This window comes from Phascolarctos cinereus, unplaced genomic scaffold, assembly GCF_003287225.1.
Source record: "Phascolarctos cinereus isolate Bilbo 61053 unplaced genomic scaffold, phaCin_HiC Scaffold_7;HRSCAF=346, whole genome shotgun sequence".
NCBI lineage: Eukaryota > Metazoa > Chordata > Mammalia > Diprotodontia > Phascolarctidae > Phascolarctos > Phascolarctos cinereus.
The window spans coordinates 7,304,309-7,376,397 of record NW_027556180.1 but is presented as its reverse complement, the minus strand read 5'-3'; the positions used below and the strand labels follow the sequence as shown (position 1 = coordinate 7,376,397).

General features: G+C 42.5%; 1 protein-coding gene across 1 annotated transcript; it reads right to left on the bottom strand.

The window, feature by feature from the left end:
* Positions 1-30,771: 30,771 nt before the first annotated feature.
* Positions 30,772-55,469, bottom strand: CLDN1 (claudin 1). The gene is given in 5 exon segments (XM_020964758.2): positions 30,772-33,626; positions 36,396-36,480; positions 39,771-39,795; positions 39,797-39,936; positions 54,543-55,469. Coding segments are annotated over 5 exon segments (636 nt in total). The 5' UTR covers positions 54,766-55,469; the 3' UTR covers positions 30,772-33,463.
* Between the last annotated feature and the right edge of the window lie 16,620 nt (positions 55,470-72,089).

The window sequence follows — 72,089 nt, the reverse complement described above, 5'->3', positions numbered from 1 at the left end:
TGACAGTATCTTTTAACTCCATATATTCAACTGTTTTCCCTAGGCATACTTTGGAGTATATTTACTCCCACCGTTCCTCTTCTCAAAAACTTTCAATGATTCCCCATTGATTACCAAGACAAATTGCAAGTTCTCTGCCCAGCACTAGTAGTTTTCCATACTATGTCTCCCCTTCACCCTTCCTTCCAGTCGTTTGTCCACATTAGCATACCACCGTATTCTCTACAATTGCTGATGCGGGAATGTTATGAACTCTCCAGCCTCTGTGGCCCTGCTTACATTGTTCTCAATGTCTGGAGTGCCTTCCCTCCTCATCTCACATTTATAATGCCTCTTTATTCTTTAGAACCCAGGTCAAATGTCATCTTTCCCAAGATGCCTTCTCTGAATCCCCAAGTAGTAGCCACTTGGCTTTTCAGAACCCATATCATTCTTTGTTTCATACCTGGATAACATGTGATTATGCACTATTGTGTAATGGAGTTAGCTGTTTGCGTCTTCCCCCAAATCACCCATAAGCTCCATCAGAGCCAGGATTTTGTGTGCTCAGACTTCGTCTTTTCTCCTCCACACAACAAGGGCTTTATTGTCGTATTTTGAATTGGATATAATGCTGTAGGGCACTTATATAATGGTGCACAGTAGAATTATCCATCTGGGTCCCATTCCATGACTCCACTGTAAGTTCCAGAAGAGAATGAACCATAGTCTGTTTAAAATTTATATCTCCCTCAGTGCCCACTGGCAGTGTTCTACCTCATTACCCAAGGGCCATTTTGGGAAGGGGGCATGTTCTTCCTGCTCAGACTTTTTGTGGTACCCAGTTTTTGCCCTCTGGCAAAACTTTGCATTTTTTTGGGTGAGAGAATAAGCAGCCAGACTCTGAACATGAATTTCCTAGAAAGTCAGCTCCAAACAAGTTCACTTCAAATATCAACAACAAGTCCTCAGCACATTTTCCCTGAGTGGTCTACTCTGGCCACCAGCCGAGCTGAGAAAGTGCCAAGGCTGCAGAAGTCACCTTGTGGGCACCCCAGATTGAGGGAGCTGACAAACATGGCAATTACCCATGAGGCATCATGATTCCCTCACACAGGGAGCTGTGCAAACAAGAAGTAGAAAAACAAATCACATCAAAAATGCACAAAAAAGAGAATTCGGGCTGCAGGCTTCAATCATGGCATTCTGCATGTTAGGCTTTCTTTTCCCCTGGGGCTCAGTCTCATCATCTTAGCTCTGCTCCTCTGGAATGTCAGTCTTCTTTGGAAGAGAGATCTGAGTGATCCCATTAGTAAATAAATAGCAATTAGGTGTAACTGAGGAACACAAATGATAGGTAGCCAGGCTTAGTATTGCCCTGCATGATAAACTAATCCTGGATTTGTGAGCAGGCAAGACGATCCAGCCACTGGTCATCCCCTGGCCTTACTGACTACCCTAGAGTTAAGGATTTCATTTACTGTTTTCTTGCATTGGCCTTAGTCCTCATCCTAGGAATTAGATCACCAGTGCAGAAAGGCTGTGAAGAAGGTGTTATGGGTTCAAAGTTCAGTCAGAATCCTACCAGCTGCATGATTATGAGCCAAGTTATTAGATACTTCTGACCACATTTGATCCATCTGTAAAATGGAGCAAGTAATGCTTATGTTGCCTAATTCCAATGGCTCATTTTAAGACAATGTCAAAGGAACATAGGTTGTACCCCATCCAAAAGGCTATCAATGTGATCCTGGTCACAGGCTGAGACTGCTTTCTGAGGTCCAGCCTAGACTAGGACAGAGAAGCCCATCACTAGCAGGCTGGCCGCTTGGGATCTGTTACTACAGTCATCCAGGAAGAGCACAGAACGGCTAATACACCTAGGAGGTTCTTCCTACTTCCACATATGCAGTGGAATGTGGATAAAAGAAGAGGCTGAAGGGTGCTAAGAAGGACCCTGAGGCTAAGCTGCAGAGAAGGCCCTAATCTACATTGGCAGGAGGACATATCTTTACTGTACCAAAGCAATAACAGCTCCAGGCTTGATTCCCCACCCCCCACCCTGTTCTCCTTCTCCACGCTAAAGGAAGAATTCAGTCACATCAATATCAACCTGCTCATTATGGATACAACCAGAAGGAAGAAGGAAGCTACAGTTATAATGGAAGAGGAGGATTCCAAGTTCTCTTTGGAGGGACCAACAGAGCAGTCAACAGAAGTGATTGGATTGTGTTTCCAAAGGCCACAAGAAGCATCATTGCATGGGGTGCCGTCATCTTGTATTGAATCCACTTCTAATGAGTACGTTCGAAGAGGCCAACAGGAAAATGTCTGTCCAATATCTGCCCCAAAGGGTAGAAGATAGACACATTTCATTAAGAATACTCAGAGATTCTCCAAATTAAACCTCCACATGCCTTAACATTATGACTTCAACGTGAAGATAGGTATAGGGACAGATGTTTAAAAATTGAAGAATATATGTCAGAATTAAGAAATGGGAGAGACAGAAGGCAAATAGAGCAGCAGAATGTAGTGTAAACAGACCATCATCAGCGTCTTCTTCAAGAATCGTGTCAGGAGGAGACCTTAAACATTGCCATACAAAGGAAAATTGACTCTGGTCATGCCACTCCTCCACTCTGGAAGATTCTGTGGCTCCCTATTATCTCTAGGATAACATGCACACTTTGCATGGCAATTAAAAGCTAATCATGATGTGGCTCCAGGCTTTTTCTAACTCTTTCATATCACTCCCATCCCCATACTCTACTTCCACCAGAACTGGGCTACTTGCCATTTCTTCTTCCATCTCAGGGCTTTTGCAAAGAGCTGTGCCCAATGCCAAGAACAGTTTCCCTCTTCACTTCTATGCCTTAGATGCTTACTTTTCCTTGAAGCCTCAGCTCCAGTGGCACCTTCCACTTAGCATCATTAACCTCCACCTGCTCTTCCCCTTACCCTCCAATTTTTGTTTTTTGCCATTCCCTTACATTCACTCATTTCTATGCACACAATCCACAGAAGGCAAGGTCTGTTTGGGTTTTGGTATTTGTGCCTTGAGCATCTGGCCTGGCTGCTACCACATGGAAGGTGAAAAGAGGGGATCTTCATTAAGTAAATTTTGACCTAGATGAACTTTGTGTTCCCTGCCAGCTCAGAGAATTTGGTGATTTTTGTGAAATGCTTGGACAGGCAACATGCTATAGGGTCATCAGGTTTCGGATTTGGAGCTCAGAGAGATCTTAAGGGATATTTAACACATATGTTATGTCTTTGTGTTATGCTTGATCAAATGGAATCCCAGAGAGGTCAGGCCACTTGTCCAAGGTGACACAAGAAATAAGTGGGAGATTTGGAACTAGACCCTCGGCCCTCTCACTTCAGATCCAACACATCACCCCATCTTTCCATCTCAGTGAACAGTCTTCCTGAACATGACATAGGTCCTACCTCTGAGAATTACTAGCTGTGTGACTACATGAAACTTGCTTCATGGCCCTGAGCTTTAGACATCTCAAAGACAGAAATCCTTGATCTAAGTCCGTGATCTTGAAAATAATTTTGGTGGCTCTTAATTGTTCAGTCATGTCACATTTCAGCATAACTGGCTTCCTTTGTAATCCTTTGTATTTTAGTTTTTATATTTAAAAGCATTATTCTAGAAGAGGTGTCCAGGCTTTATCAAGCTGACTGCCTCAGGGGTTCATGATACACACACACACAAACACACACACACACACACACATTACACACACACATGCAAACACCACATACATTTTACACACACACACACACACACACACACATACACACACACGGGAAGAATGCTTGATTTGAGACAACAAACTATAGGTAGATTGGCATCTGTTTCACGTAGAAGGAATTCCCAAACCCAAATGTTGTGTGTTCCCAAACTTGAAGGAATCACATATTCTCATCCTGGCGTATCAATGAGGTCTAGGATGAGGCACTCTAAGGATATCAGAGGAGGGAGTGGATCCTCACTTCCAGGTAGGATAGGCAGGAAAGGCATCATGACAAGTGGGAATTTAGATGTGCAGTCTGGGAAGTGGGAAGGGACATGCCAATTGTGGGGTGCATGCTTTGGGGGGCCTTTTCTAGCAGTGGTAATGATCTCTATTAAACAATGGACACTCTGATTTACTTTTGTGAAACGTGATATGAATCTGAAATGTGAAGGCCAAGATTACTGGTCATGAGCCAGGTTGAGAGCACTTGGTGGTGGTGAAACGGAACCAATTCAGGAGACCCAGGCTGCCAATCTTGGCTTCTTCCATAGTCCCTTTGCCAAAAGAGGTCATGTGGTTCTAGGGCCTGCCAAAGCCCTCTAGGACATTTGACTATTTCTTCTCCAATTCTATGATTTCAAAAATCATATTTACTCTTCCAACTTATACCATATGTTTCTAGCATACGTGCAGTGATGAGAACAGAGAAAAGAAAAATCCCTGAATGTCTTGTAAGGTAATAGTAGTTTCTTTTAAATAGATCATTAAGATCTAGAAAGCATATTTCATGCACTGTTATTTGATGACAGATCAGGGAATGAAAGCTTGTGTCTGTGACTTATTCAGGATAATTCACCTAGCAATTCTCTGAAATAGTATTTAAACTCAGGGCTTCCTGACCCCAAGTCTAGGCCTCTGTCTCATGCACCAGATTGTCTCTGCAGCAATAAAGCATAATTCTCATTTGAAAGTTTAAGATTAAATTAACTTGTATATAGTTTATGAACATTGAATGGATGCATATGTCTGCCTCTCCCTAGTCCACATATTAGGAACTGGTACTCACAAAAATCATGTGGTAAAGTGCTGCCCTTGGTACTCTGATAGCACATAAAGGTATTGATCTGGAAGGGCCCTGAACCCTCATTGAGGCCAGCTTCCCCATTTTACAGATAGGAAGGTGAGATCCATGGCAGTGAAGTGATTTGTTCAAGGTGGCACAGACCATAAGGGACAGAAGCAGAATTCAAATACAGATCATCTGACTTCGAGTCCAGCCCTCACCTGATTGGACCATGTCACTTTCATTGATGGTTACAGCTGAATCACCAGGTCTCTTCAAGCTGATGCAGTATGCTGCAGGTCCAACAATACTATTTTTCATTCTTCTTTTTAATAACACTCTGTATTATCTTTCAAAATACTGGTGTGGCCCTCCCTCCTTGGACGCACCCTCCTGATCAGGAATTTGAGGGCAAAGTTACTGTTTGGGGTTTAGAGGCTTGATGAGACCCTGTCCAGAGCTTGGCAGCCTCTAATCACATCATGTTTTCTACCAGATTGTGTTTATTTACTCTCTCCAATGAAGTGTATAATGAAAGGCCATCAGTCCATAGCTCCCCATGCCTACAGTAGTTAGATTTGAGATGCCAGATGAGGGAGGAGGGTGGAGAGGACCTGAGACTGGGATGCCTGAGTTCATGGCTTGGCTTTGGAACTTGCCATGGTAGCTGCTTAACTATAGAGAAGCATCTAATTTCTTTATACCTCACATCCCACATCTCTCCAATGGCATTTAAAAAGATGTGAATTATTTACCTCTTTTTTTTTGGTACTTCATAAGTAGAATCCAACAATCTCAAAGTTAAAAGGGACCTCAGAGGCATCCAGTCCAACCCAGACTGAACCAAACACCTCTATAATACCCTAAAAAGTAATGTCAATGCCCCTCTTGAAAGTCTCAAGTGAGGGAAAACCCACAGCTTCTCAATGAAAGTCTAATAAACTTTGGCTCAGTTCTAAGTGGTAGGAAGATTTCTCTTTCCTTTAAGCCTACATTTTCCAATTACTCTTCAGTGGGCAGTCTGAGAATAAGATGAAAAGAAAAGTTGAAAATATCAATCACATCTCCCTTTATCCTCAATCCTTTCAAGTGATCTTCATATGCAATGAATTTTAAACTATGCAAAGGTAACCATCTCCCAGGTTTCACATTCAGTCATCTATCCATCCATCCACTCATATGTCTATTCATCCACCCATTATATAATTCCTTAAAAAGCATCAGGGAAGTCTGCTAGATGCCAAAGACACAAAAGCATAGTTGAAACAGTCTGAGACCTCAAGGAGCTCACATTCTACCAGAATGAAAAAAGTCCCTCACACTTCCCTGTATCAGTACTGCTGCCAGCCCTGCAGTGCACCCAGCCTCCTTAAAGCAAATTCTCTTCACCTCAGAAAATTTTCTGCAGTGTAATATTGAATGTTTAGTGGACTTAGTCCAACTAAATACACAAACAATTTGAGAAAGTGAGACAAAAGTTTAACAAAGACTTTCAAGCATGCCTGAGGCTTTTCACAGAATTCCTAGCTTGGTATAATTCATGGCTTTCTAAAAACTACTTCTAAATATAGTGAATATAATTATTTATAGAAATATTTAGCATTATATAGCACAAGCCTTCCTATTGACATGAGGTGCTGTAGACATCCCGTCTTCTTGAAGAGAGAGCCACAGAAATTGAAACAGCCAGGGGAGAATCATGAAGAGAAAGATGGCTGCTTACTCCTTTGCCAGTGAGAAAGGGCTCAAAATAATTGATGGTCAAGAGGCCTGCCTCTAGCCTTCTCTGAGGTACCATGGAAGGCTTCCCATGAAGTGAGTGATGTGCTATCATTTTTCCCTCTTGTTCCATTTTCTAAGAGAAAAGAAAAGAAGCAAGAGGTGCCTCATAAGACCTCCATGTGAGCTGTGCCTTTGACTCACTGTTTAACTACAGAATCAGAATTTTAGTGATGGAAAGAACCCCAATAATCACCCAGCCAAATCACCTCCCCAAAAGAATCACTGCTACAACACCCTAAGACAAGAGGTCATCCAGTCTTTGCTTGAGTACCTCTAAGGAGACCCACCATTTCTTGGAGCAGCTGATTGTACTTTAGGGTGGCTTTTATTGTTAGGAAAGCTTGGCCTCACCCCTGTATTTGACTCTTGACTATTTCTGTTTATTGTTTCTGATTCTTCCCTGCGGGTAAATAGAGTCAATCTAACTCTTCCAATTGATAGTTCTTGAAAAGTTTAAGACAGTTAGCACTCCTCCCCAAGTTCCTTTAACCACAGCATCCCTACCAATCCTCTTATGACAGATTCAAAGCCTTTCACCAACTAGGTTGCCATCCTCTGGTTGATGAGTAATCTAGCTAGTCAATGCTCTTCTTAAATGTTAGTGCCCACAACTGAACCAAACACCCTCTCTGACATCTGCTGAGCAGGGCAGAATATAGTCAGATAATCACATCTCTGTTCCTTGAATCTGTGCCTCTCATAATCTAGCCAAACATGGCATTAGCTTATTTGCCTGCCCAATCACACTAACTCTCTGAAGCTTGGAGCACACTAGCACCACCAGATCTCCCCCATCTTGTACTTGTAAAGCTGGTTTTCTTGGACCTAAATGTAAGGCTTCATATTGATTCCAAGTGAATTTTATTTTATTAGATTCAGCCCAATGATCTACCTGTCTGTTAGGACCCTTTTAGAACCTAACTCTGTTGATTGGTGTTTTAGCTGTCTCTCTCTTAATCCTGGAGCTCAACTTCTCACAAATGCACACAGCATTAGTGGGAAGAGAGTTATATGCTTAGCATACACTAATAGAAAGGTTTACACTGAAGAAGTGAGTGGCCAAGGTAACTCTCCCAGTGTTCTGAGATCTTTGTCCTTTTCATAATGTCTTCCCAGCACTTCCCATTGGGTGGGGCATTTGCAACGGGCTGAGTTGCTCCCCTGCTTGGCTGGACATGCTCCTCACAGGGCAGGGAGCTTCTTTTGCATGAGTCACTCTGATGGACTCTCTAGGCTTGGTCTTCACTGGGCACTTAAAGTCTTCACTGCCTTCTCCTCCCAGACCAGGTGCCATTTCAGCTGAGTTCCTTTGGGTTCTTTCCGAAAGAACCAGGAGCCTTAGGCTACCATTTGTAGAAGTCTCCAGTTCCGATCCTTCAGGCATTTGCCTCAGAGGTGTACTTCAATATTTGCCCACCTGCAGTTTTGTGGTAGCTCTTCCATTTTCTATAGTCTCTCACGTCTCACCGACAATGGCTCTGATATCCTCCTTGCTTCCTTTTGGTACCCATGGATCTAGTTCATTTAAGCTATTGGAAGACAGGAGCTTTACTTCTCTCACCTTAGTCATCTTGGGTATCATCTCCCAATCAGCCATTTTCTTCTGTCATTTCAACCCCGACGGTCATTCTTTCTGGTAAAACAACAAAAGCCAAATAAAATAGCTCTGCCTTGTCTCTGCTGTCTGTTCTCACCATTTCCTCCACCCCATGCAGTGATCCTGCCCTTTCTTGGTTCCTGCTCTTTACCTCAGGGTAACTAACTAAACCAGCAGCTTTTTCTGTTGTTCTTGGCCAGCACCGCTCCATTGTAAGTCTTAGCAGTCCAGCTGCCGTTATTCCAGGATTGTGCCGTGCTCCATCCTCACGCAGAGGGCAAGAGAGAAGAGAGTGGTGGGTGTGGGCAGGTTGCAACATATAACCAATGGGGATCTGGATATGATAACAAGTTGGCATCAAAGAAACATGTGACAGGAAGAGACTATGGGCTGGTCCTGCAGGGAGGGTGAGTGATGATAGTGAACGCCTGGAGGGTTTCACTTGTGGCCTTGTTATATCACTACGCCAAGAGAAAACGAAGGAAGCCTCCAGCATGGCGGGTAGACTTGCTTGGGAGAAGATGCACTAGACTCATGCAGGATGGGCAGGCATGGATGCATGATCAACTCCACCAACAGAGGGATCTTCCAAAACAATGAGACTGCAGATCCAGGGGAGCACTTGAGAGTGCACCTCTCATACTGATGCCCTGCTGCCTCACCTTGATCCATTATTTATTTTTAGTTTTTGAAATTCTTAGATAGTTGAGGAATTCCCTGTGAGTAGATATCAGTCTTCCTTTCCCCTAAGTTCTTATCCTTTCTATCTCAATGACCAGCTCCTCTCTTAATGAGACACAGCTAAAATAAAATTTGCCCTTATTTTCCCCTCCATCTTTTAATGGATAAAATCATCATTAAAGCAAGTCAAGAAATTATTGGTTGCTGTACTTTGAGCAGTGAGTCAATTATGAAGACACCTATATAAATGAAGTTCCCCATGGCTACTATGTAATATCTCTATGACAGTCTCATAATCTGTTTCTGGAAGTGTCCATATAGTTCCTCTTCTTGTCCATGTGGCCTATAATATAATCTGAGGGCAGAAATCTTCTTTTTCTTTCTCTACTGAGCCAAATGCCCTTCAAAATATTTTCCTCCTTTTCATTTTTATATTTCCTCCCATGAGTTCTCAGCTTCTCAATTATACAGTATAATAATCTTTCTCCTACCCTCTCCCTTTTATCTAACTTTTTTTTTCCTCAAAGTAAATTGATGAAGAGAAACCATATTTCATTTATGTGCTTTATCTCCTCATTTCTCCATCCAGTCAGAGGTCCCTTCTAGGTGAATTCCTTTCTGCTAAAATCTATGCTTGATTCTCGATTGTCTTGATGATTGGGAAGACAACACCACACCTTCTACATTTTAAGCTTTTTTTCTAAGTTTGAGAGAAAATTTGAGATTTTCCCTATTTTTTGAAGGTCAAGACAATCTTGAATCAACAGACAGTCCTGTTCTGTTAACAGCAGAAGGTCGCCTCCTCAGTTAAGTCACATGAACTGTTGCTGTAGCTGGAGATGAATTGGGGAGGGTGGGAGTCATTACGCTTCATTACTCTTTATTACATTTTCTTTCCCTCTCCCCATCACTTGCAGCCTCTGGTAATTGTAATATTCCCAAGGATGGTTGAGGAAGCAGGCTCTTCCCATACTTCATTTTGGCCACTTTGACTTGCTCCTTGTTGCAGCTTAAGATTCTGTTAACTTTTTTTGTGTGTATGTGGCATTTTTCTACTAGAGCAGATGAAACCCCCTGATCTTTTTCACCGTATCCATAATATAGCCATAATTCCACTCTCCTGTGCTGGCAAAATTGTGGTTGTTGTTGTTGTTTTCTTTGGAATCCATATGTAGAACTTTTCAATTTTCTCCATTCCCTCTCGATGGATTGGACACAGCTTTCTGACCTCTCAAGTTCTGGGATGCTGGTGCTCTCATCTGATGCCATCAAACGTGCTGGTCACCCCTCCCAGCTTTGTGGAATATGTGTATCACAGTTCAGAGCACTATATAAACCTGGGTTATTATTAAGCCAGGGAAAGACAGCTAACCTCATGCTTTTGAAGTTAATAATAATGATACTAGTTGCCATTTATACAGGCTTTAAGGCTTACTAAGCACTTTCTCCTTCAATAACAATCCTATGAATGTCAGTGAATGTTTTATTATCCTTGGTTTACATATAAGTAAAATGAGGCTCCAAGTGTTTAAGAAGAAGATCATAGTCAGGACCAAATGTTCCCTGCTTTCATAGAGCTTACAATCTATTAATATTGTTGAGATCATGGGAATTATGTCTGGAAGGGATCTGCAAGATCATCACATTTACCCCCATCCCACGATATCTGATCTATGTCAGCATGGTCCTGTCAAAGGGACACTGCATTGATGTGGATTTAAAGGACCTCCCTTTGAATCCTGCTCCTACTTGTTGGTATGTTGGGACCCTGGGAAATTGTTTTAAGTTTGCTGGCACCCAGTTTCTTCTTCTGTAAAATTATTGGATTGGGCTAGGTTGCTGCTCAAGTCCCTGCTGGCTTAAACTCTAAGGCATTGAGGTAGGCACAGTCTTAGAAAGACAAAGGCTTAATCAACCAGCTTCAAGAAGATTGTGTTCCCGTACGCATGCTACTGAAACAGCACATATGCAGATATGTGAATAGCATGTAATCTGAGAAAGGCAAGCACTCTCATAATTGGTGAGTTCAGAAAAAAACTTTCTAGAGGAGGTGGCATCTGAAGTGAGCCTAAAAAAGTGAGCCTTTTGAAAATAATCAATGATGGAAAAGTTCTACTAGCTCAGATCAGAGGAACATTTCCAATTCTAGAAATTCTAAGAAAAGCCACAAGTGGTCCATGATAGTAGGGAGTGTCTCTGTGGCCACAGAAATATGTCCTGCCACAATCTGGATGGCACAAATATCTCTCCAGGGTTCTATCCTCTGGCCTGGGTGACTGGGTCTGGGAATGGCACATCCTGAGGTACTCCAGCAAATAACTGAGAGTTGCTGGTGGGGTGCGGAGAGGTCATGAAGTCTGAATAATAGCTTTATTTAGAACAATATTTAAAAATCAAACTCTAATGCTTTGGAGTATGGCCAAGTAATCACAGCATCTCATTTTTGGAAGAGATCTCTAAGTCTGTGTAGTCCAATATGTACCAGAAAAATAATGCTCTCTCTAGCAGACTCAATCAGAGATAACCCTCACTTATCTTGAAGAAGGGGAGGAAAGAGAAGGAATCCAGGAGAAATCTTGGTCATCCATCACTACCTCCAGTCCAGTTATAGAATCATAGAATTTTACAGATGGAAAGGATTCTGTGACCCCCTACCACTTGCCATATAGTATATGTTTAATAAATGTTTAGTGATTGACTTACTGTCCTTGTCCAACCTAGATCCTGAAAGAACCTCAACTATAACAGTATTTTTTCTTTTAAGATATATTTATTTTAACCATCCTTTTCTTATTTAAAATTTTTATTTCCACATTCTCTCCTTCCCACCCACTCCCCCCTCACTCACTGAGAAGATAAACAATATATCAATTACACATGTGAAATCATACAAAACACGTTTCCATATTAGACACATCACAAAAGAAAAAAAAATAAGGAGTCACAAAAATTTCACTTCAATTTCCACTAAGTCCATCAGTTTCTCTCTGAAGACAGCATTTTTTTTTTCATCATGGTTTGTTTATAACTGTCTTGGATCACTGTACTGATCTGAGTAGCCAAGTCTTTCATAGGTAATCATCATTATAATATGCTGTTACTCTGGACAATGATCTGGTTTTTCTCACTACACTTTACATCAGTTCATATAGGTCTTGTCATGTTTGTTTTTTTATTTGCTGAAACCACCACCCTCATAATTTCTTATGGTACAATGTAGCATAATCACATGCTACAACTTGTTCAGCCATTGACCAACTTACAAACATCCCATTTTCCAATTCCTTGCCACCACAAAGAGCCGTTATAAATATGTTTGTACATGTAGGTCTTTTTTTCCCCCTTTCTTATCTCTTTGGGGTATAGACCTAGTATCTGTATTTCTGGTCAAAGGATATGAATGGTATTATAGCCCTTTCAGTATATATTTCTATATTGCTTTCTAGAATAATTAGACTATTTCACTATTCTACCAAAATTTCATTAATCTAATTATTTTCCCTTTTCACCTCCAGTATTTGTCATTTCTGATAAGTATGAGGTGGTACCTCAAAGTTGTTTTATTTTGCCCTTTTCTAATCAATAGTAATTTAGAGCTTTTTTTCATATGACTATAGATAGTCTTTGATTTCTTCTTCTTAGAACTACTTTGATGATTTATCAATTGGAGAATGACATTTTCATTTATAAATTTGATTTGGTTCCCTATATACTTAAGAAATGAGGTCATCATCAGTGAAACTTGCTGAACTTTTATTTTATATTATTTCATTGTCTTTGGTACCTTTTAGCAAAATGTAGTTTTCCTGATTATCTCTTTCAACTGGGTCAACATTTGCTTTTGTTTTATCTGAGATCGTGATTGCCATCTTAACTTTAGTAGAAGCATTACAGATTCTGTTCCAGCCCTTCATTTCAATGCTGTGTGTATCTTTCTGTCCCAAGCGTGTCTCTTGTGCACAGCATATTGTTGGATTCTGGTTTCCAATCCATTCTGCTATCCACTTCTATTATATGTATTAGCTCATCCCATTCACATTCACAGTTATGATCAACAACTGTGTATTTCCCTCCATTCCATTTTCCTCTGTTTATACTTCCTTCTTTTTATCTGACCCTTCTTCTGACCACTGCCTCCCCCAATCTACCTTCTCCCTTATTATTGTCCCCATTGATATTTCTTATCCCCTTCCCCTCCTATCTCCTTATTGATTATGATACCCAACTGAGTGTATATGTATGTAAGTATGTATGTGATATATATATATATATAAATATGTATATGTATGTATATATATATCTATATCTCATTATGCATACATATATCTATATATATCTAGATATATATATATATAGATATATATCTATATCTAGATATATATATATCTAGATATATATATATATCTAGATATATATCTATATCTAGATATAGATATATATCTATATATATATATATATCTAGATATATATATATCTAGATATATATATATATATATATATATAGATATATATATATATATAATGTGTGTGTGTTATATTCTTTCTTCTTTGAACCAATTCCAGCTAGAATGAGGATAGAACACTGTTGGCCAGCCACCCATTCCCTTATGCTATAAGAGCTCGTTTTGCATGCACCTTTTACGTGCGAAAATGTGCCCCATTCTACCTCTCTCTTCCCCCTTCTCCCAGGGAATCCATCTTTCTAACTCCTACATTATTTTTCTGGACATCATTCCAATACAATTGACTCAAACCTATGCCCTCTTTCCATGTAGATTGCTTCTAACTGCCCTGATGATTATAAAGTTTTTAGGAGTTTCATGTAGCATCTTCCCATATAGAAATGTAAGCAGTTGAACTTTACCGAGTCTCTTACGATTTCTCTGTCACATTGACCTTTTTATGCTTCTTTCTTTTGAGTCTTCTGTTTGAGTGTCAAATTTTCTATTCATGTCTGGTCTTTTCAGCAGGAAATGGAAATCTTTGACTTCATTAAATATCCATTTTCCCCTGAAGGATTATGTTTAGTTTTGCTGGGTAGGTTATTCTTGGTTGTAATTTTAGCTCCTTTGCCCTCTGGAATATTACATTCTAATCCCTCCAATCATTTAATGTAGGAGCTGCTAAACCTTTTGTTACTCTGACTTTTACTTCATGATATTTGAATTGTTTCTTTCTAGTTGGTTGAAATATTTTCTCCTTCACCTGGTAACTCTAGAATTTGGTTATAATATTCCTAGGAGTTTTCATTTTGGGATCTCTTTTAGGAATGATCAGTGGATTATTTTTATTTTTATTTTTATTAGCCTCTAGTTCTAAGATATCAGGGCAGTTTTCCATAATAATCTCCTGAAATATGATGTCTAGGCTCTTTTTTTAATCATGGATTTTAAATAATTTAACAATTCTTAAATTGTTTCTCCTCAATCTATTTTCCAGGTCAGCTGGTTATTTGTTTTTAATGGTATATTAACATTTTATTTTTTTATTTTCATTCTTAAATTTTGTTTTATCCTTTTTTTGATGTCTCATCAGGTCATTAATTTCCACTTGCCCAATTCTAATTTTTAAGAATTATTTTCTTCAGTCAGCTTTTATGCCACTTTTTTATATTTGTCCAATTCTGCTTTTAAAGAAGTTTTTGTTTCTTCAGTAAGTTTTTTTCTTCTTTTAAAATTTGATTTTTGTTTTCAACATTCACTTTTATAAGATTTTGAGTTCCAAATTTTTCCCTCTCCCTCTTCTCTCCCCTCCCCAAGGTGACATGCAATCTGATATAGGCTATTTATGTACAATCATATAAAACATATTTCCACATCAATCATGTTGTGAAAGAAGAATCAGAACAAATGGTGAAAACCACAAGAAAGAGAAAAAAGACATGGAGAAAAAAATAGTATGCTTTGATCTGCATTCAGATTCCATAGTTCCTTCTCTGGATGTGGATAGCATTTTCCATCATGAATGTTTTGGAATTGTCTAAGATCATTTTATTGCTGAGAAGAACTAAATCTATCAAGTCTATCTTTGCACAATGTTACTTTTACTGTATGCAATGTTCTCCTGGCTTTGCTCTCTCCAGTGAATTTTTGTGCCCCTTTTACCATTAGACAATTCTGTTTTTTAAGGTGCTATTTTCTTCAGTATTCTTTTACCAAGAGGTTAATTGACTTTTCATAATTTTGTAAGTCACCCTCATTTCTTTTCCTAATTTTTCCTGTACCATTTTTACCTCTTCAGCTCTTCCAGAAATTCTTATTGGCCTGGGGTCCAATTCGAATTTTTCTTTGAGGCTTGGATTGTATCTGTTTTCACATTGTTATCTTCTAAGTGTATGTCTTGGTCTTTCTTGCCTTCATAGTAACTTTTTATGGTCAAATTCCTTTCTCGTTATTGTGGTTTGCTCATTTTCACAGCCTATTTTGCACTTTGAACTTTATGTTAAAGTTGTGTTCTGTTCCCTGGAGATGGGGAGGCACTTTCCCAAACTTTAGGCTTTTTATGCTGCTATTTTCCGAGCTTGGGGGGGCTGCAAGTTTCTGGTGCTTCCAAAGTGGTGTTATCCTAGGAGAGGTATGGTCACTGCTCTTCTGGCCTGTGCTCTGGTCTTCACCCAGGACGGGCCCTTGCCCTCCTTCGATCACAAGTACTAGTGTTCCCTGTGGCCCTGGAACTGTGATTCTGTCCTTTGCTGTCCTGCAGCCATAAAGCCACAAGGGCTAGCACTCCTCTTGTTCCTGGAACTGTGTCAAGTCCTCCTGCTCTTATGCGAGTGATCATGAGTGCTGGTCTCTGTCCTGTAATTGTGACCCAGAACTGCTTATAATCAGTGGAGTTGTAAATTAGTATCAGATACACCCAGTGCCAGCAAAGCATCTCCTACAATCTTTCTAACCATTTGGACATCCTCCCTCCCTTACAGTCTCTTGACTGAGAGCTCCCAAAGCCACAGCTGCTGCTGTCATCCAGCCTCCAAAACCCACCTCTGGTACTCCTGCTGTGCTGCAAGCCTGAAACCACCCCAATGTCACTCTATCCCAATGTTACCTACTCCCATTTAGAACAGATTAAATGATTAGGAAGTTGTTTTTGTTTTGTTTCATTTTGTTTTCCTGACATCAGATCTGAATTTGCCCCTTTGTGAATTCTATTCCTTGCCCTAGTCCTGCCCTGAGGACCAAGTAGGACAGATCTAATCCCTCTTCCATAGACAGTCCTACAAAACATGAAGTCAGCTAGCATGCCTTCTTTGAAGCTTTCCTTCTCAAGGATTAACATTGGAATATCCTTCAAGGAACTCACATCTTTTTGAATTCCAGTGCTGACTGGAAGAGCTCAGCCCCTGCACTGGGAACTCCTGGTCCCATTTCTGGCTCTACTCATGGGATGGGCCAACTTAGATATGATCTCTTTGTTTCTTCTGTCAGATTTCCCTCTCCAGCTCCTAAGGTGACCTAGAAATAGCCTTGGCCCCCTCCAGCACCTGCTGACAGATCTGTAGGCTGAAAAACTTCCACTTCCATGGAATGAGACAGACAGTGGCTTGTAACACATTCCTCTTGGAAAAGAAGGGTTGTCACTTTCCAAGAACAAAAAAGAACAACTATATCATCAATTAAAAGTCCTTGTAGTGAGAGTTGCCAGTTCCCTGATAACATCCTGTTAGAGTATAAGTATCCTAGATTTCACAGAAGTTTGTATCATGGGTATCTGCCCATTGGAATTCCATGCCACTCAAGTTAGGAGTAATCCTTGGCCTCTCAACTGACTCCACAGTACTTATTACTCACTGGGCTACAATTGTTTTTTTTTTTTTTTGATTGGAGATCAGCTGCTACTCAAAAATTTCAATCAGTTCACTCAAGAACTCAAATTCCACCACCGCCACTTACTTTCCTTGTGATTTTGTAAAATTAATTTACCGCCTCTTAGGCCTCAGTTTTCTCATCATTTCACTTTGAAGACCCACTTGGTATAAAATTGAACAACCATCAGTTTCATTGGCTCTGATTGGTCAGTGACAGAGTAATAATAAAGATGATGATGATGATGATGATGATGATGATGATGATGATGATCCCATTAGATTGTGAACTCCTTGAGGGCAGGCACTATCTTTTGCCTTTTTTTGTTTTGTATCCCCAGTGCTTAGCACATAATTAATGTGTGGCATATAGCAGGTGCCTAATACACATTTATTGACTGATGACTCCTCCTCCTCCTCCACTACTATTACTACTACTATTTAGACTTAATAAAGACCCTTTAGGTTATTCACTACATACCCCACTCCATGTTAATATCAATCCCATAATGACTGAACTGTTTAGGAACAGAATATCAGAATTGATTTAGTTGTATCATCATCTATCCTGCATTTATCCAGGTCACCTTCAGAGACAGCAGGAGGGACTTGTCCAACTATTTGATAAATTCTGATGTGCTTTTTCTCGCATATAGTCCTGATCTGCTAGTCTGGTTGCCCTAACAAGAAAGAAAACCAGAATGTGACCTAAGAAGCTATAATATCATCTACTGGAAAGATCAGAAAATATGTGGGCTTGGCTATATGACTTTGGTCACCTCGACCTTTCTGAACCTCAGTTATTCCACCTTGGAAAATGGAGACAATGAATAAATGAACAAGAGAGTCAACAACAACAATGATTTGCCTCGTGTCGGCACTGTGTGAAGCTAGAGGATACAAGTACCAAGAGCAGTATCTGCCTGCTATCAAAGAGTTTACAGGTTAGTAGGGTGTGAAGACAACACAAAAAAGTGTGTGATGCCCAGGGAGGGATGTTTTTATTTGGGGTGTCCCAGGGGTGGTGAATGGAGCCATAAGGTCTTTCATTTAAAGAAATGACTATTTTTCCAGAAGTGAGAGATGGAAAGCAAGACTAGGTGTGAGGAGAATGGAGGGGAGGGGAGGCATGGCATGACACATGGTGTATATGGGTCGGGATACATAAAGAGAACTCATCTCCATCAATCACCCAGGGGTCCAGGGGCAAGCTAGAATGCCAGGTATGGAAGCTGAATGTGAACCCAGGAGGCAGAAAATTCAAGTAGCCAGACAGCCATAACTATACTTGGAACATATACATCACAGAATTACTAGGAAGCTCACATGAGCTGACATTTATAAAGTATTACACAGAAATAAGATATTACTACCTGTTGTCAGAGAAGCCAGCTTTGAATGATCATTGCATCTTTTTCTACATGCTTATAGGCAATTCCTTCAATAATACCTTCCAGAATGTTCCAGCATCCAAAATCAAACTAACTGGCCTATATAGTATGTAGAGTCTTTGAAAACCAGAAGTTTTCCCTTCTCCATCCCCATTCTTCTAATGAGGATCTCAAAACTGAAACTTTAAAGTGGTTTACATTGCCGAGAGCGATTGGGAGAAAGTGGAAATAGAACCTTGATTCTAGGCTTGTTTTACTCAAAAACTTAATGCCAAAGTAATCAATTGACAATGAGGAAGAAAGGACTAGGAGGGTGGGAGGTGGGGAAGAATCAGGAAGGAAAAGTGCCACAATGTAAATGAAACACACACTCTAATTCATGAGAACTTCCTCTTGGGGTTTCCCCTGGTAGGGGAAAACCAGAGCCTGGTCCTGCTGGCTTTTCTGTTTGGGTGATCTGGATGAGGCACCATCCAGGTGGTAACCACTCAGGCTTCTGGACAGGGAGGTACTTGTCAGACAGAGGGTCAGGAGGGCTGAATTCCTTTACAGAGCTGAAGCTGTAGTTGGATTCATTCCATGTTTTGTTTGCTTATTATAAATGCTTGGTAAAAATTAGTAACTGTACATTAGGAATATGATAAGATTCTTGTGATGCCCCTCACCCCACATCTGTCCCAAAATAAACAGATCCTTGAAGGTTACAACTGAAAAACAGTCTAGTTTATCTCAATGAATGACCAAGAATCCTTTTTAGATCATATCCACCTGGGCTCATACAACATCCCCTTACTGATGCCCAGTGTTACCTTCGATAAGAAGAACTGGACCTAAGGGAACAGAATTCTCCATTCTGTGGATGGGGGTGGGGATGGGTGGGCATTACTGGAATCCAAATTATTCTTGAACATGAATCCTCTCTAGAAGTTACCCAAAAAGTGTCTCTCCTGCCCCAGTCTTTCTTTGAGGAGCTTCAGTGAGGAAGCCCTCACTAACTCCTAGGACAGCCCATTCTGATTTGGGATAGCTCTAAACCAATTGAGGGATTAGGGTTCAGGTTTTATTTTTTTGTCTTGTACTCATGCTAGTATTGTATCAAATGGTTTCTTTACCCTTCCAAAACAAACAAACAAACAAACAAAAATCCTTCATAATTCTTATGTTAAAAGAATATTTTCTCCTCCTTTTCTGTGGTTCCTCATCTCACTACTCAGATGCCTTCATCATTTATTTCATCCTGCATCTGTTTTCACATGTGGAGGTGGCCCTTCTCCTTGTCAAGATAAACCCTTCTTCATACACAAATGATATCATTCCATCCCATCTTCAGCAAATTGCCCTCTCTCAATTATCATCATTGTCTCCCTATCTACTTGCCTGCTGCCTAAAAACCGTCATATCTGTCCTGATCATGTTTTAAAGCCTCATTCCCTCCTACCATAAAAGCTACCTATCATTCTTTATCTCTTCTCCTGTTCTTGGCTCAATGTCTTGAGAAAGCCTTCTGCATGTGTTGCTTTCACTTTGTCCGGTTACCCTTGCTTCTTAACCTTGTTCAACCTGGTTTATGAATTCCTTATTCCAATGAAATTGCTCTCTCCAAAGGTTCCAGTGCTTTCTGAATTATTGAATCCAATGGCTTTTCCTCCATCTTGCTTCTACTTCACCCTCTGCGGCCTTTGATACTCTCAGTCATCTTCTCCTAGATACTCATTTCTCTCTAGGTTTTCTGACACTACTCTTCGCTGGTTCTCTTCCTCCATGTTTCATTTCTCAGTCTTATGAGTCATTCTCATATGTATTTGTGGCTCTACTCCCTTGATTCTATCTTCTCTACTGACCTCAGCATCTCACATGGATTCAATTATTATCTCTTTACAAATTAATCTTCTATTGATTTTTCCAACTGTAACGCCTCTTCTAAATTCTGTTCTTATATCACTTACTGCTTTCTCTGTACCTTCAAACTGTAAGTCCCACAAGTATCTCAAACTCACCATGTAACAAACTGAACTAATTTTCCCTCAAACCTTCCCCTCTTCTAAACATTCCTGTTATGTTGAAAGAACCACTATATGCCCTGTCACTCAGTCTTCCAACTTTGGGGTAATCTTTGACTCCTTCCTTTCTTACACTCATTCCACAGACCCAGTCTGTTTCTACCTACCTAACATGAATCATCTCTGCTCCCTTCTGTCCTCTGACACTGCCAGTATCCTGGCATAGGCCCTCCTGGCCTCCTGCCTAGGCTATCAACATGGTCTTCCGGTTGGGCTCCTCACCTCAAATGTCTCCCCACTCCAGTCCATGCTCCACTCACTGCTCTTCTTACAGGCCATGTCTGACCATGTCCCATCCCCCTCTCATTCAGTATAGTCCAGTGGCTCCCTCGTATATCCAGGATCCTGTATAAAATGCTCTGTGTGGCTTTTAGAGCCCTTCACAGCCTCTTCTATTCCTCATTTTCATGTTTTCTTTAAACCTTTCTGCCCTCCACAGATTCTATGATAAAGATCACTGACTGCCTCAAAGCGACTAGCATTGACCAGTCCATCTCAAGACTCTGTGTCTTTCTTCCTGCCTATCCTCCCCCCCCACCTAGAAAGGCTCTCCTCCTAGATTTCTTGGCTTCCTTCAAGACCCACTTCCTATCCTCTCTTCTGTAGGAAGCTTTTCCTGTCACCCTCTTACCTCATTAGTTCCTTCCCATCCATATTACCTTCCATTCTCTCTCTATCTTCCCAATGAGAATGTGAACTCATTGAGGGCAGGAGCCATCTTTCTGCCTTTTAGATGTCCAGGACTTAGCACAGTGTTTGACACATAGGTGCTCAATAAATTCCGCTTGACTAAGCAAGTTCTAATTAGCCCTCCTAAGCTGGTAAATTATCGGTGGTCAAGTCTACATTCCTCAATATACTTGGTCTCATCATCTATGTACAGAACTAAGTGCTATGTACACTATAGATGTTCCATAAATACTCAATAAGACACTGCATCTCCTAATTCTGAGTGCTCTCACTGGCTATCCTGCAGCCTGGAATGCTGTCCCTTCTGCCTTCCATGACGTCCTTCAAGTCCCAGATAAAGTCTCAGTTTCTATGAGAAGTCTTTCCTGATCTCCCTTAAAGCTAGTGTGTGTTGATTATCTTGACTTTCTCCTGACTGTATCTTCTCTATACAGAATTGTTTGCATGTTATTGCTTAATCTTGTGGAGAGTGAGGGACTGCCTTTTACCTCTTGCTGTATTTCCAGTACTTAGTACAATGCATCACACATGGCTGACACCTAACAAATGCTGACTGACTGCCTGGCATTGAGTGAGTGAATAATTAATTATGCTTTTCCCCATTTCCCCACCACACCATTGCTTATCCCATTGCTAAGAGCACAATATCTACCACCATAATGGGCAAAGCCAATATTTGCCTCTTGGATTTGTTAAGTAATAGTCACAATCATGGTATTGTTGCACAAAGACAAGAGCTACTGGTGCTTTTGCATCAGTCAAGGTGTACTATGATCTGGTGGAAAGAATATGAATTTAGAGTGAAAAAATCTGACTTCAAATCCCAGTTTGGACATTTGGCATCTGAGACCTTAGTCAAGTTATTTAACCTCAAGACCTCAATTTTGTCTTCTGTAAAATGAGGAAGCTAAACTACATGAAGTCTGGCACCCTATGATGTAAACAGGCTTTTATGATTTTATCCAATGTAGATGCCACAACGGAGGGAACTTTAGGGCTTTATTTTTGTTCTACTTAGTTATTGGGGGGAGAGGGTTGTCCTGTGGACATTATTTCCACTGAGGCAGATGGACATCTCATCTGCATTGGTTCCTCATGGTCTAACACAGCAGGCTGGGGCCACTGCAGTGCCTTCTCCAGGGCAACACAGCCATTATGTGTGAAGCTCAGGCCTTTTTATATCCAAGGCCAACCTTCTGATTACTCTGTCATGATGTTTCTCTTTAAATCAATTACTGTTAGGAAGGAGGGAAAAAAGCTCCAAATAGCAAATGTGGTAAATGCTTTCTCACCTCTGGTTCTTAGGTGAATATTGGAGGTATGACCTGCTCAAGAAAGTCATGGCACTAGAGGAAATGTGGTTGAAAAAGTGACCTTGACTTGATCCCCAGAACCTTCCTGGTCTATAATCACATACTGACCAAAATTACTTGAAAATGTAAGAGTTCTTAACTTTAGGCCTATGGAATTGTGTTCATTAGTTTGATAACTATTCAATATAATAGCAATCCTAGTGCTTTTATTGTATGCATTTAGAAACACAATTTTGATAAAGAGGCTTCCCCAGACTACTGCCCAAGGGGTCTGTGGCATTAAAAAATGTAAAGGACTCCTGAATAGGTATTTATATAAACCATTCTTCTACACATTTTATTGAATGGATGGAAAATGTTTAATGAAGGTTTCCTACTCTGTCCAGAACTATTTAAAGTTCTGGAGATCAGACTATAAAGGAAAGATAGTCCCTGTCCTCAAGGAGCTTACATTCTAGTGGGAGTGACTACTGAGAGAGTAAGGTAGCTGCACATTTTAGTGGTTGCCAGTGCCTTCTTGGTCACCCTCTCTTAAGGATGATAGAATTATCTAGGATTCCCGGGTCATTCCCACTATTTTGGAAATGCATACCCTCTTTCAGAGGTCCTGAGGATCAATCCAAGGGTACTTTTCCACCTCCATTATTCTCTAGTCTAGATTTCCTCTCTATGTAGCTGCTCAGGACCAGCTGGTTTTCCCATCTTTATCTCCTGACATGCAAGTCTCCCTGTCCACACAGCACAGAACATCCTATGCTGTTGCAGTCCAAATCAGCAGACTCCTATTGCAAATGATGAGAAGGGGCCATGGTAGGAATGCTGAAAAACCTTTTCCATCTTAAGATTTTTGTTGGTACTAGAAAGAGGACAGCAAGCACCTAGGAAAGAGAACAGATTGGCCAGGGGAAGGAATTGCCCAAAATGATTTCTGTCTTATCATGATTTAAAGCTTCACGTTCCTGGAACTTTTCATCAGACTCTACAACATCACGCGCATACACACATACACATATAACCACAAATACACACATGTGGTTCATTTTTTTCTTTTTACTTCTAGGAGTCCTGGAAGTCCTGCCTGCATTGAGGGAATCATGAGCTGTGATAAAAAATGTTGATATTTTGAGAAACATAATTATTCTGGGATTACAGAAAATCCTCAATGGAGATGGAGTGCATGATAACACCATTTTGCACCATGTTGTAACACCATGACATTTATCCAAGAAAGCAAACTAAACCTACTTCAGTGTCCTGAGAACTGATGTGACTTATAATTTCAATGGAAATCTTCAATCTAGAATCAAGCTGAACTTGGGGGAATGGACTGAACTTTTGTCCAAGGCATGCTTAATTGACAATGTGATAAAAGTGTGATTTCATGATTAATTATTAAAGATAATGTGGCTTAGTCTTCTCAACTCAATACCAAATCATGCAAAATATTTGATAGAAGCAAGAAGAATCTAGAAATATTGAATGTTAAGGGTTTTTCTTTTAAGATACTAAAAGTGGTTAGGTTGATTTCATGTCAATATGTTTAGTTGTTTTGTTTTATCCCAGTTAATTTGCACAGTCTTCAGCAATTTCACCATAATGTGGTGAGCAAATGAAAGCCCCAGGGTTTGGCCTGAGCTACACAATCATTCTACTCCCCCTCACGCTTGGAAAGTCTCCCTGACCACACAGGAAAAAACAGTTCTTACCAGAGAGTGAAGAAGACTTTGAAGCTCAGGAATTCAATACACAATTCAAGGTGAATGCAGATACTTGGAAACACTTGGAACTAATGTGATGGGCACTCACAGTAATGCAAGGACTTTTATATAGACATTTTGTGGAGCTAATGAGACCTCAACTTTGTCCCAGTCCAGTACTTGGCCTTTCTAGTTAAGTTCACATCTGTTTGCTTTGTTTAGAGAAGGTTTTTCAGGGTAATTACCTTTCCTTTATCTTTATTTTAATAAAATTATCTATTTTCTTTGTAACATAGACAAAAGTACCTTTTCATTTGCTCTTCAGGGATGAACTCATGGTTTTGTAATCTCAATGTCATTCTTGACTCTCCCATTTCCTTTACCCAATATCTGAAGCAAGGCCTTTGGCTAAATGGAGCTCAGAGTCAGGAAGACCTGAGTTCAAATCTTGTCTCAGATACTTTCAAGCTTTGTGCAAATCACTTGACCCCTGTTGACCTCAGTTGCTTCATTTGCAAAATGAGGATGATAATAATAGCTAATATTATTGTGAAGATCAAACAAGTTTACACAAATACAGTGTTTGGCCAACTTTAAGGTGCTGTGTAGATGCTAACTATTAGGCTTAAAACTGTACCCAAAATGGGGAGCAGTGGGTTAGATGATCATAGAGTTAGCTGGTCTGGGAGCCAGTTCTCAGGTGAAAAGTGTAGTTACTAAGGAAGTGATGTTTACCTAAAGGGAATTATCCAGTAAAAAGCCCTTTTCCTTGGCACTATACTATCTAGTGTTTTATCAGTGTCATGGGTGAGGACGTAGTGAGCATGGTCCTCACATTTACAGATGACACGAAGCTAGATGGGACACCTAAGGGATTTTAGAAATCAATTGAAATGCAAAAACCATTTGACAGTCCTGACCAATGGGACAAGTCCAATAAGATGAAGTTTAGACAAATTGCTAGTGATTTTCAGCATCCACAAAAAGCACAATCTCTGCCTGGGAATACCCATTGTCCTGAACATGTGACTACCTTAGCTTTCATTTGCATTCACATTACTTACTCTTCTGGGACATATGTTTGCCTCAGCTTCTAGTCTGGAAACATAAAGTGAGCAACATGTGTGTAACTTGTTTGATATGAGGAAGGGGGGAACAGGGGAGGTGTGGGAACAGGTAGTATAAGAGAAAGTGTTTTGGCTTTGGGGTTAAAGGAGCTGGATTTGAAACTCTATGGTCTGGCAAGTCAATCAACATTCCTGGACCTAAGTTTTCTCACCTGTGAGAAAGGGGATTTGACTAGATGACCCTGAAGTCCACTTCCAGCTCCTAGAACCTTGGAGAGCTCTATAACTCCAGTTCCTAATTCTTGTAAGTCAGTATAGAAAGATAATGAAGTTTTTTGTTTGTTTGTTTTTGTTTTTTAACAAGCAAAGTGTAGCACCAAAGCAAATATGCCTTGCTTCTAATGGATAAAATTCAGGTAAGAATATCTTCTGAGTAGATAGAGAAAAGTGGACTTGCCTCCTTAGCTTTCAATTTATATGTCTTCATTTGACTAACTCAGTCTTGAATGTTGGAAATCTCTAACCCTAAGTTAAATAGTTATTGGGAACAGAGGACTAAGACCTCTGCCCAGACAAAGAGATAAAAAAGAAAAGACAATCTTAGTTTAGGAGTATTCTATTTGGCTTTTGTTGACTTTAAGGGTGTGGTGTTTTTGAATAAAGAGCTAACTAATGGTTATCATAATGGAGAGATTCTAGCCCCTTCATTTTAGCAGACAGAAGCTGATATGATCAGCAGATGACCCTGAGGGGATACAGTAGGGAGAGACCAAAGCCCTTCAAAGACTCTATTCTCAGTGGTTTCTCACAAACACTCTGAGACTAGCAGAATACTGTATCTACTAAAGATGCAATAACCAGTAAGGGAGAAGGTTCACCAAGAACCCAGAGCAATAGTATTAGAAGACATCACTGGTTCTGAATCAGCGGAGACATCAGTTTCCCTTCCACATGTGTGCCCTGATCACATATGTTCAGTATGAGTGCATTCTTCATGCATAATCCTTAAGCATGTCCATTCTCTCCAATAATGGTGTGTATACATTTGTAGGACAGTATGACTCACAGTCTGAAAGGAAATGTTCTATTATGTCTTTCTTTCTTAAGTTATTTTTTTTAATCCTTTTGTTTCAAGGCGGTGAAATGCGTCCAGTGGCTAGCTAAAGAACAGATAAACACATTAATTCAGGCTTTCAAAGTATTTTTTTTCAGTAAATGCAGATGCAGAGGCATGTGAGGCAATCATGCCAGGTGCTAGACTTTGGAAAGGAGAGATCCTTCCAAATAGCTTTATGTATAGACCAAGTAGGTAGCCAACAGTGGTGGGTGATTTTAAGGACCCCTACTCCAAGGTACACCTTTGCCAATTGGCCAGGTAATGGATGTGATTCTTTCATATACAAGGCAAGCTTTCCAATCACAATCAAAATATCACCTAAAGTAAGAACTTTGAAATCAATTGTATGACATGGGAGACACTGGCGCAGGACTGCTCAGCATGGCATGCCCACATCAGAGAAGGTGCTGTGCAAAGCAGAATTGAAGTAGCTCAAAAGAAATGAGAGATGCACCAATCTGGAGAATCCACTACAAATGCTCACATGGACTATTTGTGCCTGACCTGTGGTAGAATACTCTGAGCTCTAAGTGGTCTGATCAGCCACAGTTGGACACACTGTGACCTGACTGTGGCATAATGAAGTCATCTTGGTCCTCTGAGAGCAAAGGATCACAACCACCAATCAGAGTACAAATATTCTTTTATGATCTCTGCTTTGTTTTTCCCTGATGTTCCTTAAAGCTACTGCCTTCCTTTTAAAATTATCTCTAATATAATATATAATATATATGTGCATATTATGTATATATGTGTATATACATGTATGCATATATATATATATATACAAGACATATTAGAGAGAGATCTTGGTTGAACACAATTGTTTGCAAGTTATCTCTGCCATTAGATTGTCAGTTCCTTGGATGAGGGATGGTTTTTTTCTTTTCTTTGTATCCCCAGGGTTCAGTGTAGTGTGTGGAACACATTTGGAGCATTTCATAGATGCTTTTTACTGACTTTTAGCTCTGCTTGTGATGGGATGGGGTGTGTTGGCCAAGGTCCATTCCCTCTCTGGGGCTCTTTGTCCTTTTGAAGACTAAGACAGTTGAGCTCTGTGAATTCTAAGATCCCTTACAGCTCAAAATCCCTTGAAAGCTTAGCAAATTTCAGCTTTTTTTTCCTCAGTGAAGGGTATGAACTAAGCAATTTCTTACTAGCTCCCTCACCATGCTCTCATGTAGTCTCGTACACTCTCAGCGTTGGAAGGGACCTCAGTATTCATCAGAATCCAACCTGGTTCTGAAGCAGCCTCTTCTCTCCAGTGTCAAGGTCTTGGCTTGAAGCCACCCACTGAGGACAAGAACAGCCCCTCTCTCCCTGGCTGGCCCGCTGCATTTGGGACAACTTTCTTTCTCAGGAAACTGTTCCTCCTTGACAGCAACCCCGTTTGCCTCTTTGTGCCTTCTTCTTCCCTAGTCCAAGAACTGACTGCTAGTTCAGCCCCCTGGGGTCAAACAGAACAGGTCTAACTCCCTTCAAGGTGGTAGCTCTTCACATAGTTGAAGCTAGATGTCATTTCCTTCCCGGATCCTTCCTGCTTCCCACACTGAATTCTCCTCTCCAGGTTAAACACCCTCAGCTCCTTCCAAGGCTCCTCTCAAAACCCTTCCTCAAACTGTCTTTTATAGGGGAAGGTGATGGATAGATTTGCATTTAGCCATAGGGGAATGGGCCTCAAAAGTCAGAAATTGGGAAAGGACAGATAAAACATCTAAAATATATGGCTTATGTTTAAAGTCCAACCTCCTTCCCCAAGACAAACCTGGCAAACTTTAGCTTTGTTTCAGAATAATTCTGTGGTTCAGTGCCCTGTGTTAGTCATTTTTCAGTCACGTCCATGACACTATTTGGGGTTTTCTTGGCAGGAATACTAGAATGATTTGCAATTTTTTTTTCTCCACCTCATTTGACAAATGAGGAAACCGAGGCAAACAGGGTTAAGTGACTTGCCCAGGATCACACAGCTAGCAAAGATCTGAGGCTGGATTCAAACTTCAGGAGATGAGCCTTCCTGACTCCAAATACCACACTCTATCCACAGAGCCACCTAGCTGCCCAGTGTTAAGTGTGCCCATATTAGCATGATTTGGCAGAAAGTGTACTGCATTTATCTCCTATGCCTTGGATTCAAATCCAAGCTCTGTTATTTGGTACCTGGGTGAACTTCAAGCATGTGGGCCTCAGTTTCCTCCCCCTTCCTAAAACTCTAAATGTCCTTCTAGCTCTAAATCTCTCTTCTAATGGTCCACAGAAGAACAGCTCCATGGTGATTGTACCTGCGACATGCCTACATTCCCTAACCAAGCACCTGGTACTGTAGGCATGGCTGCCCTTCAGGAAAGCACCAGCCTGTCCAACTTGACTGTCCTGTTGGAGGCCCTTAGGCAAGGATCTCAGCTGTGCCCACAGGAGCAGGAAGCCGGGCAGTCTTAGCAGCCTCCTTTGCAGGGAGGGGGCCAGCCGTCTCTGTTTTTCAGTGGAACACAATGCGCCCTGGGCTGTTTCAGCCAGTTCCCTGAATAGGCTCTGAGTCCCCTCTTCAGACTTTAGCTCCTTCTAATTGGAGGGGGTTCCATTGTGCTCTGGATCAAGGCAACTTTACTGAAACAGCACACTTAGGAATTTCAGCAGCTCTGAAGGGAAGGGGAGGGAGAGGTCTCTGAATATTTTTCTAGGTGCTCCGCCTAGCCCCGAAAGGGAACTCAAGAGATCAAAATCTGAAGGCGTTTGTCTTCTGGTGCCTGCTCCCAGATTGACTAGTGCCCCATGGCTAAATCTGACCAAAAGAAGGCTTTGCAAAGAGGCAAACATAATCTTGGGAAAGGCAGCTTGAGGCGAAGGGGGTTAGAAAGAAACATTGGAGACAAGAGTCTGTGAGTGTTTGCGCTCAGGTGCTAAGCTTTAGGTGGGGGCTTTTGGTGCGTTTCCTTTGACCAGGCAGGATGAGAAAACCCCCAGGTGAGAGCAAAGGTGTACACAACTCCTTGGGGATTTTCCACTCCTTCTCTGAGATCATCGGAAACATCTCTGACTGCTTCAGAGCCTCCGGAGGTACCAGATAAGGGATGCCTAAAATAATTAGTGGGCAGTTAGGTAGCACAGAAGATAGATTGTCATGCCTGGAATCAGGAAGATGAGTATTCCTAAATTCAAACCTGGCTTCAGACACTTATTGTGTGACCCTAGACAAGTCACTTAACCCTGTTTACCTCAGTTTCCTCATCTGAGATATACATATCTGGAGAAGGAAATGGCAAGCCAGTCCAGTATCTGTGCCAAGAATACCCCCAAAAAGGGTCATGAAGAGTTAGACATGACTGAAATGATCGAACAACAGAATAATAAGGGGAGAGACAAGTCAGTATCATCATCCCTGTGTCATCAGTATTATCATCCCATCAATCTCAGGACACCGAAGAGGCTGCATTCAGGGGACAAAGATGCCAATCTTCAGAATGGCTTGGGAATGACTGAATAGTATCCAGATGTGCCTAAGGAGTGGGCAAAGAGAAAGGAAAGTGGAAGAAGAGAGACAGAGAGGGAGGAGGCAGGAAATAGAGCCAGAAATAGATAGAGAAATGATAGAGACAGAGAGGGAAGGAAGGAGAGAGGGAAGCAAATAATGAGAAACAGAGAGGAGGGAGAAAGAGAAAATAAGTGAATGACAGAGAAAGAAGTACAGAAAGGAGAGAAGGAGTCAAAGAGATCATATGAATCAGAGATAAATCTCTTGTGGGTGAAGGGAGCCACATAGAAACATATTTTGTTAAATTAAACAGTCTTGCTGGGAGTCAGAAATCAGGAGCTTTGCAAAAAGAGAGAACTACAGTTTGGCTTGGCTCAGGCCTGGCCTCTTCATTCCCCTTTAATATGTTGACACACTAACAAGCAGGAATAACTGGTTGTATTTTACCCAATCGATTTCTTGCCCAGGGACAGACTGCACAGATCTTGCAAACAAAGCCCTTTGTGAGTGAGCAGCAGACTACTCCTTGGGACTTGCCTTACCTGAGTGGGCAGGGGGTAACCAGGACAGCTGGAGATCTGGCCTCAGCCACTGCCCCTTCCAATCTGGACAAAATGGGAACTTCATCCTTTTGACTTAAAACAACTAAACCTAGCTTATAGTTAACATGTGAATCTGAGGAGAAGTAAGACATTATTCCGTCAGCTCATTTCTCTAAATGGCAAATAAAAGATCATTTCATAGAACAGAATTGAGTGAAGAGGAAAAAAACAGGAAGAAAGAAGGGAAGGATACTACGCTCCATGAGGAATGAAGTGGAAAAGTAGAAGAGCGGGCCATCCCCCAAGCGTGAGCCTGTCCACTGTTTCACCCAGGACCATCCCTGCCTCCAGGTCTGCAGTGGGAGCTATTCCAAAGCAGGGGCTGGTGTTTGCCAACTTTGGCATTCCCAGCTTTTAGTACATGTGGCACATAGTAGGTGTTACTAAGTATGAGGTGACTAACTACATGGTGCAGTGGGGGGACAGTTGGGACAAGGAGCATTAACACAGACACTTTAGTCCCTCCCACTTGGATTGACTCAACTGAGATTAAAGAATTTGACATTCCCTCCAGGTGTCAGGATTGACCTCGGAGCTCGAAGGCTGGAAGAGGTCATCTAGTGGGTCACCACCTTCATTTCACAGAGGAGGAAGTTGAGGCCCAGAGAATGACAGAATTTACCCGAGATCAAATGGGCAGAAATGGTGGAAGAAGTTTCCTCTGACACATACTGGGACAACATCAGACAATTCAAAGCAAGAAACTCCTTTTTTAGAAAAACAACAAACCCCAAATATTTATTGAAAAAAAAAACAAACTTTCTTATAAGTTTACATTTTTAAAAAAAGTCTATTCATTGTTTCTCAGCTGTGCAAGCAGAACACAAAATAACCATTGACACATCAGCATTTAGTTTTGACCAGAGACCTTTTCAATCTGGTACCAGCATTGACAATACGTTTCTATTTGTCATTGGGATCTGGGACAGAAGGGGGGTGGGGCAGGATTCATGGAAGAGGTTTTTGGAAATACAGGTTTCCAGAAGTCTACTGCAATGTTCTTCATTTCTCTTCTCCACCAACAGTGACAGTAGCTCTGAAGGTGATTTGTTAAAATGTGTCATCGCATTCAAAAAAAAAAAAGACTAACAAAAAGAAAGCAAATGAACAAAAACATGGAGGGAGATATCTTTCTAGGGAGAGGAAGAGCACCAGTTTTCCCAAAGACCTATGACTACTCATGAAAACACCAGCTGCTGTATTTTAGGCAATCATCCTCCTAGTAATCATTAGTTCTGCCAAATGCTTATTGGGAAGGAAGGATATGTATAGCCTGGATTAGAAGGCAAGGCCTCACGGCAAAGCAAAAGTTCTGAATTAACCAGGCAATTGTGGCCTTCCAAGGCCTTTCACTTTTTAAAGTGAACTTGGTCCCATTCAATTTTCTATTCTCTTGAGATGACCACCATGTGGGAACCCAGGTGTGCTTTATAATTTTCCCATCAGGCATTTAGAAAGAAATACCAGGTGTGGTCTATATGAAGACTTCCTCTTGCCTGGAGTGCCACACACAGGTGCATATATACATTCAGGGGCACACACACACAGACATACATACATATGGGGACACATACATCCAGGCAGGAAAGGATTGATGAAAAATGGACCATGATCACTGATAGGTTAGGCACAGCTGAAAGAAAAGGGATGAGAGGTGGAACTTGGGGTGTTGAAGGATGGGAAAGGGGCTTCATTCCTGGGTTTCATGTGCAGCAGGCCATACTACTTAGCACTTTTCAAGTTCAAAGAGGAGATTAATTAATTATTCATTAATTCTCCTACCTCCCTGCACTAGTGGGTGAAGTATCATTATTCATATTTTACAGAGCAGAAAATCAGAGGTAGAGATGCCGCCTGAGGATTGGGGAGGGGGCAGGGGTATTCAGCAGTAGATTATCTCCACAGAATATCTAATCTTCAACCAGGCAAACAGACCACACCTCTTTGGGAGAAGCCAACTGGAAGATAACGACCAGGTAAACAGCTAGGAAACCAGAAACGGGGTGGCGAAAGGGAAGGGGGAGGAAGGGTGGTGCTTCTTGGCAGAATACGAAACTGTGAGCAAGACAGTATTAGAATTATGTCAATAAAATGTTTTTGGCAACATCTGGAAAAGCCCTCAGTGGAAGTTCCATGAGGGCAGGGTTTGTTTCAGCTTTGCATTTCTCTAGCAGAAGCCTTGTACAGGGCCTGGCCCATAACAGGCCCTTAAATTAGTACTGAATCCTAGATCAGTCTAGGAAAGCTATGGAGCTTTTGACACTGCCCCATGGTTCAGGAAACATGGAAAGGTGGGGGAGGACACATATATATACACACACACACACAGATACATACATACGTACATATATATATATATATATATATATATATATATATATATGTCTCAAAAAATGTTTTTTTTTCTTTTTTCTTTTCCTCTTTTTTTCCTCAGAACATCCCAGATTGGGGGTGGAAAAGCTGAGAGCATGAAATGAGCTGAAATATCCACAGCAAGAGAACCAAGATAGAACAAAATGTCTCCAAGGATAACTGGGCTGAAACATGGAACAAAGCAACAATAAGGTAGCATATGCTCCTCCCCCAAGGTCAAGGTCTGAGGGTTCAGATTGAGCATTTAGAGTAACCCCTGTGGCCTGGGAGACTAGACAGGTGATTGATTGGGTTAAGGAAACCCAAGTGACTGGTGAAGAAAGAGATATTTGTTGGAATGATTCAGGCCCCCCTATTCTCTCTTTTCCATCAAATCCCTTTATGATTGGCTGATTGTGGCACAAACCAAAATACTAAAACAAAACAGTCACACACCTAATATACTCAGCGTACCAAGTCAAGCTCATCCGGGCTGTTACTGTAGGATTAAATATCCCAAAAAACTTGAAAATACATTATGGGGATCATACACAGGGGACTCGGAAGTGGTCTTGCCCAAGCCCAATCTTACAGATGAGGTGAAGACACAGCTAGGAAGTATGAGAGTCTGGTTTTGAATCTTCCTGTTTTGTTTAAAAAGGAAACATGAGAGTGAGATTAGGGCCTATCACCTACAAGGTTTTAGTTTTTGTCATTTTAATGGATTTTATTTTTTTTTACAAAATGAACTAGTTTTCCCTTTAGGTTTGCCTCCCCTGGGTAGGCAGCCAATGGAGAAACACCAAAGCTCCAGGATTACATGGAGTAAAGGATCACAATGCAAGATTTCTTATTAGGGGCAGGATATGAAAGAAGGTATGGAAATTACCAAAAAAAATGCATTTTAATACAAAAATGTAGAATATCATAGTCAGAAGGTCTGAGTGCCTCATGATTTAAAAAAAATGAAAAAAAAACCAAAAGAAAAACATTCTCTAAGTCCTTGTTTTGTTTTTTTCCCGAGTGGCTGTGTCCTCTTTCTTTCTGTTACACATAGTCTTTTCCACTGGAGGGTGTGGTCTTCGGGTATGGGCGAGGAGTTGGGTAAGAGGTTGTTTTCTTGGGACAGGAGCAGCAAAGGAGTGCACCTCCCAGCAGGCACAGAGAAGCCGAGGCCCAGCCTATGAAGAGAGCCTGTCCAAACTCATACCTAAGAGGAAGCAACAGAGTGGAAGAGGAAAAAACCAAACAAAATGAAACAAAACAAAACAAAAAGTCACTTGGTCTTGGAGACAATAGCAACTCGCGGTCCATGTACAATATGCCCATCTTCTGCCCACCCGACCGCAAAGAGTAAACATTATGTTCTTAGACCTGTCCCTTCGCCACAATCCCTGGGAGTGGGAAGTAATTATTGCTTGGGCCAGCAGACCTAATCCTTTTCCACAGTTAAAAGTCATTCCTGCAAACCTTTCCAGGGTACTGGCCCCAACTTTTAGATGCTTCCTAAGAAACTTTCCTTCTGGCTAGGACAAGTTTCTTAGAGGGCAAGGGGTAGGCGGTAAGTTGTCCCCATTCCACGGGGCTTTTAAGAGAATCCTGTGAACTCTTCTAATTCCTAGCAATAAAATTTCAGTTTCAGAAGGGACCTCAGTGACCACCCAGGCCAACCCCTGCCCTAGCAGGTGACTGCCCAATTTTTGCTTGAAGGCATTCGATGAGGTAACACCCCAAGGAAGTCTCTTCCACTTTAGGATGATCTATTGTCAAGAAGATTTTCCTGACCTCAAATCAAGACTTGCCTTTTCTCAACTTAACCCCATTACTCTGGGTTATACCCTTTTGAGCCAAGTAGAGCAAAGTTAATGTCTCTTCTACAAGATTGCCCTTCAAATTCCTGAAGGAAGCTATTGTGTCCTCTCCCATTTCTTCTCTATTCCATGCTAAACATGCCCAGTTTCTTCAATAGATTCTCATATGGCACAGACTATAGGCCCTTACCTTCATCATCCTGGTTGCCTCCTTGTGGAGAAACTCCTATCCCTTAGTGTCTTTCCTAGACATGGCCCTTATAACTATACACCATAGGTGTTCTAGGCAGGGCAGAAAACAATGGGACCAGCATTTCCTTATTCCTGGAATAGTTCATTTTAACTTATCCATCAATTCTCCAAATAAATACACCATTCTATGTAGGCAAAATGATCATGGACACAGGCATCTGAAGTGTCATACTTGGCCTGTACTTGGGAACGTTCCTTTTCAGGAGCTGCTGCCCTTGCAGGTTCTATAAGGCTAATGGGAGACATTCCATCCTAGCTGAGGTAGTGCATGGTGGGCATGAGCACACTGGATTTTGGAGACAGTGGACCTGGGTTGGAATCCCAGGTGTGCCCTTTGCTTTCTCTGGGACACTGGACAATGCTTTTCCCCATTCTGGAGCTCAGTGACAGGGTTGGACTAGGTCACCACTCTGGTCGCTTCCAGCTCATAACCTATATTATGTTTCAGCCTCTCTTGTAACCAGGTATTATATAAATGTACTTTTCTCCCTGATTTACATTGCCTTCTAACTTCCATCCATTTTTCTCACAGCACTTATAAACATTAAGTCCTTAATATGCCATGCATCATGCTAAATGTGGCATTGTTTATAGGTGAGGAGAATGAAGGAGCGTGTTGTCTCAAAACTTGGTCAAACAGTCAGAGCAATGATTCTAGGCCCTGCCTGAGTCTTTGACCTCCATGACTCAGCCTCGTTGGGCATTTTTACCTTCAAGAGTCAAGCTTATGCTGAGATCAAAGTTTTAAAACTCAAGAGACTATACTTAGCCACTGAGCTGAGATTCACTCACAGAACCACAGGACTGACAGCCAGTGGCATTTCAACTAATCCCCCCTATCCCTGAAGAAGGGCCCCAGTATCCTAGCCTTGCAAGCGATGGCTGGCCAGCCTGGTGAAAGGGCTCCTTAATGGTGGAGCCAGTGCAGAGGCTTTTAATAGTTAGGAAATTTGTCCTGACACCTAGCCTACATTTGCCATTTGGCAACCTCTCCCCAACGTTTGTGGTTCTGTTCTCTTGAGACAAGCAGAACTAGGCATATCCCTCCTTTCCTTGAATACCGTCCTAGAGATGAGGTTAAAGAAGGATAGAGTGCAGAGGCAGTCATCACTTCCTTTACTCTCTAATGCCTCCCAAAGAAGCCCAAGGTCACCATAGCTTCTAAGTCTGGGGGCAATATAACCCTACTGTTCACATGGAGTTTGCAGTCCTCTAAAAATCACCACATCTTTTTTTTTTCACACAAATTGTTAAGTAAACATGTCTCTCTCGTGTGAAGCTGATCTTTGAAACCCAAGTGAAAGACTTTACATTGACCCCTAGAATGTTTCATCTTAATGGAATCAGCCCAAGTTTTGGCTTGTTGAATTCTTTTTGGATTCTGCCTCTTCTTCCATTCCAGTCTAAACCCAAGCTGAACTGCTGGGAGTTCAGTATTTCTTTTCAATGTCAGACTGGGAATAAAGCTCTATCTGCCACCTCAGGGGTAATTACTATTTAACGTTTATCTCCCAAGGGATGGTAGTAATAATTAACAGCTAAGATGTTGTAAAAGCACAGCAAACAATAAACTTCAAAGCTGAATGTGCTGGGATGACATTGTGACTGTCTGTTTTTACTAATGGTCTCCAACACCAGAGTAAGACAAATAGAAATCATAATTTTTTGGAACCTAGGCTGGGGAATGGATCAGAGTTTTATGCAACCGATTTTCTCCACTTAGAAAGTTTTCCTTGTGTTCCTTTCAACATTTAATCACAGGTCAAGCTACAAAGAGTCAGCTAGAAAGTTTGAAGAATTCATCTACAAACTCTTAGTTGAAAATGTGAGGAGGCCCAGCATTAGCTGGTGTCCATAGAACACTGAAAGACAAACCTCAGAAAACCATGACCTTGATAAAAAATAAATGGCATTACCTAGAATTGACAGGGGTCATGGGGTCATAGAACTCTCGAGCAACTCTATTTCCATACCATGCTGTGGCAACCAATACAGCCAGGCCTGTGGGAATTCACAAGGAAAAAAAAATGGTTAGTAAGGACAGAACTCTGAGCCCAATAAACATAAGCCCCACTCCACTTCCCAAAGGCCCATCCACTTCATTCTCTTGGTAGTATCATCGTACACTAGGGAAATGGAGGTATGGAGGTGAAGTTCTTGATTCAAGGTCACTTAAGGAGTTAATGATAAAATCAGCCAAAGTGCTTAAGTCTTCTTACATTACCTGGTTGTAAATTCACATCAGTGATGTTGTTTGAGACATCTTTGAACACTGGCTTAATGACCTGGACTAGACTGAAAAGTAAGGCATACTTATATTCCAACTTGTAAAGTTGAATTACATTAAACACTAAAAATTCCCAATTCAAATTGGTCATTCTTGATTGTTTTTAAAATTCAGGCAAATAAGCATCTTTTCTTTCTAGTCTCCCTTAAAAGAGTGAACACTTTTTTTTTTTGTATCAGTCTTGGTCTAGTGCTAACTATATGCCATATACATTGCTAGGCCCTAGAAGAGATGAAAGTTTAGATGAGACATTGTCCTGACTGGATGAACTTTACTGTACAGTTTGAGGATAAGATAAAAATACCCCTAACTATAATACACATCATAACTTGACAAATATATTTGCAAAGTACAAATGTTAGTCTTTCCCTCTGGCAAAAATCTGAGTTCCAAACGGTTTATTTTTAACTTATCTCCCCTAAAATCATGCATTGCACTCATTTCTTGGCCACCAGATCCAAGCAATGATTTCTCCCCTCTGGTCATTATTACCATCTCATTCCCACCTGAAACTTGGACTTTGCCCCTGGAACCACCTGAGCTCTGAGAGATGAGTGTTCATCTTATATCAACTACAGTCAGACCTTCACCTGAGTTCCACCAGCACAAAACTGATACACTTCTCCCTCAGGGTACATTTCTCATCATCTCCCCTTTGCATGTTCTTTCTCCATCACAATGTAAGCTCCTTGAGGACAGAGACTATCTGGCTGATTGTATTTGTATCTTTAGTACTTAGCATAGCACCTTACACAGTTGGCCCATAATAAACACTTTATTTACCTACAAAGGTCTGAGGAGAAAGTGAGGCCTTGACTGGTGGTGGAGGAAAGGGGTCAGTGATAGCTTCATACAGGATGGGGAATCTTTAAAGGATGAGTAGGAATTCAGTGAGTGAACAGAGGGAGAGTGCATTTCATGCACATGGAACAGTGTAAACAAAGGCATGGAAACCATGCAAACGTAAGGCATGTCCTTGGCATGAGTGAACAGGAGGGATAGAAAGTGGTCCAGTTTCACTGGATGGGAGGAGTATGAGATAAGACTGAAAAGAAGGCAGGGTGGATCCACATAGTGGCGGCCCTAGAATGATGGAGAAGAGGGCTCAACTTTATCCATTGGGCAGTAAGAAGCCACTGAATATTTGTGAGCTGAGTAGTGACCTAATGAAATCTATACATTAGAGCAATTAATCGGCCAATGGCATGAAGGATAATGGATTGGAAAGGTGACAAGAAGACCACTGAGGAGATCCTGTTGTGACCAGAGGATAGAAAGGAAGAAGTAGAGAGGCAGAGATATTTAGGACAGTTAACCAAAGGAGCCTGGGAAATGACCAGCTCCTTTATCAGTAACAAAGGAGAAGAAAGAGTCAAAACTGAAAAAACTAGGTTTCAAAAACAGGATACCTCCAGTGAATTGGGATAATGAAAATGGTCAAGTCAGAAGGAGGACCATGTGGAAGGGAATGTATCACTTACTGGCTTTGGTGATGAAGATGCCAATGATGGGCATGGAAAGAAAGAGAGAACTTTCTGTTAAGCGGTAAGGGCAGAAACTAGATGGTAGAAGTGAAATGGGGAAAAAAAAGTGGAAGTGGTGAGACAGTGGCTACAAAATTTGGCTGTGAGAGGATGAGAGCCAGAGGCTACTCCTGAGTGTTCTCTTTCCTACCCTCCTCCTTGCCTCGCATCCCTCAGCTGTCTTCCCCCATCTGCTCTTCTACCTCTGCCTCATATGAAGAGGTGGCCTTTCTCCTTGGCACAGCAAACCCTTCTCCAAGCACAAGGGATCCCATTCCATCCCACTTTCTTTAACAGATTGTCCTACTGTCTCTAATCTTCAATCCCTCCTTAACTAGGGATTCCTTCTCTGCTGCCTATGAACATACCCACATCTCTCCCATCTTTAAAACACTTCCACTTGATCTGATCATCACTGCCCTTCATCAGCCATTTGACCATAAATCACTCACTTAAACTCTCAGTTTCCTTATGGGGAAAAAGGCACAGCAACTCTCTCATTGAGTTTCCTTGAGGGTCAAATGAGATACTATGGCTGTACCACTAAATCAATACCAATACCTAAACTCTGTTCCACCAAATTTTATAGTCTTCAAATATTTCACATTATTTTCCATGGGTGTCAGCTTTCTAAAGAGATGAAATATGCTTAGGGGCTCAGAACAGAACTCCTGCTGTATACTCTGAGTTGGATAGAGGAGTCCACTGGAGGGTGTCCACACTTCATGATAATAGCTAGCTAGATAATAACACAGTGCTTTCAGGTTTGCAAAGCACTTAACAAATATTATCACATTTTATCATCAGAACAACTCTGAGACCTAGGTGCTGTTACTATCTGTGTTTTTTTGTTGTTCTGTCAGACTCTCTGTGACCCCACTTAGGGTTTTCTTGGCAAAGATACTGGAATAGTTTTCCATTTCCTTCTCCAGCTCATTTTACAGATGAAGAAACTGAGGCAAACAAGGTTAAGTGACTTGCCCAGGGTCACACAGCTAATAAGTATCTGAAGCCAAATTTGAACTGATGAAGATTAATCTTCCTGACCTCAGACCCAGCACTTTATCCACTGTGCCACTTTATCCACTGTACGTATTTTACAGATGAGGAAACCAAGGCCCAGAGATGTTAAGTGGTTTGCTGAGGGTCACCTAGTTATTAAGTATCTAAGGGAGGATTCAAACTCAAGTCTTCTGGACTCTAAGCCCATCACTCTATGCACTCTGGGCTGTCTCTAAAGTATTTATAAAGCTTTGAAGAAAGCCAAGGATTTAAGGGAGTGGAGGTTGGAGGGAGGCGGGCTGTGCATTCGAGGTATGATAAATAGCCTGGGCAAAGCAATGTAGGTGGGAGATGGAATGCCAAGTCCAAGCATCAACCAACAGAACAGATTACCTGACATGCAGAGTATATGAAGGGGAAGAATGTGCAGGATCCCAGAAAGTGAGGCTGGAGTGCACCTTCAGACGGCATGTTCTTACCTGCCACAAGGAAGATGATGCCCCCCAAAGACAGCCATCCGCATCTTCTGCACCTCGTCATCTTCCATACACTTCATACATTTCATGCCCACCGTTGCCACAAAGATGGCGATCAGCCCCACGATGATTCCAATGACCATCAAGGCTCGAGTAGCCTGAAGGGTACCTGAAAAGAGCAAGGGCAAAGCCTTCAGTGTTGGAGGCCAGGGTCAAAGGGAGAAGTAAACCTGAGATCAGTCTGAAAAGTGACAGAAAGGCTAACAGTGGCAGCTGAGTGAAAGCTAACCCCTCCTTAATGGCTTCTCCAAGCTGCCCTGAGCTCAAGAATCACAAGATATGCCCCGATTGACAAGAAATCATTGTCATGACTAGAGCCTATAATTTAGCTTTGTATTGGGCAACTGTGTGATGCTCATTAATCCTCCTCAGCAACAGGCTCGTGAGAAAATCAGAGCTCCAAAGGAACGTGACGAATAATAAGAGGTGCCAGTCACAAAGGGCTTTAAGGCTCGCAGCTTAGAGGAAATAACATTGATCCCCTGAGTGAGGGGGGGGGAGTGGAGGTGACCTGTCCTGGCTAGATTTGGGCAGTTTAGTGCAATGGTAGGAGGGCCAGCTTTGGAACTGGGAACACCCAGTTTCCAACCCACCCTCAGATACTGACTCTGTGATGCCAGGCAAGTCACTCAACATCTCCAAGACTCAGTTTCTTCATCTGTAAGATGGGAATAATAATTATACCTATCTTACAAAGTTGTAAGGATCAAATGAGATAATATGGAAAAAAAAATTATTACTTTTACTCTAAAATGGAGTTTTTATTTTTTTTAATACAGGCTTAGAACTTCCATCTTAAAAGTTACTATGAGAGAAAAAGCCACAGCCCAAAGCCTTGCTCTACACACAATATCCAGGGTGAAGCTTCCCTGGGCTGCATTCTCTTTCACTAACCCTGTTTCTGATCCAGGAATGATGTTTGCTCGGGTTGCTAAGTGATGCCTGTCAGCATGTTGAGCAATGCCAAGTGATGCCAACCTTTTGGAGACTCTGGCTAATTTACATCATTAGAGCTGAAGCGACCTCACAGTCAGGGAGGCTTGGACAGCGGCGAAATCACCGATTGCCAAGAGCTGCCACTGCTGGGATGAATAGAGAACAGCTTCATCCTTGTCTAAAGGCTAAGAAGGAGCTTCCCTGCCTCAGTTACTGACTTTGCAAAAAGGCCAATCAACTGATCCTTCATGAAAACTTAAAGGAAAAGCCTTCTCCAAGTATGGAGAGAGGGTGAGTCAGACTCACTTGGGCCACCAGTAATTCCAGCCCTTAGTTTTTCCTCTGTACAGCTAGGATATCACACCACACTTGTCTGGAAGCAGAAGTGGTGGTCTAAACATTGCTGCATGGCCTCTTCCAGCTCACAGTCCTCGTTACTTTTGCTGGTTAAGACCTACATTGATGAGATCACAGAACCACTGGACTATTTGTAAAAGGAGGAAATAAGGGAGTCCTTACTCAGGCATCTTCCACACCTAGCCAAGAAATGTAATGGGACAGCCTCCTCCTCCTCTTCCTCCTCCTCCTTTAGCCTTGGGAATTTCTGATTCAGATCGTAAGGAACAGAACTGGACCTAGGAGAGGAGCAGTTGAGACTCTGTCCCAGGCTGCTACACTGTGGGAGGGTATCACAGCTTCATATCTCCACTCATGGTCCTCCACAGGCCTGTGTTATGTAAGACAACTGTCCTCAGCCCCTTGAATGAGACTAAGCTGGCCTCTATACCTCAATTCCATTATTGCTTCCCTCTCCCTCCCTGGCCACTCTTCCCACCCAACTCAACTGAATGTGCTGAGCCAGGAACCCCAAACTCCAACTGTGCTAATAATAATAATGCCTCCCATTCTTTACTTCTTCAAAATAAAGTCTCCCCCCATTGACAAGTGTTTGTCTCCTTCCCATCCCCCTCTCTACTGTAAAAAAGGAAAAAGAAAATGCAATAACATGCCTCATGTTCCACATGTACACACACACACACATACACTCTCTGTCTGTCTCTCTCAATTTATTACAGGTGCTGTTTTGATACCACTTATCACCAGCAACTCCTTTTCAGCAAGGCCAAGGCTGCTTTCCTGCCCTGCCTTGTGAAATACTTTTGAAACCCAGCTAATTATCTGTGCTGACCCAATAGGAAACCCAACATACAAGTTCCAGTGACATTTCTTGGTAACACCAGGGCAAGTCAGACATGCTGTCACTGGAGCATGGGCTCAGCAGGCGTCATTTTCAGAGAGTACCTTCCACAGAACCCAACCATGTCAACACCTCCAGACGAGGCAAGGACAGGAAAGTCCCTATAATCCCACTTCCAAGTCAGCATGTTGCTAGAATGCTGCCTTGGGGTCTGGGGGCAGGAACTTGGCTGTGTATCTTAATCCAAGGTCCCTGGCCTGGATTACTTTTCTACCAAATCAAAAGAAAATCACATCAGGGAAAGGCCAATTTCAAGCTGCAGAGCTTTGTGGTGAAATGTGGATTCTGCGTATTTGTTTTTTCCAATCCAACATCCATATTTGACACAAAGCAGGTACTTGCCATAACACCTCACTGTTGGGGGAGTCTTATCAGACAAGGACTGTCATTGTAGACTGGAGTCAGTGAAGACCTACTCATTTCAGCGGGGCCACACCTCCCTGCCTCCCCACCATGTTAACATTGATTCCGATCTCTCCTACCGCCCTGAAGATATGGCTCCCCAAGGACAAGCATGGCAGAAAAGCATCAAGGGAACACATTTCTGGAAGCTGCTATTTAAGTCTGGGTGCTCAGAGAAAAAGATAGAAAGATAACACAGGGCATTTGGGACCACACATTATCTTTATGGCTGGTGAATTGAGAAAGCAGTGGAGGGCTTTTCACAGACAGTTCTTTAAAAATCTACCAAATGAAGCAAAATTTGGACTTGATAAAAGAGGGGAAATATTAAAAACCAATTTAAAATGAAAAAAATAAGCCTTTTTAGATTGGAAATTTTAAAATCTTCTAAATTGATTCTTCAGGGTAAAAATATGCATACCTAGGGATTATGTCCCCCTCCCCCTCCCTTTTTTTTTTTGGTTTTAATATGTAAGAAATGTTTTACAGCCTGCTCCCTCAAGGTAGGACCTTATGGAAGACTTCAATGGATCCTGAAGAATTTCCGGCAATCTGCTTTATGGCATTGAGGCCAAGGCTCCTTTTGGTTCCTTTATGGGATCAGGGGTACATTTTTGCCCCGAGATTTTTTTCTTGTTTCTATAAAATTGAATTTCATGTAAAAATTTTGCTGTCTATCCTTAAGTTCATCTGTGATCCTCTGGATATGTGGACTTCACCCAGTAGTATAGCTCCCAAGCCATCCAGGCCTTCTCATCTCATGTCACTCTTGTCCAGGGGTAGGGAATCTGTGGCCCTCTGTGTCCTCCAGTGTGGCCCTTTGACTGAATCCAAACTTCACAGAAAAGGGATTTGTTCTTCAAAGTTAGGATTCAATCAAAGGGCCACACTGGAGGACACAGAGGGCCATGGGTTCCACAGCCCTGCTCTTGTCCATCTCCTTGCAGCAGAGATGACTGACCCATCTTGGTCTGGTTCCCTACCTAGCCCTAGGTGGTGTTGAGTTCTACCTCAATAACACTGAAGTCCTACCTGGGAGATCAGTCAACCTGAAAGTAGAAGAAAACCACTTCCCTACAGAAGTTAGAAATCGTTTTCTAAAGTAAGCCAACTTGCCTATAAAGGAAATCTTGGAGCAGAGACAGGTTGGGGAGAGGTTCTTGAACTAGGTGACCCAAGCAGGGGGGTAAAATGAACATTATATTATAGTGAACATTACATTATTTTTTTTCCCCTGAGCTCAGTCATGTGAATGTCAAACTTTATCTCTTGGACCTAAGGATTCTTCATGACCTGAGGAAAGTGCAAAGTAAACTCTACAAGATTCTTTCTTGTCCCTGTGCTAATAACTGCTGGATGCAGGTAGAACAGTGATAGCGACTCTTAGAAGGAAGTACATTCCCACAGAGCACTGGAGCATTACTTATTTTTATTTTCCTTATCACAGACTACTTCCTTGATATTTTATAACCAAGGGAGGGCTTCTCAGACCGAAGGAACCTCAGAAACAATCTATTCCATCCTGTGGCTTCTAGATTAATATTTATTTCACAAGAAATTTGGCATTTAAAAGACAATTCATTCCAACAAGTACTTTTTAAGCTCTATTAAATGTCCAACACAATGCCAGGCCTAGAATTTAAAGATAAAATAAAAAAAAAAAAGACCTAAGCCCTGCCATAGGGAGTAGCTGGGTAGAACAGTAGAATAGAGCACTGTGCCTGGATTCAGGAAAACCTGAGTTCAAATCTGGCCTCTGACAATATCAAGACAAGCTAGGTGGCATGGAGTTTAGACCCTAGCCTGGCACTCAGTAAGTACTTAAGTAAATGTTGATTGATTGGAGAGTAAACAGCACCAGCTTCATTGTGTAGGTGAGAAATCTGAGGCCTAGAGAAGGGAAATGATGTGTCCAAAGTCACACAGTTCAGGAGAGAACCAGGCCTCTCAACTCTCAATCTCACACCTTTTCCATAGTGAAACACCGCAATGACATGACCTTCTCAGGAAAGACAGGCCACAACTGTCCTCAAGGAATCACTTCTACGACTTCAGTTGCATAGGCCTTCGCTAAGCAATTTAAAAGTCCCTGGCCTTTAGCCGTGTCTCTCATCTGTGACATATCTGTCTGTCATATACAGCTTTCTAACCTTCTTCAAATGAAAGAACAACCCATCCATCCCCAAACCAAGGGGAGTTTGGTTGCGTTTGGGAGTGACCTCTCAATTCTGCTCCCTCGAAGCCTTCAGAACTCCAGGCCTCCTCCTGGTCACTCCTCTTCCACCTTTGTATGTACAGAAGCTAGCTAGTCTCCACCCAACAGCTCTTTCAATATTCCTGAGCTCCATCACCATTTTCTCATAACCGCCCCCCCACACACACATTCTTGCCCCCTTGGCAAGGCATCTGGTAGTACAGCAGATAGAGCTCTGGGCCTAGAATTAGGAAGACCCAAATCCAAAACTTTCCTCAGATACTTACTAACAGGGACCCATGCCACATTACTTAACCTTTATTTGCCTCAGTTTCCTCATATGTGAAATGGGGAGAGTAACAGCACCTGCCTCCCAGTACTGCTGTGAGGATAAGATGAGACATCTGTGAAGCATTTTGAAAACTTTAAAGAGTTATAAGGACTAGCTATTAATATAAAAATTATTATTATTATTGATGCTTCCCTGCTGTGAACCCTGTCCAGGTTTTCCTCATCTCACTAACTGCAGATCCCTGAAGTAGATACAGCATATTGGATAGGAACATTAGCCTTGCCTGGTCCTTCCCCTCCCAAAAGGGGAAGCACTCAAAGACTGGCCAGATAGGCTGCAGCCCTCACAGTTCTATCCAGGGCATTCAGAAATGGCAGTTGTCTTTGGAATCCCCTTCCCCTCCCTGCCGTGAGTACGGCTTTTCTAGATAAGGCCACACAGGCACAGTCAGAAAACCCACCTGGGATTGTTCAGAGAACTTTGGGCCTGCCATGGATCACAATTAGAAACCTCATGAGGATGATGAATTTTAATCCATGACCATGAATACTGTATAAATTGTGCTTGCACATAGCTGTTTGTGCCTTGTGAACCCATCATGCTGTGGGCGCCTTGAGAACAGGGGTTGGCTTGGTCTTTCTTTGTATCCCCAGGGCTTTGCATTTAATGTGTACTGGCTCGGCTTCACCTTCTCTCCAAACTCATTAGTCTCCTAAAATCTTTATAATAAAGTTTGAGGAATCAGACCCAAATAAATTAAATATGCATTTATTAAGCACCAACTAAGTGCAGGAATTCTCTTCCATGTCTGGGACACAAGTACAAAATTGCAATATTCCCTGCCCTCATGGAATTGATATGGCAGGAGGAGTATGTAGTGGCATGGGTCCTGACAAATATAAGCCAATATAGGAGGAGAAAGGAAGAAATCCAGGCAAAGTGTCCTGCAGACTTTGAGGAGGGAATGATAAGCTGGCTCACAGACAGGGAGCTGAGAAATCAGAGGTCAGACACCCCAGCCCTAAGTGGCCAACCCAGGGCCCCTTAGGTGATTTTGTCCAGTAATAATAAAAACGAACATTTACACATCATTCTAAGGTTTACAGAACATTTTATATATGCTATTTCTTTCAAGAGCTAGAACATGAACCCAAGTCCTTTGATTTCCAAACATGGTGCCCTTTCTTAGTTATTTTAAACTGGGTCTGACATCTTGTTTAAATGCAAGTAAAGTGCTGGAAAGGGTAGGCAAGGGTATGTTGTGCTAGTTATAGTCAAATATTTGAAAAGCAGTCTCCTAGTTTACTTGATCCTACAGGACAGAACAATGCATGGAAGCTAACAAGAGGTGTTTGTTTGCCCCATATAAAACTTCCTAATGATGCACTCTACCTTAGCATATGGTAAGTTCCCCATTATTGGAAGCTCTGGAGCAGAGGGTTGGCAATGAACACTCATCAGGGATACTGATGAGGGGATTAATGTTGGTGTCCCTAGATTCCTAAGATTTTCTTGAGGGCAAAAGCCAAATTCTTAGCAGTTTTCAATGTTTTCTGAACAGGAAAAAGACCCTTCCAAATCCTTCCACCATGTCCTCTATTCAACTGATTGTCAGAAGGATTGTGGACTTTCCTGTTTGAAAGGAAGTATACTTTCATTAATAACCTCCCATTCTCTGACTGGGGACATGTCATCCTGCTCTATCCACTGGGCTCTGGCTGCTCTGAGTGATTCCTTCCCAAGGCCATTTGCTAGGGTTAGAAAGGCCTAGGGTGTTGGCCTGAGGACTGATACCTGGCACAACTTTTAATTCATTGGTCTTCACCAGTGCCAAAAGAGAAAACTTCAAGACTAAAGAAAATGACTGAAAACTTCTAAAAAGTGCTATTTAAGAAAAGGTGAGTGGAAAATAGGCTGTCAGTTAAGGGGCACGAGGGAGGGGGGAAGGGGCATATGACACAAAAGTTTTTTTTTTTTTTGGTCAGGCAATTGGTGTTAAGTGACTTGCCCAAGGTCACACAGCCAGCAAGTGTCATGTGTCTGAGACTGGATTTGAACTCATGTCCTTCTGACTTCAAGGCCAGAGCTCTATCCACTGCACCACTTAGCTGCCCCTCACAACTCCTTTTAAACCTGGACTGTGTAGATCCTTCCAGTGCAGGACTGAAATTTTATGTCAAGGGCCTCAGGGTCTAGGTTTTTTCTTTAGAAAAGCAGAACAGGGGCAGCAAGGTGGCACAGTGGACAGAGTACCGGCCCTGAAGTCAGGAGGATCTGAGTTCAAATCCCCCCTCAGACCAAACACTTGACACTTACTAGATGTGTGACCCTGGGCAAGTCACTTGACCCCACTTGCCTAAAAGCCAAAAAGTAAAAAAAATTTAAAAAAAGCAAAACAAAACCAAAGAAAGTTCTAATTAACTTTTTAAAAGTGCAACTGCAGAATCACAGCTTCATCCCGGCCATATGTGTTGCTGAAAATATATATATATACTCTCCCCTCCCACTCTGTTTTAGGCACCAAAACATGGTGGCATAAAAGATAAGATTTAAACTTAGACTTCAGTCATTCCATGATTTATAATTTCATCAGAAGTTTTAAGTTGGGAATTTATACTAGATATGAAAATGTAATGCTTTCTGACCCACCTTCATTATGGACTTAAATTATCCAGGGAATTCCACAGATGAAGCCCCTTTCAAAGTTAAAGGCACAGCAAAAAAGATGGCAGAGAGGAGACTGGTTGGATACTTTTCTCCGGAGATCACCACTAGGGAAGGGTATTTAGAAAAAATGTAGGGTGGGGGGACAGCACAAATTGACCTTCTAGAGAGTTCATTAGTCTTGTCCTAATTCTAGGACAGTGTTCTTGAGTTTGTCGTGAGATCAGCCATTTACTAATGGGCCTCAGTTTCCTCATTCAGTTTTCAGAAAGGTCATAGATAAGAGAAAGAGCCATCCAAAGAGTACAAATAGAACTACTAAGAGCCTTCAGGCCAGTCCATATTAGGTGGGCTAAAGGTAGAGGGAATGTTCAACTTGAATACAGGAAGACTTGGGGAACGTTAGGGAAATAGGATTGGTGATAGCTTTCTTCAAAGACTTGAAAAGTGACTTAGGGAAAAGCAATTAGAGTCTTGGCCTCCATGGGCAAAAAGTGGAAGTATAAGGAGTTGGGTGTTGGTTTCAAAGAAGCAAATTAGGCTTAAAGGCAAGGGGGAAGGGGAACTACCTTTCCAATGATTAGAACAATTTCAAAATAGAGTGAGCAACTTGAGAGACAGTGAGTTCTCCTTCTGGGAAGGCATTTAAGCAAAGCATAAATGGCCATTGCTTAAGACACAACAGGATTCTTTCCCAGTCTGTGTTGAATGAGGTGACATCAATGCTTTCTTCTACTTTGAGGTTCCACGATTATAGGATTTAGATCCAAAAAAGATTTTAAGAGTAAATCTAATCTCCCCTGTCCTCACTTAACAGATGAAAAAAAAAACAAAAAACACGAAACAAAACAAACAAAAATCCCACCCTGAAAATCAGAGAAGTTAAATGCATTTCATTCAGTTTAGACAAGAGCTTAGAACCAGGATTCAGAACTGTGACTCTAACTCACATGCCCATTTATTGTTCTTTAAAGTTAAAAGATAACTCTAAGGATACAAACTTTCATTTTTCAAATTGTACTGTATTTACTGATCATCATCTTTTTTGCTCGATAGAAGCTTCTTGAAGGCAGAAGTTGTTTTATTTTTGTCTTCATGTTCTGAGAACCTAACAATAATGCCTTATTTTACCATAGATGAGGAAAGTGAAAAAGGGATTGGTAGGTTCTTAATAAAGGTCTTTGGAATGGACTCAATCTTCCTAATCACTGGGGACAGGTACTCTAGAGAAGTCTGGCTGGCATCTACCCAAGCTCTACTATGTTTCTCACAGGTCAACTCATTAGATGTCACAGGAAGTCAGTTTCACAGTACTATTGGTCTGGCCTGCATTTGAACTAATGATCTCAAGGTTGAAGACAAACAGAATCAGTTCTTTGCACCCTTAACCTAAAGACAAATTTGTTGTGGTGGTGGTTAGTTTTAAAGAAAGAAGCAAAGGTTTTAAAAGACCTAGCAGCTAGAAGAAAAATAATTAGGCAAGTGTTAAATACTCCTCCGAAAGAAAGATCAACCAAGTACAGAAAGATGAGCACAGAAGTGGCCAAGATCAAAGTAGGAGTTTCAACTCTGAGTACACAAGACAGAGTGGATATGAACGTGCAGTGGAATAGCACCATCTTTTGTACAATATCCAAGTTCAAGCCAAAATTAGAGGCAGTCTTTTCTTCTTCTTGAGTAAGACAAGTTATCCATTCCAAATGGGGCTTCACACAACCCCGAACCTTACATGGGGTGATACTGGTTTCCTGAGACTTACTTTTACCAAAGCCTATGGGTGGCATGACTCAAGAGATCAAGAGCATTGTGGTCCCATTGGTAGAAGGGGCCATGTCCAACTGGGAGGGGCATTCTTCCACGAAGTCAGTGGGTGCCTAAAATGGAGGAGGAAGGAAGTGGGAGGGCAAACCAGTGTTCAGGAAGTCCAAAACTCAATCTGCCAACAGAACTGTAATTTCACTGATCCAGGCTGAAGCTAGTACCTTCACATGGTATACAATCATGCCCACTGCCCACTCAAAGGATCTAGAACAGAATCTGTTCAAGAAACTCCTGATCCCTCCGGCAACACACACGGGGAGCAACCCATCCAGGACTCAGGAGATTCATCTTTGGGAGTTGCTTGAGATGGTCAGAGGTTAAGTGAGTTATTCAGAAGGGGAGATTTGAATCTAGGTCTTTCTGATACCAAAGCCAGCACTCCACCCATTTTGCTATGCTCTTCTTCCCCTTTCTCCACCTGCCCCCTTCATATCTAGAGACAGATAAAGCAGCTTCTTCTCAGTTAGGCCTGTTTCCTCTCCTTTACCTTTTTTTCCACCTCAGAGGCTACACAAACCTTGCTACTTTTTCTTTGTTCCATACATGGTAATTAGTGATGACAGATCTCTTTGTCAAATAACTCTGCCTGAAAACTGAGACTTGAAGCCTCAATGGCACATTGGAGTTAGAAGAACCTAAATTCTGATCCTGTCCCTGCCTGTTTCCTACTTGTGTGATTTTGTGCATGTTACTTAAACTCTCTGGGCCTCAGTTTCTCTAGGGCATGAGCCTAGATAAATATTAGGATTCCTTCCAGATCTGAATATTTGATCCCATGACAACTAAACATTTAGATGTCAACCCTCCATCCACTTTTCAATCAACAATTCAGAATATGGTGTAGAAGAATTTGTTTTCCCTGGGCTACTTTGAAAGGTGAACTAGGAAAACTACTGGTCACACCATGGTTGGGCCTGATGTCATGTTATGAAGGTGCTTCTGGAAAACCATACCCTCCACACCAATATGCTCTAAGCACACCCACTCATGCACATGCACAAAGAACAAGCTAAACCCAAGGAGGAAGCTTCCTGTTAAATAGGCCAACATGGAGGCTCACAACCCACGGCAGGGCTGGAAATGAGGAAATGGGGAAGGAATGGTTAATGGACCTTCTTAACTGGAGAAATATTGGTTTGAGACTTTGCTATTAATTGAGCATTGATCTAACAAAAGAACCCTGTATCGCCCTCCCCAAAGAATTAAGATGTTCCATGGCTTGGAAGAATGAATCAATGTATTTATTAAGCTCCTACTATGTGCCAGGCTATGTGTCAAATACTTTCTCTCCCCTGCTTCATAGAAATCCCTACTTTTTCCAATGGGAGGAAATGTCTATTGGGCAATGGACAGAGCTCTGAAATTGGGAGTTTATCTTGGCTTTAATTACTAGGGACTAGATTCAGCAGCATTGGCAAGGCAGGGCAAAGAACCAGGTGATGCTGTTAAAGAAAAAGGAAAAACTGCCTTTATATATTACCCAGTAAAGGTGACCTTTTTCTTTGTCTCTGTCTCAGGCACAGTGGAGTCTCAGAGCAACAATTCCTCCAAAGATATTTCTGTTTAAAGTATGAATTCTAAGGGCCCCACTAAAACCAACACTGACTACTTTACTCCCAACTCATTTTCTTTCTTCCTTCTAATGAAGATAAAATTAGTGACATAGAGTGATGCACCAGCATGAAATTCTAGTGAGGAGCATTGAAAATGTCCTCCACTCTGGCTTGACTCCCAACTTTCGAGTTAGTTAGGACTCTCTCTATCCTGGGTGATGGCAAAGAATGCCTTCTGCCGTTCAGGAAAGCTGCAGACTCAATGCCTCACATCTTTTGGAAGAATCAGCCTACACTTGACCCATCTCATCAGGAACTCAGCCAGTTATTCAAAGGGAGATGGTCCTTTTCCTTTCTAGATATCAGGAACCTACACCCACATTCCCCATTTGGTTGTAGATGATGGCTCCAGCCCCAGGTAAAGTAACTTAGAGACAGGGATTCTTGTTCTTAGGGAATGGTATCATATGCCTCACGCCAAGGAAGGGACAAAGGCCTTGGGAATTAAAGGAGGCTCTCTTCCCTTGCAATCAGCTTCCAATTTAAACAGTCTCCTGTGTAGCATGCCCAATCCTTGGGAATAGCCAAAATCTTATCCTGGGGATAAAGAAAACAGTTAACCAAAAATAGGTAACCAAGAAGGAGAGGAAAAGATGAACTCACTTAAGTCTCCACAGCTTCTACCTTTTCATAACATCTATTAAGAAACATAGCCGGGAACTCAAAAGTTAATTCAGAAAGACATTAGTTTTCCCAAAATTCAGGAGCCAGAAGGCTCTGTAGAGAACAATTTAATCTTGTCATTCTACAAATGGGGAAAATAGGACTGGGGAGAGGGAACAAGAATTGTCCCAGTGGTACATTGCTAGCCAAGCCAGAGAAGCAGGGCTAGACTCCCGAATTCAGGCCCTGAGATTTTCCCAGCTGTACCTTGCTGCCTACAATGCCCTGGGGTATCCTTATTTGGGGAGCTAAGGTGCACACATAACACCACAGTTCAGTTAAAATTTCAATGAAATTCATTTACCTCACAGATCCTTAACTTAGAGGCTGTGAAATTGCTTTAGAAGATATATTGATAACTCTAATGTAATTCATTTCCTTTTAATCATCTGTATTTTAAGTATTTAAAAACATTCTGAGAATGGATTACACACACACACACACACACACACATACACACACACACACACACACACACACAAGGCTGATTGTCCCTGCTTTTGAAAACTTACTTGTTAAGTTAAGAGAAAAGCTTAAGAAAACAGACACATCAAAAAAGGAACAGGTGCCTCCAGAAAGACCAGCTAGGATGAATCAGAAAACACCTGTCCGCTGGTGTTTGAAAAAGCAGACACTCATTACCCTGCTCCTTAGTCTCAGAGGCCAAAAGAGCCAGTTCTCACATATCTGTGGGAATCTAAATGCCAGGTTGTGAGCTGCCAGGCAGGGCCAAAGTGTAATTACTGAAGCTCTAGACTGCTGACGAGCTCCTGGCAAAATCAAAGGCAAAGATCCAAAGGAGACAAGAAAAGCAGACAGCGTCCAAAGGATGGAGACACCCGGCTCTCCTGGGAGGAGGAAACAGGATAGGACAAAAGCCCCCATCGGAGGATGCCCACATCACATTTGCAGGTGTGCTCCTCAGCTCAGTGGCTGTTGGCATTTACAAACTTAGTAAGGTTTGCAAAGTTATATGTGTGTGTGTGTGTGTGTGTGTGTGTGTGTATATGTATGTATGTATATATGTATGTGTGTGTATGTATGTATATACATTGTTGTGTTGTCTCTCCTTCATTCTGGAAGAGGACCAATGATATCGGGAGAGTAATGACTTGACTTGCAAGTGAGATACATTTTAATGTGTGGTGTACACACACACACACATATGATCATTTGAAACTGTATATTTCAGTGGAAAGCACGGTGACTCTGAAGACCCAGGTTCAAATCCCACTGCTCACATTAGCTTCGGGACCATGTTGGCCAGGCTCCTTCCCTTCTGTGTTTCCTCTTTTTTATAAAGGATTGGTTCCCTTTGGAGAAGTCCACATAAGCAAACCCTGGAGGAAGGTGCTTTTATTATTTCCATTTGCCAATGAGGAAACTCCAGGACTTCCCCAGGATCACAGTTCTAATAATTATCTGAAGGAGAATTTGAACCCAGAACTTCCTGACTTCCACCTCACCAAACTATGAAAGTTGCTCCTTTTCAGGAGGCGACAGGCAGTGACACAGTCAATCCCGCTAAAATGAGGGAGGCTTTATTACCAGGAGAGGCTTCCAATGCCTACAAAGCCCTAAGCCAGTACACCTCGAGAAATCTGGTGGCGCCAGCCCTCAGGACAGAGTGGGTGGGCAGACCAGACCCTGGCTGTTTATAGAGCACAATATCTAAGGCGCCTTTCTTCAGGTGCATTCAGGGACCATTACACAGCTCCCATAAAATGGGGCTGGTGGCTCAACGGGAATCCTCGGGCAATGACTCAGAGATACTGACGGCTGTGGAAATTCCAGGGCTGACATAAAGGCACCAAGCAGAGGTGCCTGAACTCCTTCCTTCGCCATCCACCTCTTCGCTCATTGTTAGGAAATAGGAGAGTTCGTCCAGCAAACCAAAAACCCCTTCAGCAGGAGACCCTGGGGGAATCCAAACCTGATTTACTCGTTCCAGAGAGGGCTCCACGACCCCCCCCCCCAGTCAACTCTGCAAACTAGATGTCTCCACTTCCTAGACACCCCTTTGGAATTAAAGGGGAGAACTTGGTGCCGACACAGGAAATGCACTGGAATTGGTTGGAAAACGGAAGTCCCCTCCCCAGGACCTTTTGTTTCCAATTGCAATGGAGCTCCCTTAAACTAAGGTGGAAAGTTCTTTGGCCAGCCCCTCCCCCCTCCTCATATTTCATTCGGACCCGGGGCCTCCTGGTGGTGACAAAGAGCTCACCCTCAAGGCTAACCTGAATTCCACGTGAAACTTCTTGCCAGGTGTGTCCGATCCCTTTTACCTTACCAAACAAGAGATACCTGTAGTCAAGGGGCTAGCGAAAACACTGCCCGCCCGAGTCCAGAGCCAAGAGAAGGAAAGACAAAGACAAATTGTAGAACTCATCCCAGGAAATCTTCAACCTTTCCAGAGACAGTCACTCACAGACAAACTTCTGTGTGAGGCTCGAAGGCTGCAAGGGATCTTGGAGATCCCAATGCAGTCCAATCCCCTCTTTTTGCAGATGGGGAAACTGAGGCTCAGTCATAGGGCAGTCATGGAAAAACAAAACAATTTTCTCGGCACCTACTATGTTCCAGCTACAGCTGAAGTGGTGGCCAGAGTCGATTGTGGAGAACCTAGAAATACTGCCGCATTCCCACCCTACCCCCCAACCCGTCCGCTTTTCTCTCGGCTACCTCTCCTGCCTGGGCTGAAAACTGGCCCTCCCTGCACTTCCCACACGCAGCCCCCGACCAGCAATAAAGGCAGCAGCAGCAGCAGCCGCGCATCTGCTGGAGGCCGCCGGGGCAGAGGGAGCCCCGATCGCCCTGCGCGCCTCCCCAGCTCACTCTCGGCACGTGTAGACCACACCAGCCCCACACTTACTGTTCAAGTTCAGCAGCGAGTCGAACACCTTGCACTGGATCTGTCCTGTGCTCTGGGACACGCATGACATCCAGAGACCCTCGTAGATGGCCTGTGCCGTCACGATGTTGTCCCCCGCGTACGAGGAGATCTTCCACTGGGGCAAGGCGGTGCTCACTATGGTCCCGATCCAGCCCAGGAAGGCCAGGATGAAGCCCAGCAACTGCAGTCCCGCGTTGGCCATTCTGGCGGCCAGCCGGCCTCCCGGCGCCCACTCCCTGCCTAGCTCGCTCCCGGGCTCTAGACTCCTGCCCCGCAGCCGCGGGCTCCCTCCCCGTCGGGCCGCTGGCTGAAAGAAAGCGGTGGGAATGGAAAGAGCTCCGAGGGGCTGCCGCTGCGCGAGCTCTCCCGGTCTTCGCTGGGCTTTCTTAGGGGCGATCTCTCGGTGGAAGGGCTTTGGGGGGCTCCTCTCGTGCGGGGGGATGCCTGGGCAATGGGGGAGCGGCTGCTGGGGCTGCTGCTGCTACTGCTTCTGGCGCCCCGGAGCACCTGCTCTGAAACACCTCCCCCGCGCGCCCTGCAATTTAAATGGGGCCCGCCTCTAAGCCCAGCCGCCTGGCGGTTTCGTGGGAACTCACAGCTCTGACCTCTCCCCCCTGGGCGAGAGAAAGAGCGAGATAGAGAGAGAAAGAAGGAGAGAGGGAGAGGGAGAGAGAGTCACCTGCCTTCCCGCTGAAGCGGGACACGCATCCTCCCAAGTATGCTCTGCTTGCAACATGGGAAAAAGTCCCCTGTGGGGACCGGCCGGGACGTTGGCGCCCCCGCCCTTTCCCCAAGGGACTGCCAAGTGCTCCCAACGTTTCTTCTTTAAAGGTTATCAGAAGTGGGACTGTAGTTGGAGCTAGCCAGGCGCGCTGACGCCCAGCCCCCTTACACCCCGCCCTGCCTTTCTTGGGAGTTGGGGGTGGGGAGGGATCCCGAGGTTAGCTAGATCTCTAACAACACAAGATTCGGGAAAGAGAAAATAAAACACATCCCAGGATCCGTCCAAAGCCAGGAAAAATAAAAAATCTATCCCGCCCCGGTCAGTGAAAGAGCCACAGCGCTTAACTCCGCTCTGAAATGGGCCCGAGGTTCACAAACTGAGAATCCAAGAGCCAGTGTAGGGGGAAGAAGAGGGATAAATATTTATCCAGTCCGGGGGGGGGGGGGCGTGCTTTGCTTTGCTAGCCGGGAGGTCAGAAAACTGCCTGAGGCCTGAAGGGAAGGTGCTTGATCGGCGAGCTAGCACTCTCTTCCACTGGGAAGAGTTAGCTTCTACTCTTGATCTTTCTGCTCTATCTTGTGTGACTTTACACGTGTCCCCTTCATTTTCTGGGCCTCAGTTTCCACATTTGTAATGGGCCAAGTCCTAAATCTGGAATTCTGTGATCTGATGACTCCATCTCTAAGGTCCCTTCAAACCCTTCGAACCTCTGGACGAGTTCGGCTAAGTGTGGGTTAGCAGGGTCAAGTTGGCCCAGTTCAGCTTTCATTCCCCACCCCTTAGGAAAGCAGCCAGCTTGCCTCACGGTCTTCGGTACTGGTATGGATGTACAAAGACAGAGAAACTTACCTTTGCAGGTTTAATTCAAGTCTTGAATGAGAGATTCTCTGATTCAAAGCTACTCAACCCAACAAGCTTTTTGTTATGAAGTGCCTGCTATGCACCAGACAGCCTCTGTCCTCAAATAGCTTAGGTCCTATTGGGAAAATCCAGCAAGCAGTCATCAATATCCCCACCCTTGCAAAACGTGCAGAATTGGACCTCCTAGAGTGGGGAATTCTGTCCATCAGAAGCTAAAGCAGGGCCTGGGAGCAATAAGGGAGTGAATACTCAGGTGACTCCTCCAGACCAAGAGAGCTGGAGGCAGAGAAGCATAAAACATCTGGACTTTGGAGATACTTTGAAGAGACTGGCTCAGGTTTCCGGCTAATGCAGTGCTGGTGGTGCCCACAATCTCACTGCCCTCTCTTGTCCTTGTTTAGATCACTGTCTCCTAATGCTTTATCCCTGAGTGGCCAGAAATCAACTTTGTGGGGTGCTCAAGGGAGGTGCTGGGGTGGGGTGTAGGATGAAATGGCAAATAAGCAACTCATGCACTTCCCCTGCAGATTTCACCAAAGCTTCCATCCATCAGCAGTGGGCAACAGGAGGGCAGAAGGGATAGCCAGAAGTGATGACCAGAACATAGGGTGGCACTGAGTGGGACAACTGAAAAGTCTCAAAACTAATCCCAAAGCGAAGAAGACAGGAAAACCTAATGTTGAGCTCTAGCACCACAGAGCCTGAAGGACCTTTGGGTCTTGTCTAGGCCAACGCATTCCTTTTACATTTCTGGTGAACTGCCTGCAGTCAACAGCTAGTAAACAACAAAGTGTGAGTAGTGGTGGATATTCAGAAAATGGCCAAGACTGTGAGTGCTGCAGCCTTTAGCACAGAGGAGGACTCATCAGACTTCAGGACTGTGAGATTTCAATGAATCGCTGATATCCTCAGTGGAGATGCTTTTCTGAGGGAGCAGATTATAACTCACCCATACCTTCTCATCCTTCGAGACTCATGCCTGTGATCTCCTTTGAGTCCTCCCCAGGGTGTCTCCTAAACATGTCTATGAAACAAATTCATCGTTTGATATTAAAATATGATTTCTATCTAAAATCCCTTGAGTATATTTTATTTACCTAGGAATTCCCCCCCCCCAATTAAAAATGTTTAAATTTTAAGGAGATTTTTATAAAAGATTGAAAGAAGAGTAAATGACTTAGTCTTACCTGAGGGTAATCTGGAAGGACAATGGGGAGATGTCAGTTCTGAAAACTAGTGATTTAAACCCTGACAAACGGGGTCGTTTGGATGATTAATGGAAAGTATCAGGAACCAAAATGGGTGGATTAATGGTGAAATCTATCTTTCCTGTGCTTGTACCATGTGTGTTATAGTTGTCACAATTGAACTAATCTCCATAATGACCTCGAATTTGTTTTTTGTTTTGTGTTTTTTTTCTTCCAGTAGAAGGTTCCAATTTTATTGGTCAACAATCTCGGTCCCAGACACCCCTTTTTCTCTTTCTCAGACAAGCCTTTTTGCTCCCTCCACTTGGTTGAACTCTCACTTGATTCCAGAATGAAGAGGTCTGGATACAGTGAGTACCCCCAAAGTGTATCAGAAGCAGTCTGAAGTCTGCCATTAGAAACCAAAAAAGGAATAAGGAGGGAGTGGTCAGGAACCCCAAGGAATGGAGGCCCTTCTCCAGGCCGGTAAACACACTGACCTTCAGGTCTGTTAAAGGTAACACACCTTTCATGGCAGTCAGAAAAGGGAATACCTTTCACAGCAGGTCCCACTGAGGCCCAAAAGAAAGAAGGCAGAACCACTAAATGCCAAAGGATCTCCAAACAGAATAGCAATGTACTTTGGTGCAGTAAAGTTCTGTGTTGCTTTGGTGAATCAACTTTCTCCCTCCTTCCCTCCAAGGAAGAGTCAGTTTCATTTTGGAAATCAAATGAGAAGCAAGAACATAAAGCCCCCTCACCCCCAAAAAACAAGAAAAAAGGAAACTAAGGCATTTTTAATACAGGGCCATGATGGCCATGTGCCATTTTGTAATTTCCTACTCTGTGAAAGATTTTCCTGAGTCCTAGAGCAGTTGGGAAGAATACAGAGCTATACTGAACAGAAGGTTCCTGTGATCAGCCAGTAGGCATGCACTGCTTAATCACCCACCCTGTGCATGGTCCCAAACCAGACATGGGAATTTAAAGACCAAAGTGAAGGGCACCCAGTCCTCATGGAGGGCACACTCCATCCAGGGAGATAAGCTGGGAGCGGCTAAGTATCAGAAGCCAGGGTCAGAGCTGTGATGCCCTTGAACTTCTGTTTTCTTCCAAAGTAGGGGGCTTATCTTTTATTTCCTTTCTCATCTGCCCTTCATGACCTAGTGCAGTTGTGATCGGGTGGTTGTGGTTTCTCCTTCATTCTCAAGAAGATAATGAAATGACTTCAAATGAATTGGATTTAAGTGAGGCAGGGTTGTGCAAAGTCACCAGCCTCACTTTGTCCTCCAGAGTCATCTGTGTCCAGTGGCCAGATACAGGTCAGGACAATTGGAGATAGCCCAGGCCTAATGCAGTGCTCCAGACACAGAGTGACCTATATTACTTTAACCTGTATTTGTTTTAATTTCATTTCCACAGACATTAAGCTCTTTCTATCTGAAGGGTCTGATGCTGGATGCTGAAGATTCCAAAAAATGGAAAACTGTGTAGCCTTTGCTGCCAAGGAGCTTACATCCTGGGGGGGGGGGCAAGGGGAGATGGATGTGTGTCCACAGAAAAAAAGTGTAACACTATATTTCCATCCAGTTTTCTCAGCCTTCAGTCAAAACTCACATTTGTTTTATTTTGCATTTGTCTCCATGATTTGGAGCCATATTTAACAGTCCATCCAAAGCTATCCATTCTCCCTGAACCCTTTACAGAGGAATAGGATCTGGGGAAACTGATGAGGTCTCTGGAACCCCAGAGCTCTCGAAAGAGAAATTGCTTTACATTTCTTAGAAAATTATCATTAATTTGCTTCTGGTTCAACCAAAAGAAAGACTAGCTTTCTTTTAAATTGTTGGTGTGTAGTCAACAGGCTTTAGGAACATAAGGAAATGGTAATGTTGAGAGATGAGATGATGAGAGCCAAATTCTGATGGGTGCATTCTCTTCGGGGGGGGGCGCTTGTGATTTCACATAAAAGCCACCATTTGTAATCCCCAAGTCAAAGTTGCTCAATTACTCCAAAGATGGAAGCCTGAATTTTCAACCACGGTAAATGGTAGGTCTTGTTCAGTTTTGTAAGTTCACAGAAAAACTGAAAGTTCTCCTAGATAGAGCCAGCCAGTCCAGTCAAAGTACTGAAACTGTCTACAACTGACTTTTCCCTGATCTTCCTGCTCAGTAACTCTGTTCTAAAAGGAAATGAAGTTAATTTGTCATAACTAAAAATGACCTCATATTTATTTGGTATGTACAATATGTTCTGTGTCCCCTAAGAGAATGTAAATTCCAGGAAGGCAAGGAATTTTTTGTCTCTGTCATTGTGTCCTCAGCACCTATTACAGTGTGGCATGTAGTAGGAGCTTAATAAATATTTTCTGAATGAATTATTGGTGATCTGTTCTTCTTGAAGTTATGCTAATACTTTGTGATTACTGCTTCTATTTCTACCCAAGTTTTTTCCATATTGTGATAATAAAACATTTAAAAAAATGATCATGAATGAGAATTATGCTCACTGGCCTATAGTTTAAAAAACACACCCTCTTAAAAATGAAAATAAAGACCAAATTTGTTTGTCTCCAGCATCACTTCTTCTAGTATAGCTTATAGTGAGACTGCATCTGCAAAATGCTTTGAGATCAGAGAATAGTGGAAGGTTAGAGTTGGATGGAAACAACATTGTTTAGGCCAATCTCCTGTTGTTGCTAAGTAACGTCTGACTCTTCCTGAACCCATTTGTGATTTTCTTGGTGAAGATATTGGAGTGATTTGCCAGTTCATTCTCTAGCCCACTTTACAGGTGAGGAAACTGAGGTAAATAAGGTTAGATGACTTGCTCAGGGTCACCTACCTAGTAAATATTTGAGATCAGACTTGAACTGAGAAAGATGAGTGTTCCTGAAGTTAGGCCTGGCACTCTATCCACTGCACCACCTAGCCACCCACTCTCCCATTACAGATGTAGAAATGAAGACAGCAGAGAAGCTAAGAGAAGCTTTCCTACAACTGCACAATAAACAAGTAGGAGATCTGAGGCTGCACCCAAACCTAATAATAGAATATTTTCCCCACACCATGTTTGTTGAAAGGAGATGTTCATTCATTCATTCATTCATTCATTCATTCATTCATTCATTCATTCATTCTGACATTTCATTTCACACCAAGCAGCACTCCCTTTGGACTTGTACTTCTTTTCCATGCCCAGTATGCTCCCCTTGGGAAATTTCATCATCTGCTGGAAAGTGACCTGATCTCACACCTCGTCATTGGAGGGTGGAGCCATAAACTTTTCCATTGAAGGAAAGGAGATGAGATAGATATTTCACTTCACACCTGGCTGAACTCCTTTGTTTTCTCTGACTTGTTCATTGTGTCTCCAAGTTCACTTTTTTATGTATTTTCTTCTCCCATTAAATTGTGAGCACCTGGATGGCAGGAAGTGTCCCCCCCCCATATTTGCATCCTTAGCGCTTTGTACAGTGTCTGGACCGTAGTAGGTGCTTACTAAATGTTCATTGATTGTTGACTCATTTGTTCCACAACCATTAACTGTCCACTATGTGCTAGGCATTTTGCTAGGTCCTGGAAACTCAATGACAAGAAAGAACAGTCCTTGCCCACTGGGAGCTTACATGGTAATGGGGATGGGGGTGGGGGAAATAACATACACACTGATAAAAAATGTCAAATAAATACAAAGCAGTTTTAGAAAGCTGGAGAACTCCAGCCATCTGGGTTGGGGGAGCAGCACAGGCCTCATGGAGGAGGAGGCAGAGGTGTGCACAGTGAGCCTTGTTAGAAACTCAAGACACTAGGAGATGAAAAGGAGGAAGGAAAGAGGAGGGCCTTCTAAGCATAGAGGTCAGCGTTTAGAAAGGCAGTGAACTCAAAATGGGGTATTAGAGCCAGGAAACCGCCTGAAGGTTGTTTACCAGGAAGAGTCACTGTGTGAAGGCTAGTAATATGCATCAAGCTGGAATGGCAGGAGGAGGACGCTAGATTGGGAAAGGCCTTAAATGCAAATAGAAGAATTTGGATTTTGCCTTAGCAATACTATGGTTCAACTTTTTGAGCAAAGGACTTGCAAAGTCACATCTGCGCTTTGATAATGGTCCTTGGAAAGCTAGGTGAAGGATGGATCTGGATGGATCAGGTAAATCAGGTGATTTCTGATTCCTTCAACCTGTCACTGTGCATAGACGCCATTCATTGTAAACAAGCTCTGTTGGGTAAGATGGGAAAGAAAAATCTCCAAGCTGCTCTATGACAGCTGAAATCAGAAGCAGCACTGTTATATGGATGCAAAGAAGGTAGATTTAAAGCAGAATAAGCTATGGAAAACACACATGTGTGTACACATACCCTTTTTAAAAAGTCACGTAGTATGTAAGAAGAGCCAAGGATATATTCAATAATCAGAGGTTGATTTATTTAGAAACAAAGTACACTATTGCTCAAGAAACAAAGAAGCCAAAGTTAAAAAAAAAAATCAACAGAGCCTAGACACAGTAGTTGGACAATGTTGCCAGAATCATAGGTTAAAGTAGATACTACATCTAAAGCATGAAGGGCTATCATGCTATCTGTATGTAGTATGCATATAGCATATACAGTGCTTGCTCTCTTGCGCGCTCTCTCTCTCTCTCTCTCTCTCTCTCTCTCTCTCTCTCTCTGTGTCTCTCCTTTCTCTATTCCCCTTCCTCTCTCTGTCTCTCTCTTCCCCTCCCCTTTCCCTTTCACTTTCCCTTTTCTCCCTTCCCAGTCCCCCTTTGTCTGCCTCTCTTCCCTTTCCCTCTCCCCCCACCCCCTTTCTCTTATACATAGAGCAGCTAGGTGGTACAGTGACTACAGCACCAGGCCTGGATTCAGGAAGCATTCAGATATGGTCTCAGACACTTACTAGCCATGTGACCCTGGGCAAGTCATTTAACCCTGTTGCCTCAGTTTCCTCACCTTTAAAATGGCAAACTTCATCAGTATGTTTGCCAAGAAAATCTCAGGGCATCTAGGTGGTGCAATAGATAGAGCACTGGCCCTGGAGTCAGCAGAACCTGAGTTCAAATCTGATCTCAGACACATAACACTTGCTAGTTGTGTGACCCTGGGCAAGTCACTTAACCCCGATTGCCTCAGGAAAAAGAAATCTCTAATGAGGTCACAAAGAGTTGGAGATGACTGGAAAAATGACTGAATATACAGAATAAATAGATAAATTATATTATAGATTTTCTCTATTATAAATTTCTTTTCATTCATGGTCTCAGATTCAGTTCAGTTTTTTTTTCATTTTTTATATAAATGTATTTATTTTTAGCTTTCAACATTCACTCCCACAAGTTTTTGAATTCCAAATTTATACGCCATCTCCCCTCTCCTCCCACCCCAAGATGGCATGCATTCTGAATATCCCTTCCCCTAGTCTGTCCTCTCTTCTATCTCTCTCCCCTTCTCTTATCCCCTTCCCCTTCTATTTTCCTGTAGGGCAGGATAGACTTCTGTACCCCATTTCCTGTATTTCTTATTTCCCAGTAGCATGTGAAAACATTTTTTTAAACATATGTTTTTAAAACTTTAGGTTTCAAATTTTCTCTCTTCCTCCCTCTCCACCCACCCTCATTGAAAAGGCAAGCAACTCAATATAGGTTGTACATGTGCAGTTATGCAAAACACATCCCTAGTAGACATGTTCTGAAAAACTAGTTCTATTTCCCTTAATCCTATCCTGCCCTCCCATTTATTCTATTCTTTCTTTTGACCCTGTCCCTCCTCAGAAGTATTTATTTCTGATTACTCCCTTTCCCAATCTGCCCTCCTCTCTATCATCCCCCTGCTCTCTTGTCCCCTTCTCCCCCTATTTTCCTGTAGGGTAAGACAGATTTCCATACCCAATTGAATGTGTTTGTTATTCTCTCCTTAAGCCAAATCCTATGAGAATAAGATTCACTCATTCTCTCTCACCTTCCCCCGTTTCCCTTCCACTGTAAGAGACTTTTCTGTTTTTTTTTTGAGATAGTTTACCCCATTCTACCTCTCCCTTTCTTCTTCTCTGAGTATATCCTCTCTCATCATCCCTTAATTTTATTCTTCAGATGTGACCCCTTAATCTTCAACTCACCCTGTGCCCCCTATTTATCTATCTACATATACATACATATAATTTTTTTCCTCCAACTACCCTAATACTGACAAAGGTCTCATGAGTTATAAATATCATCTTTCCATGCAGGAATGTAAACAGTTCAATCTTAATAAGTCTCTTATGATTTCTCTTTCCTGTTTACCTCTTCATGTTCCACTTGAGTCCTGTATTTGAAGTCAAATTTTCTATTCAGCTCTGGTCTTTTCATCAAGAATGCTTGAAAGTCCTCTATTTCACTGAATGACCATTTTTTCCCCTGAAGGATTATACTCAGTTTTGCTGGGTAGGTGATTCTTGGTTGTAATCCTATCTCCTTTGCCCTCTGGAATATTATATTCCATGCCTGCAGTCCTTTAATGTAGAAGCTGCTAAATCTTGTGTTATCCTGATTGTGTTTCCACAGTACTTGAATTGTTTCCTTCTGGCAGCTTGTAATATTTTCTCCTTGACCTGGGAACTCTGGAATTTGGCTACAATATTCCTAGGAGTTTTCCTTTGGGGATCTCTTTCAGGAGGAGATCTGTGGATTCTTTCAATTTCTATTTTGCCCTCTGGTTCTAATATATCAGGGCAGTTTTCCTTGATAATTTCTTGAAAGATGATGTCTAGGCTCTTTTTTGATCATGGCTTTCAGATAATTTTTTAAATTCTCTCTCCTGGATCTATTTTTCAGGTCAGTTGTTTTTCCAATGAGATATTTCACATTGTTTTCTAATTTTTCATTCTTTTGGATTTGTTCTACTGTGTTGTGATTTCTCATAAAGTCACTATCTTCCAATTGCTCTATTCTAATTTTTAAGGAAGTATTTTCTTCAGTAAGCTTTTGGACTTCCTTTTCCATTTGGCCAATTTTTCTTTTTAGGGCATTCTTCTCCTCATTGGCTTTTTGGACCTCTTTTGCCATTTGAGTTAGGCTGTTTTTTAAGGTGTTATTTTCTTCAGTGTTTTTCTGGGTCTCCTTTAGCAGGTCGTTGACTTGTTTTTTGTGATTTTCTTGCATCACTCTCAGTTTTTCCTCTACTTCCCTTACTTGCTTCTGAAAACTGATTCATATATTTCTTGGAGGCTTTGGATGTAGGAGCTTTGACTTTGTTGTCTTCTTCTGGTTGTATATTTTGATCTTTTTTTTTCACCAAAGTAAGATTTTATGGTCTGACTCTTTTTGCACTGCTTGCTCATGATCCCAGCCAATTACTTGAGTTTTAAACTCTTTGTTAAGGTAACAGTCTGCTTCCAATGTGGAGAGTGTACTGTCCTAAGCTTCAGGGGTTTGTATAGCTGTTTTCAGAGATACTTTCAGGGACCTGTAAATTTTCAGTTCTTCAAAGGTAGTATGATAAGGGGTGAGGTGTTTACTCCTTTCCTGGCCTGTGACCACAAGTATTCCTTTCTGTCCTCTAACTGTGAGGAAGGGTTCCTCTCCACAGCCACTCCAAGCTCTACCACGCCAGCGTTCCTCCTCACCCCAGCACTGCCACCTAGAACTGTGACCCAGATCCAAACACGGGCAAAGCCAGAGATTCCTGCCTCAGCACTGGCAAAGAGACCCCTGCAGTTCCTCTCTAATCAGTCACTGGATTCCCCCTCAGTCTGTGGGCTGGAAGCTTGGGAAGCAGCTGCCCTCCCCCCAGGGCCATGCCCTTGGGGAATGGAGCTGAAACCCCACCTTCCTGCCTCAGCACCCACAGAAACAGACTTTTCCCACTGACCTTCTAAGTTGTCTTTGGCATTGTGGATTGAGGAGTCTGGAAACCTCCACAGCTGCCCGCGATTCAGTCCTCTGAGGCCTGCTCCAGGTTTGCTGCGCCCTGCGCGCCCGCGCTGCGCTGCGCTCCCAGCCCGGTGCGATACACCTTTCTGATCAATCATCCAGGTTGTCTTCGGCTGGAAATTTGTTTCACTCTGTCTTTTTTTGGGTTCTGCTGCTTCAGAATTTGTTTAGAGCCATTTTTTATGAGTATTTGGAGGGGTTTGGAGGAGAGCTCAAGTAAGTCACTGCTTTCACTCCGCCATCTTGGCCAATCCAGTTCCATTATCATGTATGTATTTTGTTCTAGCAGTTTTCACTGTGCTGTCAAATGTTTATGATGTGTTAGGAGAAAAAAAAAAGGCTGTTGACTTTGGAGCAGTCAGAATCTGGTCAAGGTAACTGTGAACCAAGCAAACCTTTGCACCCACAATACTGTGGCACACCGATGTACTGCTAGCACAGGAGCCTCTCCAAGAGTTACTGTGAATTTGCCAAGGAAAAACTGCTTCATTTAATGAATTTTCAGTTTTGAAATTTCAAGAAGACGCAGTATAAGATTAGAGGGCTGTAAAATGGAAAATTGATTTTAATTCTATTTTTGAGATTTAGTCAAGCTGGCCTAGCTGGCAGTCACATGAGTCCTTCACCCTTCACCTAAACTTGCCTAAAGGCTGGCCTCAAGCTTTTGTCTTGTAATTGCCTCCCTCCTTTTCTCTGGAACTGCTGCTATTCTGTCTCATCTGTCTCTTCATGACCGAATTCTTTTGGGTTTTCATGGCACAGATACTGGAGTGTTTTGCCATTTCCTTCTCCAGCTCATTTTGCTAATGAGGAAATTGAGGCAAACAGGGTGAAGTGACTTGTCCAGGGTCACATACCTGGTAGGTGTCTGAGACCAGATTTGAACTCAGGAAGATGAGTCTTCCTAATTCCGGGTCTGGTCCTCTATTAACTGCACCACCTAGCTGTTCTGTGTGTGTGTGTGTGTGTGTGTGTGTGTGTGTGTGTGTGTAAGAGAGAGAGAGAGAGAGAGAGAGAGAGAGAGAGAGAGAGAGAGAGAGAGAGACAATGCTTCATATGTTATATACATGCTATATAATGAGGATAACAGACCTTCATACTTTAGATTTGAACTCATGAGGATGAGTCTGCCTGATTCCAAGAGCACTGCCCTAATCACTGTACCACTTCAATGCATTTACTCAGGCAGCCCTGGGTTATCTGGTCTCAATTCTATTATTTTAATTTCTATCTCTACCCTGGTATTGTCTATCTTTACGACCTCACCCACTACCCTCTCACCCCAAATTCTAGTTGATTCAACCAGAGCTACCAAAGACTACTTCCCCTAACTGCAGCCTAATCCACTTATCTGAGGAATGTTCCCAATTTCTGAGTGGAAGAAAGCTGAGGTGCCTCCCATCCAGCCTCCTCATTACAATATCTGCCCATCAGAACTGTCTTACCTTTGCCAGGGGAAATCCAAATAATGTACTAGCAAACCAATCACGAGGAAGACACACCAGGTTTAAAAGACCCAGTCCGCCCTCACTCAGGTCATTGAGTCATTGAGAGAGGCCATTGGCCCAATTTATGGGATGCTGCTAGCCTGACTAATAAACTGATCATGCTTGTCTCCCAGTTCACCTTAATTTTTCTGATGTAACAAGGTTCAGAAATAGCAAGGATCTAGCCTCTTCAGCCCTTTGTTTTATAGATTGATAAATATGCTACCCAAAGTTGAATAAGTATAAGATCTGAGAGCTGGGATTTGGATTCAGAACTTCAGTCATGAAATCTGACCCTTTTCCCTTCAGGATGCCATCAAAGGCCCAGGCCCAATGTAGTGCGTCACAATTCTGTAGCTAGTTTTGTTCTTGAGATCTGCTTTCTCCAGGGCAGAACTGCTTCACTCTTTTGGGGTCCTGGACCCCTTTGGCAGCTTGTCTGGTGAAGCCTCTGGACCCCTTCTTGGGATCATGGTTTTTAGTGCATTAAACAAAACTTACAGAATTGTGAAGGAAGCCAATTTTAATGAAGTAGTTATCAAAGTATGAAAAAGAAAAAGACCGTGGATCTCAGCTTCAAGTTCCCCAGTTCTTATGAAACAATTCAAATGTTGAAAAGCCTTGTTGTTGTTGTTACTGATTTATGGGTTTTTTTTATAAAAAGGTACAAATACGTGTTTCCTGTTTGACATTTTACTGTCTAAAACAGAAAGAGGAAAAATTAGATAATCGCTGCATGAAAGTCTTGAGTTACATTATGTCCATCTTGCATAGTACAGAGTCCAAGAATTCTGTAATATTTGTTCTGCCTAGTGGGCACCCCTAGCAGAATGTAAACTCCTAGAAGGCAGGGACTTTCAGCTTTGTCTTTGCGTAGTGGGGATCTGGCACATGCCCAGAGTGCCTCAGACGTGTCTCTCCACATAGAGAGGATGCTAGGGGAGGGGGTGTTGGGGGAGGGGAGGTTGCTTCCCTTTTAGTCATGATGACGTGGAATGGAAGTGCCTTCTGGATCATACATGGACAATCTGTCACTGGTTCCAATGGGCTTCACATGTGTTGAGGAGACCCTTTGATTGTCTTTGGAGACATTTGAAAAGGCTCCTCAGCTTCATATGGTGACTTTTTTTGGCCACAGTTATCAGTGAAACATGGAGCTGAAAGGGGAAAGAGGTCTTCTCTCCTTTTAGGCCATATTTCCAAGTGAAAAGGCCTCAGTCCTCAGCCTCTGTGTTCTCTTTTTTCCCTTTTAGGTGAAGGACTTGGAGCTTCAATCCTGGTGAGTTCAGAGAATAAGCAGGGAGGGACCTCCAGCTTCTGAATCCCAGAGCCAGATCGGCACTGACCCTGAGGAGTAGTGGGTCCAGCCCAGTGGGATCTGAGGCAAGGGCCTTCTAGTACAGATGTCTTCTACGGACACGAACTTGGTGGGACCAATGCTATGTCAGAATGAACTATGTTCTGAGCCTACTCTCCCCACTGATTCGGGTGATGTAGGCAGAGTATGAGTCCAGGGGGTTGGGGGAAATATTTATACCTTACTTCTTTCTACAGCTATGAAGCAAAAATCTCTTTATAAAAACTAACAGATATTGTGATTTACATGGAACTGGGACTATTTACTGGTGCCTAATGGGGGGAGCGGTGTATAAGCCAGCGGGGACTCTAGCTGAGGGCAGTAAAGCTAGAAAGACATCCCAAACATTCCACAGTGCTGCCTGGATCCCTGAGGGACAGATGTTACAGCTTGCCTATAGGACAGCAAGTTACATTTGCATCGTAAGATCCCTCCCTGGCCCATTGTAGTCAAATGTTTATTGCTTGCTCAGTTAACATGTAGCCACATGAGTCAGTGTTACGTGATGAAATGTTACTCTTGACAAGAGCCCGCTATGATTCTGGTAGGAAGACTTGAGGAATTTGCTGCCTTCCCATTCAAAGATAACATAGGATGACCTCACCACTTGTTTCAGTGTTGAAACTACCCCCCCTCCCCTGCTGGAGCTATGCCCATCTTGTCTTGCAAATATGTGCAAATGATATGTGGGATGGGGGACCTCCTCAGTGGGCACACCCTCCCTTAAATCAGAGAGCAGCCCCATGCTACGAGTAAGTGACAATCTTTGGAAAGCGCTGTGGCCAAAATCTGCATTCCCCTGCCATCCCCCATCCTGGCACTGATCTCCTTGACCTTAGGCAGACTGATCTTTGTATCACACACACACACACCACACACACACACACACACACACACACACACACACACACACACACACAGAGGACCCCAGCTCTAAGCCTTTCTAGCTGTGTGGCACCTATCAGAGACTGTGTTCCTTGGGGGTAGCCTTTGAAATCCCAGAATCACTTCTGGACTCTGATGAGGCCTTAGAGGAAGCCTTTGGTGGGAGACATTATATGCCAGTGCTTGGCTTGGCACAGGAGGTGGTACTTCATCATTCGGGCTGAATTGACTTGATTCAAATATTTCAATGGGGCTGGGAGGCTGCTGATTTGGAAGATCCTTCTAACAGCACAGAGTGAGACCCATCCCTCCCTGCCTACCCTCTCCTCCCGGAAGTTCACCATAAGGGGTCCACTCAGCGGGCTAGAAATCCTTCAATTTCTTAGACAGGGAAAGGCTCATACTCAAGCAGTGAGGCTTTCTTCCTATCATCTCCTTGCATCCAGACAGAACATTAATTAATTAAGGAATCAGTAAGTATTTATTAAGTTCCTCCTATGTGTCACATGCTGTAACAGGTGCTGAGGTTAAAGGTTATTATTAACAATTATAATTCATTGCTAATAAGCATTGATAACAATACACAGCTAACATTTGTATATTCCTTACTTTGCCACTCACTGTACTAAGGATTTTACAAATATGATCTCCATTGATCAACAACCATGGGAGATGGGTACTATTAATATCCTTATTTTATAGATAAGGAAACTGATGCAAACACAGGTTAAATGACTTACCCAGGGTCATAAAACTAGTAAGTATTTGAGAATTGATTTGAACTCATGATCTTTTTGACTCTAGGCCTAGTGTTCTATCCGTGGTACCATATGAGCACAAAGAATGGAATACTTCCTACTAACAAGAAGTTTACACTCTACTGAAAGAGACAAGCACATGTAAAAATATGACAGCATACATGTAGTTAATAAATACATACACACATGCTAATACAATACATATATAGGCATATATGTGTGTATGCTGTGAATTACACATATATTAACTACTTTAATTATATACTTATGGAGAGACAGAGAGAAAGAGATACAGAGAGACAGAGAGAGAGAGAGAGAGAGAGAGAGAGAGAGAGAGAGAGAGAGAGAGAGAGAGAGAGAGAGAAGGTTCTTTGGGATGGGATGGGAAGGTAGCTTGGCATATCACAAAAGCTTCCATGCCAAAGATGGTGTTTGAGATGGTTCTTTAAGGAATTTAAGGATTCTGTGAGGAGGCGGCAAGGAGAAAGGGCATTCCAGGTTTGTGGAAAGGCCAGTGCAAGTGTGGAGCTGAATCTTCTCTCCCTATTTTATATCTCTTCCATCATCATGGCATGTACAGCTGTTCTTTGAAGTTTCTCATTGGTTAGGAGCACCCGCTCACTCCCACCATCTGCCTCTCTGCTGCCTTCCATGTGATATTCGTGTTCTTTTGGCAGAATGCCTAAATTTTGACATCAAAGTAACTCTTGCTCCTCCCTATAGGCACTCCAAACAAAGTCTAGTAAATGAAGAAGAAGAAGAAAAAAATTTCAAGTGACAATTAGACTTGTTGGTTTGAGAAAAAATATTGAAAGGGGCAGCTGAGAATTTCTTCCAGGATCATTGAGGCTGGAGTGCTTGGCTTCCCCATTGGCCGCATTGCTGTGAGGAGGGATTCAAGCAGACAAATGCCTTCATGTAGACATGTCCCTCTGTAGGCCAATGTTGCTTTATGCCAGGACATGGCAAAAAACATCTGGGGAAGGTGCCAGCTTTGAGAATGAAGAGCTGGAATGATCAGGCTGGTGCAGGAGTGCTGACCCTGATCATGGCATCAGGCCCAGGCCCAGTGAGTTGGAGCCTGTATGAGGACAGTACTGAATGACGTATGGATCTGTATCTTCAAGTTCAAAGAGCCCGTCTCCGTGTGCTGATATCTTTAGATAGGTGTTCTTTACATGCCATGATCTGTCTCAGCTGATGGAATGCCCCCTTCTGCTTCAAATCACATGCTTCTTGAACTTGAGGAATTTGAGTTCACCTCCCTGGGTTACACATTTTCTCAAGGTACTTAAGGAATTTGTAACTGGGCTTCTCTTCCTGGCATTGGTGAATCATGCTGTTGAGTGTGGAACATTCAAGTCACTTGAAATTATTCTTTTCCCTCTAATAAAAAAAGAGTCACCCGTTATTTATCTTACAAGATCTCTGTTCATCCAAGTCTCTATCCACACAGTGGAGATATTGTGAAGAGCTTAGGAGACCTGAGTTCTAGTCTTAGATCAGACTCCTAACTAGCTGGGTAACCTTCTGAAAGTACACAAACCTTTCTTAAGCTCACGTCCTTCCTTATAAAGATCAAGGGTTTGGAGCAGAAGAGCTCTAAGGAGCCTGAAACATTCTTCAAGTTTTCTCTCTGACCTTCCTACCCTTTCTCTATCCTTTCAACTTTCTTCTTCTCTTTTTCTCTCCCTCCCTTCCCCTTCCCTTTTTTCCCCACCTCTTCCCTCCCTTCATCCCCTCTGCTCTCCACTATTCTTTGTTCTGCTCTGTTCTGCCCTCCTATCCTCTTCCCCCGTTCGTCATGCTCTCCATTCTCATCTTTCCTGCCCTCTCCTTTCCCCTATCTTCCTGGGCCTCCCATTCTCTTTTCTCCTGTCTTATATAGGGTTAAAATGTAATGTAACTAATTGTGTAAACATGCCGTGGGGCCTGCATACCAACTTCGCTATAAACAACAGTCCGGAGGCACACAGGGGCCTCACACAACTCATACCGTTGGGTGAATTCCCTCACATATCTCTCAGTTTTTCTCACTACTCCAATCTGCTCTCGCTCTAGCAGGTTCCAGAGCAGACCACCACCATACAGTTGCACTTCAATTCTTGAAGGGCCTTGAAATAATCTCATTGAGGAGAAATACACTCTCCCCACTCACTTGCCTATTTCTTGAGGCCCAGTCCAATGTGTTTTCTAGCTACGTGATCACTCACATGACAACACAGCCACAAAGTTAGTAATATTTACACAACCAGTCATTCACAATAATGACATTTTTAGATTTTAAACATAGTAATTTGCTTAATAATAAAGGAAATAAAATAATATTATAGATAATACATTAAAGCAAATGCATAAAA